The following is a 72,089-nucleotide window of genomic DNA, read 5'->3' on the forward strand; positions in this document are numbered from 1 at the left end:
AAGCATTAAGTAAATGTGATCGAACATGGCAGAAACGTTCTCCAGATTATGTGGTAGCCCAGATGAGATGAGAACAAGTGTCTATGATAACAGGTACATACTGCATTTTACCAAAATGTGAAATATGAGTAACATCTATTTGCCATAATTTATTTGCTTTTTGATTTTGAGGATTAACTCCTGATGCAAATGGGAGTGCATTTAAAGGTCCATAGGTTTGATAAGCCCTAACAATGACCTGACCTGAGCTTGCTGTTTAGATAAAGATGGAAAGTTTTGTTGAAGCCCTTTGCTATTGATATGAGTCAATTTGTGAAATGTTGTGGGATCCTGAATTACCCTCATAAGAATATCTATTTGCTGATTGTGTAATGACAAAGACCTTTAAGATTAGTATGAGTTTTTATATGCATGATAAAAAGGGGAGTAATTCAACTTCTGACTAATGTTTGTAAATGTAAAAACATTTGGGACAGTTCATCTCCTTCAAACAAAGAAGCTGTCTCAATGTGAGTAATTGTTTGGCAGACATACTCAGAATTAGAAATGATATTAAGAGATTATGGAAAATTTTGCAATATTTGAATTACAGCTGCTAAGTTAGTATATTGAGCTGAGGTATAAGGTGTTTTGTAACTTTTGTTTTTCCCTGGGGTGACATATGCAGCTGCCCATTATTATTACCATTAGTAAAGACGGTAATGGTTTTTCTAGTGGGGAAGGCTGATTTATTTTAGGCAAAATCCATTATGTTCTTTTTAGAAATTGTAAAAGTTTGTTTATTTATTTATTTATTTATTTATTTACTTTTAAAAATTTAACAAATGAACAAAAACATTTTTAACATATCATTATTCCATTCTATATATATAATCAGTAATTCATAATATTATCATATAGTTGCATATTTATCATTATGATTAAGAAATTGCAAAAGTTTTTATATAAGCAAATGATTATTAATTTGTCCTTTAAAATTATTTAATGCTATTTGTCGAGAGGTATTGAAAATAAATAGACTTTGAGCCTTTCCTTTTGTGAGATCACATGCTATGTGATTAGGATCATGATCTCTTAATTGATAACATTTTTGACGATTTTTTGGCTATTAAGGAAACGATTTTTTGCAAATATGTATTTAAACATTTTTGTCAATTAGTTAGTAAAACAATTTATTTTAAACATTATTTTGCCAAAATAGACCTGTGGGAGATTGCAAGGTAAAGAAAATAATAAAATTAATAGGTTTTTTTTTTAAATTTATTTGAACAAGCTGTCCTTTTTGAATGCGTTGTTTAATTAATTTTAATTTTTGTTAAGCTGCAGCTGTTAACTGCCTTTTGCTTAATAAATTGGAATTTCCTTGTAAAATATTAAACAAGTTTTGCAACATGTAATTAGGAGTTTTTAAAGTAACAAGTAGCAAAATTGAAAGCAGAGTGTTAATAGTGATGTGCACCCATAGTAAATGACCAGATTTTGTAAAATGAATTCATTGGATTGATTGAAAAGGAATGCAGGGATGAGGATTTTTTATAATTTGTTGTGTATTTTTGCTAATTTTAAATCTGTTGTATGCAGTTTGTATGATATTTTTTATAATATTGGTCAAATTTCAATTTGCTTACATGACGGGGCCCAGTTGGGTCCTCTGGGAACTGGCTAGGGACCAAGAGGAGCTTTCTGGGACTTAGATATCTTTATTAAAGTACACCTCCTTCTGGGGGGATAGCCAGTCCTCCCAGCTAGAGTGCACATTTTAGTTGTTTCTTTTCAAGGTCATGTGATAGCAACATCAGCTGCATGTAATGGCAACATCAGGTGAATAGAACAGACGCCACAAGTATATTTTTTCCTTGCATTTAGCCCTCAAATTTGATCTGCTCCTGATTTAAGTCATGGTTATTTGGGGATAAATTTAGTTTATACCTATGTAGTTTATATAAACACTGGATAAAGCATTAAAATATTTTGACTTACAGGAATTTAGGTATTTATATTATTTGAATATTATTTAGTGAGCAATAGATTTATTTACAGCAATATTACTTAGATTAATAGATTAAGTCACCTGGTTTGGGACAAGAAAAGAAACAGTTTTTTGCCAGTATAGTGATACCCAGAAGAAAATCAGCATTTTGTATACAGATAATGACATGAGAAAAGCTAATGTAAGGTAGTTTGATAAAACACAGACTCTTTGCTTTTTATATTGATTATTTAGAAAAAAATTTTATATTTTTTCATTAAGGGTCGTAGAAAATGTTGTTATTTTAGACTCATTAACTCTTTTTTTATTTTGACCATAATTTCCATTTTTATAAACTCTCAGCAATTATTATATTAGTTCAGGCTTTGTTCTACATTTTTATCATTTTGTAACAGTTATTCATTTTATCTTAAGATAAAACTATTTTTTCTCTTAATAAAAATATCTTTTATATTTTTCATGCTTAAGTCATTATTTTAAACAAATATTTTACCACACATAATTACCATCAAAATTATATTTGTTAGAATAAAGTTAAATACTTAAAATCCTTTAGTTAATGCATATTTGAAACATCAATATATAGTTTTCAACAAGAATTTTCAGTTTTAAAGTTCTGATAATATATTTCCTTTTTAAATATGAATAGGAGCTAAACTCATGGCCAATCTCCAAATTGCTATTTGTCAAGGATCTAAGTTAAAAAAAGGAGATGGGGCTGCCATTCCTATTCATTGTCACAAGATTTTATTTGTAGCATTGGTATAAATTTCAGTAGAATAATTATTTAGATTAAACCAAGGTAACTTAACAGACACTTTGAGTCAGAACTACAATCCTGAATTGCATACCCCTTAGGGGACCAATCTGTTACACAATTCCATAGGAACCATTTGTTCTGCATCGATTCTATTGAATATTTTTTTACTTAGATGTATATGAATTTTTATATAAAGGCAGCTCATTAAGAACAAGCTCAGAAATTATTTTTTTTTCTTGCTCTGCTCCTTCCAATCTCTAAGATTAAGCTGCACTTTATGTTGACAGTGGAACCAATAGCATTTTTGAGAAACGTGTTTGAAAAGTTTCAAAAGTAAAGCATCAGAAGCCTCCACTCCTGTGGAGTGTAACAATCCCTTGAGTAAATATAAATATTCCCATTCCATTGATGGTCAGTTGCCCATTATGACATATAAAACACAAATCCAAAAGTCCCTCTCAATTCAAGGAGGTGCTTACCCTTTTGGTTTCGCAGTGATGAATGTTCCAGGGAGCCGGGCCAGCCAGTCCTTGTGCAGTGATGAATGGTCCAGGGAGCCGGGCCAGCCAGTCCCTGTGCAGTGATGAATGGTCCTTGTTCGGGCACCACTTGTTGCGATCTTTCAGCAACCCTGCGAAATGAGACACACAGATGCACAAGACAGACAAGATGACTGCAGCCCCAAAGAGCTTCAGCTGCTTTATTTTATATCCTTTCTCACAGCTCTTTTGCTGACCAAGCCTGCTTTTCAGGATATTACTCCCTACATACAAGAGATAGCTAAAAAGACCTTGGGGCTTAAGAAAAAACAAACATTCTGTCCCTCTCAGACTGTCCTCCAAGTAAGCAGATAACAGTTTCCACAGTTTACTGCCAAGACCGCTCTGAAGCCGGTCACTCCCAATAAATTCCACAGGTTTTCTGTTAATCCTCGGCTCCTACACATATAATGCATACATATAACTTCCAGGATAACCTCTTAACTCTGAAATCTCTCAGCCACTGAAATTTTATTTTGTCTCATTTCTCTCTTCCCCCTTTTGGTCAAGAAGGTTTTCTCAATCTGATGAGCTGGGATCCAGCTCATCCCAGGAACTCTATCCCATGTTTACAGGGCGATTTACACCCCTGGGAGTCATGTCCCACATAGTCGGGGAAGGCAGGGAGTTCACTGGCCAAGTTGGCTTAGAGAGAAAGGCCACATCTGAGCAAAAAAAGAGGTTCTCTGGGGATGACTCTTAGGCATAATTATAAGTAGGCTTTGCTTCACCTTTGCAGGAATTGGTTTCATAGGGGTGAGCGCCAAGATTGAGGGCTCAGCCTATTGAATTGTTTGTTGGCCCTGCTTGCCAGCATATCAGGAATTACCCAGATGCATAAATTGAATATTTCCTCCTTTCTCCTCAGTCCCCCATGGAGACTTTGCAAATACTTTTTTTATTCTCTGCCCAGATTATTCTGGGATATATTGGGGCATCACAATAACCTGTACAAACCAACAAGATCTCACATCCTAGTCAAGATTCCATGTACTTATGGTGTTCAGCTGAACTGGCCATACAAGTTAAATAAGATAACGCATTACCCAAAATATAAATTTTGCACCAAATAAGCATCTCTCCCTTTGGTCTTACACAGAAGTTGAAGTTTTAAAATATTATCCTTTACCCTGTATTTCTTGACTTACCTAAGTCCTATCCAGATCAACTTCATTCATAACTCTAGTCAAAATATGATCACTTTTTTAACTTTTTAAACAGTTCCTATATGGGGTAATGCTTTCATAGCTGCAGAGCTTGAGTCTCAGTTGTCACATAAATACCTGAAGTTTCTGGGAAGAACCAGGTTATATACAAATAGCTCAGTATCTCAGAATTTAAAAATAACAGCTACAACTCCTGAATATATGTGATTGCTGTAAGAGCTTACATTCTAGGACTCTTTACAATAGGCCCCAACCCGATAACTCATACTCTCAACTCAATTCACCAAGTTTGTACATTATAGTTAGTCTATATGTGTGAGTCATGATAATATTTGTCTTTTTGTTTCTGACATTTCATTCAACATACTATCCTTAAGGTTCATTCATGTACTTGTATGCCTCACAACTTCATTACCTCTTGCAGCCACTGAGCAGCCCATTATATGTATACAGCACAGTTCCCCCTTCCATTCCTCAGTCATTGTACCCTTAGACCACCTCAACCCATTGTTAATCTGCCACCATAAACACCAGTGTGCAAATGTCCTTTCCTGTCCCCATGCTCAGTTCCTCCAGTTATATACTGAGGAACAGGGTTGCAGGATTGTATGGCAACCCACCCCTAGCTCCTGTGGAACCACTGCATTTGTCTTTTTTGAGTCAAAGTATCTTTCTTGAGTCAAAGTATCTTTCTCAAAGATGCCTTAATTGGGCATTTTTATGGACTTAGAACTGTAAACTTCTGCTTAATAAGTTCCCTTTATAAAAGCCAACCCATTAATGGTGAGAACTGGGAGAAATTCAACTTTCCCAAGTTGAATTCTTGATATTCTCACAAGCAGTGTGAACAATCAAACCTATAGGCTGAGCCCCCAGTCTTGGGGTTTGCTCATATGAAACTTAACCCAACAAAGGATAGGTCAAGTCTACTTAAAATTTAGGCCTAAGAGTCACCCCCAAGAGAGCTTCTTTGGTTGCTCAGATGTGGCCTCTCTCACCAGCCAACACAACAAGCAATCTCACCACCCTCCTCCTGTCTATGTGGGACATGACTCCCAGGGGTGTGGACCTTCCTGGCAACATGGGAAAGAAATCCTAGAATGAACTGAGACTCAGCATCAAGGGATTGAGAAAAACCCTAGAATGAGCTGAAACTGAGCATCAAGGGATTGAGAAAACCTTCCTGACCAAAAGGGGAAAGAGTGAAATGAGACAAAGTGTCAATGGCTAAGAGTTTCCAAACAGAGTCAAGAGGTTATCCTGGAGGTTATTCTTATGCATTAAGTAGATATCACCTTGTTATTCAAGAGGTAAGGGAGAGGCTGGAGGGAACTGCCTGAAAATGGAGCTGTGTTCCAGTAGCCATGTTTCTTGAAGATGATTGTATAATGATATAGCTTTCACAATGTGACAGTGTGATTGTGAAAATCTTGTGTCTGATGCTCCTTTTATCTACCTTGTCAACAGATGAGTGGAATATATGGAATAAAAATAAATAATAGGGGGAATAAATGTTAAAATAAATTTAGTTTGAAATGCTAGTGATCAGTGAAAGCGAGAGGTAAGGGGTATGGTAGGTATATATTTTTTCTGTTTTCGTTTTATTTCTTTTCCTGAATGGATGCAAATGTTCTATGAAATGATGAATATGCAACTAAGTGATGATATTGTGAATTACTGATTATCTATGTTAATTTTTATTTCATTTGTTGATTTTTTAATTAATAAATAAATTTAAAAAAACAAAAAACAAATAGAATCCCACAAATAAGTAATTTGTGAGTTCAATGATCTCAAAGAGTCATTTATACTATCTGAAAAGTATAAATGTGCCCATATGACTCAGTCCAACCCACTATCCAACTGCAGCAGTAAAATACTTTTTCTAATTTTCTAAGATAAGAGGATAAAAATGATCAAGGTCATCCAGCAGGGTCGCTGGACGAGATAAGTCCTGAAACCCAGGAGGCCTAGCCTCTCGAGACCATCAGACAGCTCCATCTCCATTCGCCCTGTTAGTGACAGACCCTTCCAATAGGAAAAAGTTAGAATGGCCATAGCCCAAACACCCCTAAAGACAGGGATAGAAAGATCAAAGGTGATGGTGGAGTTATACAGAGAAGATAAGATTTAACAAATGAGTATGAAAGCTGAATCATTAAATCAGTATTTCTTTTAGCCTCCAGTATCTTACAGCAGCTAGAAGTAAAAACCTAAAATTGTGGAATTTGTAACTCATGCCAAACTCTGAAATATGTTCTACAACTAACTGTGGTCCTGTGCTTTGAAATTTATTGCTTTTTTGTATATATGTTATTTTTCACAAAAAAAAAAAGAAAGAAAAAAGTTGACTGTGTTGATAAAAAAAAATTTAAGCCTTCTAGCCACTTATTTTTTGGAGCAGCTATAAGGAAAAATCTGAGAGGATCATATGGTAGCCCATGACAAACTCTGGGTCCTGTACTCTGGTTCTGCTTGTTGAAGAGTGCCTTGAAAACTATCGCTTTTTTACTTCTTTGCTTTGTATATATGTTTTACTATACAATAAAAAAGTTTTTAAAAAATGATCAAAGTTAAATAAAAATGCTATGGCAATATTTTCTAAAAAAAAAAAAAAAGACAACCCATTTCTAGTATATTGCATTCCAGCAGCATTAGCTAACTAAAACGGGAGGGTATCAAAAAAAAAAAATCAAGATGAAGAAATTTCATACCATGGTCAGGAGAAAAGTGAAAGTGTTCTTAGGCCAACAGAAAATGAAGCAGAGAGACTCCTTGAACCACTGAAAAGGAGAGGAGGGAGACTTTGTCAGTTTTACCCGGAGTATTATATCCTCTATCAATTCAAAAATTACATTTAAAATTTTTTAGTTCTGTTTTTGTTTTTCTTCTTCAAGAAATACAGTTCTGTATATGTTGGATGTCTTTTACCTATATTTTGTGTACCTATCACTATCTCCCTAATCCTTTTCATGGCTTTATTTTTATTTCATTTTCTTTACTTTTCTCCTTTTTAAAATCCTCTCTTTACTTATGTTGCTTTCTTATAACTTCTTCTTCACTTCTGAGGTGAAATTGTTTATTTCTTCTATTTCTTCCTGAGTTTTACTAGGCTTCATTTTATTTCCTACTGTTACCTGGACAGTTGCCTCTATACTCAAGCCATCCCATCCCTATAAGTTCTATAGTTAACTTTGTGGCCTCCTTTCATGGCTGTAATAGCTTCAACAATTTTGTTGAATTAACGTTGAAATTTATACTTTTCTTCTGCTTAAAGGAACATTTTTTAATATGTCCAAGAATTATGTGTTCTTTTTACTTCTCATATAGAATCTCTGCATGGGTACCATGTTTACACCTATTTTATTACTCACATTAGAATGAGATGAAATTCCCTAGACCAGCTATTAAAGAGGTTTCAGAACAGAGAAAAGGGGCCAATGTAGTTTTCCAGATTTCTCTATAAAGATGCTCCCTCTTCTTTTCTTAAGAGAATGGTAATGGTGATTGTTTCTTTAAAATATGTCCTCTTTTGGAAAGGAAGGCATTGTCTGTATTTTAGAACTTCGCCTACTCTATGAGACCAAAGGAAGAAAGGTCTATTTTGTCCAGAACCTAAATTATCTGTAGCATATAATCTGACTTAACCTGTCTGGGTAGATCATTTAAACAACCCAAACACAGGGAGCCCAGAATGGGAATGAGGGCCTGTAATTTTGTATAGCTTAATGTAATGTCTGATACATCCCAGAGCGTGTTAAGCAGATCATCAAAAAGTATTGGCAAAGTGCCTTGAGGGATGGGAGAAAAAATATGGAAATAACTTTCTCAGTGTTCCACCTATAATAATCCTAACTCACCCTAAAGAAATGGATGCCTCAGTCTTTAAATGTGCAAGATCTTAAATAAGGAAATACTAAAAGGAAAAGCACATTAACGTATTATAAACTATTATCTTGCTACAAAGAAAATCATAAGTGACTTTTCTTTTTAAAAGAGTGGTTGTTAATGGTAAGATCTAAATATTTGCCTATTAAGTACTCATTATAACTCTACAAGATTGGAATTAATACCTACATTTTACAGATGTGGAAACTGAAGCTCAGGCCAAGTTACTGTCCAAAGCCAACCAGTTAAGTTGTAGAAACTGACTTTGAACCCAGAAAGTCAGATTCCAGACCACAAACACTTCACACAGCGCTTTGTCTACCTCTTGCAACTCAATAACTTGTGAAGACATTTCATTTGAAACAAGTTTAGGGCATAAATGTGAGCTTTAGAAGGGGCATTAGGTTTAGGCAAGAAGGTGGTATTTGGAAATAAACCGCACCAGTAGGGCATAAGGTCCAATCATCTGGCATAAACAACATGGGACCAGTACATATTGTGGACTGTACATATTGTGAAGATCTAGTGTTTGTGGCTGAAAGATATTTGATGCTGACTGATGGTCCTCCATCAGAATAAACTCTTATGGAGATGCTAGATTTTTCTCTTTTGAGCTGTGTGCTTTCATGTGCAGTCTGCATTGTTCTGGTTGATAAGGCAAAGGCTGTTGGACTTTACTCTCCCCATTCCACAGAGGGAAGCCAATACACAGAACTGCAAAATAACTTTCCAATCCTCAGGCCCAGGCTAGTCTAGATCGGAACTTTATACCAAGAAAGGTCTTTGGCAGATCATGAAGGCTGGTGCTTTAATTTCACTGAAGATAAAACTGAGATCTGTTTTGTGATTTACCTAATATCACATGAACTTAGTGATAGAGCTGGGAACCATAGTTGAGGCCAAAAGTCATTCTGAACATAACAACGGATACCCCTCTGGTATCCATGATTGGCACGTACTATTCTACGAACATCACAACAATCCTATAAAATAGATGCTAGTAGTATTTCTACTTTACAGGTGATGAACTGACCCAAGTTCACATGGGTAGTTGAATGGCAGAGATGAAACTGGAATTCATGTAGTTTAACTCTATAGAGTCCTGTCATGGTTAGGGACATGTGTCAACTTGGCCAAGTTGTGGTACCTGTTTATCTGATTGGGCAAGTGCTGGCCTGTCTGTTGCAATGAGGACATTTCATAGGATTAGGTCATGATCACGTCAGCTGCATCCACAGCTGATTCCATTTGTAATCAGCCAAAGGGGAATGTCTTCTGCAATTAGTGATGCTAAATCTAATCATGGGAAGCCTTTTAAGGAGGACTCAGAGGAGACAGGTTCCATTCCTGCTTCGGCTGGTGAGCCTCTCCTGCGGAGTTCATCCAGACCCTCCATCGGAGTCGTTGGCTTCACAGCCTACCCTGTGGATTTGGACTCTGTGTTCCTGCGGTCACGTGAGACACTTTTATAAATTTTATATTCGCAAGTGTTCCCTGTTGATTCTGTTTCTCTAGAGAACCCTAACTAATACAAGTCCATTGTTCTTTAGCACCAAACTAAACAAATGAGTTAGAGGGACCTGGACTTACCTCCTGGGGCCTATTGCTTAAGCACTGAGTCTTCTCTTTCCTATCTGTTTGATGGCTGTGTCACATATGGGTGTCAAATGGAGTAAATTAGATAAATCCTATAAAGTCCTGAGCAGAGGTTCTCAGTCATGGTGTTAGCAGTGACACCTGCTCTCCTGAAGCCACCCAAGTCCTGTGGTTATTCACATTCCTAGTTCACTGACCATTACTGCTCCTCCCTCTAGTAAATTTGCCTCTACCTCCAACTTTCTTTCACATATTTCTTTTAAAACATTTATTCCAGTTGTGTTCCTAAACAGAAAGATTAATGCTCTCTCTGCCAAAGTCTCCTTTTCCTCCTGTAGGAAACCAGTATAACTGAAAGTTAGTCAGGTTTGCCAGGATAAAGTTTCCATTTCATATTTGCAATTACACATAAAGCTATTTTTTTATCAATGGCACCAGATATTTTCCTCAGTAATCTGCAGTCAGCTAAGGCAGATTTCTGAGCAGTTAATCAGCCTTCACCAGAATACTACAGGACAGCCGGGCAGCACCCTGCCTGTAATCATGTGGTAAAGGATTTTTTTCCTGCATTGATCCTTTGAAATTCTTTAATGCCTTTGAAAATATCATGACAGATTTTCTTAAATGTTAGGTTTCAGGATCTGCCCAAATATTTAACATAACTTAATCTAGATTATAATCATTTCTTATTTATTCCGGTACTTTTAAATTCTGAAGCACTTCCAGACACACACAGACCCTTCCTAATGGAAGCTGTTAGAAATCCTAACCAGGAAGTGGCTGGAACCTAGAGCAGAAGAGGCTAGGAGGGCAAATTTCATTCATTCTAATGCAAGCAAGATTTGATCAGTTAAGTGTGCAAACCGAGCAAAAATGTTCTTATAGGCTTGTTTATCTGTTTTCATTTGAAAGGAAAACCCCAGGATTTTATAATTTTCAACTTTTAAAGGAGGCTTCTTTATCAGAGCTCAGCCTTGGCAGCTCTAGTAAAAGATGGTCTAGATTTAACTAATTCCTTCCTCAGAAACTGTAGTCAAGCACTGAACCAGAATCCACGTCTCTGAGTTCCCACAAAACCTCTAGAGGAGCTGGGTCTGATCTGTCCAGGTATCCACCTTTCCCCTTTCTGTTTTGCTTTTAATCCTAAGTGATCTATCTTTTTAAAATAGCTAGAATCATGAGAAACTTTTTGAGGTTAAAATTAACATAACCATATTAAAGACACTTTAGAAAAATATCAGCAAGTATAAGGGAAAAAAATTCATCTCACCCATTATATTGATGCTGGAAAACCCAGGTTAGCTGCCCAATGCGCTCAATGATCAATTCTGAGGCACTAGGATTTTTAAAGAGAGAAAAAAGCCTTTATTGCAGTTGCACAAGGCAGGGATAACAGGCAATACCATCTCATATCTGTAAAAAACTTTGGGTTTTTATGAAATTTAAACAAAGAGAGGTAGAGATGGTGATGTTGGGATGTTGGGAGACATTGATTGATTTCTTTAATTGGCAGTGTGTATGCACAGGCCCCAGAGGCTGCTCTTGTGGACTGATAAAAGCTGGTTGGGGTAATTATCAGGTTACAGGTTAGGACTGGGTCATAAATTGCTTAATTAACATTTACTAGAAACTGATAAAGTTCAGCTGGGGTAATATTCTCTGTCTCTATTTTAAAGGCATCCCTAAAGTAAGTGGGAATACTTTGATGCAGCTTTTACTAAATAGTGAAGTTCTAAAATTTGACTGTAAACGCAAAGCATATGTGTGGAGACTGGTGACTGGGGCTTCCCTATAAGGTGATTTTACTGTAACCGAGCAATTAGGATCTATAGGATGATTAGAGTTGCTGAATAGTTACATAGATTTTCCTTTTTGCTTTCTGATATATTGGAATAGATAGAGAGAAATATCTAAAAGCTCTGAAATGTAATCCAGCTGCCTTGATCTCTAATAATGATTGTATAGCCTTTATCTTGTGCCCTAGTAATTATAAAATCTTGTGACTAACCTTCACTTGTACCCATTTATCCAATGTTCTAGTTTGCTAGCTGCCAGAATGCAAAATACCAGAAATAGAATGACTTTTAAAATGGGGAATTTAATAAGTTCCTAGTTCACAATTCTAAGGTCAAGAAAATGTCCCAATTAAAACAAGTCTATAGAAATGTCCAATATAAGGCATCCAGGGAAAGATACCTCGGTTCAAGAAGGCCGATGAAGTTCAGGGTTTCTCTCTCAAGTGAGAAGGCACGTGGTGAACACAGTCAGGGTTTCTCTCTCATCTGGAAGGGCACATGGCAAACAGGGTCATCTGCTAGCTTCTTTCCTGGCTTCCTGTTTTATGAAGCTCCCTGGGAGGCATTTTCCTTATTCATCTCCAAAGGTCGCTGGCTGGTAAACTCGCTGCTTCTCATGGCTATGTTGTTCTGCTCTCTCAGAATCTCTCACATTCTCCAAAATGTTTCCTCTTTTATAGGATTCCAGTAAACTAATCAAGACCCACCCAAATGGGTGGAGACATGCCTCTACCTATTCCAGTTTAACAACCACTCTTGATTAAATCACATCTCCAGGGAGATGATCTAATTGCAGTTTCAAGCATACACTACTGAGTAGCAATTAGAAGAAACACTGCCTTTACAAAATGGAATTATAATTAAAACATGGCTTTTCTAGGGTACATACATCCTTTCAAACTGGCACATCCTTTTTTTTTTTTTACTTTAGAGTCTTGTGATCACTAAAGACAGCCCCTAATGTTTAATTATGAAGGGTCTTGGGTCAACCCAGAACTAACCTACCCCAATTGCAAAATTATCTTGATAACTAAAACTGGATCTAACCAAAATGGACCTGCCAGACATGTGCAGTAGCTTAGACTTTAACCTATAAGTGACCTATACTTCATTATAATACTAAAAATCACACCCATCAACATTTTAAGGCCACCATTTTCTTGCATATGTTCTCTAAGCATGTAATCTATCTGCACATACTCAATAAGTAGATCACCTTTAATTATATCATCTGGGGCCACTGTGCTCATTAACCTAAAACCTGCCCATCTTCTAATACCATACAATTATCAGAATTAATGCAGTCTGGGGAGACAGATTTTTGGGCCAATAGACCACCTGATTTCTTGCTTTATGCCTAGCAATATACTTTTTCTCTCTTTGAAACCCTGGTATCTCAGGAATTGGTCATTAGAGTGCATCAGGCAGAAACTCCACTGCCTTGTCTCTAGTAACATTACTATGCCATTTTATTGGGGGACCTCTCATGTCAGTATCTTTAAGTTTTTTCTCTTGGACTGTTTTGATTCCCTCTATATCACTCTTCAATCTTCTAATCTCTTACCCAGATGGTATAAGCCTGGCTGCAGAATTTTGAGAGCAGAGCTGAGAAAAAAATGGGGTCTCAAAATTCAGTTTGCAAACTTTTATATAAACTTCTTTTCACTGTAATGCCCCAGACTTCATCTGTGTCTGTAATCTCCCAGTCTAGATTCCTCTATTTCATCCTGTCTAGAAAATAAACCTGCACTCTTCTACTTCGATGGGGGTGTGAGAATTGTTTGACTTTGTGGAATTGAGGAGGGGATTATAGGTATAGCTTTTCTTTAACTTATAACCAAACTTCCTTTTCCCTAATTCACTGTCCCCCTCCTCCCACCCCCTCACCAAACACATAACACTCCTATAATACCTGTTGCAACTAATTCCTGAGTCTTTACTGAGTTCTGCATTATAAATTGGACTGCCTCTTGGATTTAGCCACTGCTGACAGACTCAGTATTCCCATGTTTAGTAAGCAGTTAACACTTGTCTGGCTCTTTCAGAATTTCCAAGATTTTGTTGCAGTTGTATCCTTTTCTAGTCTCTTTGTCCTTGCAGATATATGTCTGTTTAAGTGATATCACTGTAGTGGGGTTTGAGGAGGGAGCTTAAGCAGATCCAATCCAATTGTTAGTTCCACAATGCCTTTAAATGCTCATTTATAGACTATTTTGGCAGTTAAAGCTGCTGAAATGCAGTGTACCAGAAATGGGCAGGCTTTTAACAATGGGAATTTATTAGTTCACAAGCTTACAATTCTGAGGCTGTGAAAAAGTCCAAATCAAGACATCAAAAGTTGATCCAGCAATCCCAGCCTCCTCCGTCACATGACAAGTGGCACAAAGTGGTGGTCTGCTGGTCTTTCTCTCCTCTTTCATTGCCTTCAACTTCTGGCTGCTCCATCTATGGCTTATTTCTGAGAGTCTGGGTCTTTCTTTCTCAGCTTCTCTGTGTTTCTCACTTAGTTTCTGTGTCTTTCTCTCTGTCTGCATCCTCTTATAAAGGACTCCAGTAAAAGGATTAAGACCCACCTGGGGCATGCCTCAACTGAGATATCCTAATCAAAAGTCCTACTCCAATAGCTCTATATCCACAGGAAGTGATTAGCTTTAAGAATGTGATCTATTCTGGGGTACATAGCTTCAAACCATCACAACCATCATCTAGAGTGGTTAAAATTTTAAGCAATTGTAACTAATCCTACAATGAACTCCTTTGTCTATACACCTTTGCATCAGTCAGGGTTCAACCAAAGAAGCAGAACCAGAGAAAGAGATATATAAACATTAAGAAATTTATTGCAATAAATTGGCTTACACAATTGTGGACCCAGCTAGGCAAAGTAAAAATCTGTAGGGCAAGTTGTCAGGAAAGCAGACTGGAACTCTCTGGTGAACCTGCAGCTGCTTTCCCCACAAGAATTTCTTCATCAAGGAAGCCTCATCTCTGTTTTGAAATGCCTTTCAACTGATTGAAACAGGTACACCAGATATCTAGGATAACCTTTCTTACTTCAAGTTAACTGGTTATGGACTTTACTAACATCTACAAAATACCTTCATAGCAACACATAAATTAGTAGTTGAATAACTGGGGACAGTATTCTAGCTAAGTTGACCTATCAAAGACCATCACAACTGTTTTAGTTTGTGAAAGCTGCTATAATGCAATATACCAGAAATGGAATGGCTTTTTAAAAGGGAATTTATTAAGTTGTAAGTTTACAGTTCTAAGGCCATGAAAATGTCCAAATTAAAGTAAAGCATCCAGGGAAAGATACCTTGGTTCAAAGCTGATGATGTTTAGGGTTTCTCTCTCAGTTGGAAAGGCACATGGTGACATCTGCTAGCTTTCTCTCCTGGCTTCTTGTTTCATCATGCTCCCCCAGGTATGTCTTCCTTCTTCATCTCCAAAAATCTCTGGCTGTGTGGGCCCTGCTAGTTCTCTGGTTGTTTCTGTTGGCTCTTTCCAAAATGGCTCACTTTTAAATGGCTCCAGTAAACATCCCCACCTTGAATGGATAGAGATACATCTCCATGGAAACCATTTAATCAAAAGTTACCACCCACAATTGGGTGGGTCACATCTCTATGGAAACAATAAAAAAGGTCCCACCCAGCAATATTGAATGAGGATTAAAGGACATGGATTTTCTGGGGTACATAATAGCTTCAAACCAGCACAACAACCTTTGACTGGGTATCTTATTTTCTACACATTCTTAAAATTCAAAAATTTATATCAAAAGCTCTTAATTTGTTCTGCCACAATGTTTTTCAACTTATATATAAAAATATTTTCCACTCACCTACAGAAGCACACAATTCACCACACCCTTGCCAGCTTAGATTTAAATGGCTTTGCATATTGTTGATTTAATCTGTATTCTGTGATTATTATTGACAATTTTTCTTATGTATATTGGTAAATTTTAAACTACCTGATCACATTATTGTTTTGTTAGCAACTTGTAAAAGTTTTTAAGGTATTAAGAAGTGATACTTGTTGACATACTTATAATTATTTTTCCCCTCATTTCTAATTTTTCCTTGGCTTTTGTGAATAAAATTTGAACATGGCCCTTTTTTTTTTGCCATGTTTCTCAACTTGCTCCGGATTTCCCTCCATCTCTGTAGGGAATCTGACACTATCTTGGTGGTTAAGGAACTTGACCATAGACCAGAGGAAAAGGGTGGTGACTGGCCATGGCATTAAGTGATATCTATCAGGTAGGGAGTAGGGAACATTATGGTTGTTATCCCAACTTTTAAAAAATATTTTTATTGACAAAACAACATATAAACACGAGCACTCTTAACATACAAACATTCCAAAAATGGTATATAATCAATGGCTCACAGTATCATCACACAGTTGTATATTCATCACATGATCATTTTTCAGAACATTTGCATCACTCCAGAAAAAAAATAAAAAGGAAAAAGAAAAACTCATACATATCATACCCCTTGCCCCTCTCTCTCATTGACCATTAGTATTTCCATCTACCCAATATATTTTAACTTTTGTTCCCCTTATGTTCTAGTTTGCTAGTTACCAGAATGCAATATACCAGAAACAGAATGGCTTTTAAAAAAGGGAATTTAATAAGTTGCTAGTTAACAGCTCTAAGGCCAAGAAAATGTCCCAATTAAAACAAGTCTATAGAAATGACCAATCAAAGGCATCCATCCAGAGAAAGAAACCTTGGTTCAAGAAGGCTGTTGAAGTTCACGGTTTCTCTCTCTAGTGAAAAGGCACATGGAGAACACAGTCAGGGTTTCTCTCTCAGCTGGAAGGGCACATGGCAAACATGGTGTCATCTGCTAGCTTTCTCTCCTGGCTTCTGGTTTCATGAAGCTCCCCATGAGGGATTTTCCTTCTTCATCTCCAAAGGTAGCAAGCTGAACTCATGGACTCTCTGCTTCATAGTGCTACAGCATTCTCTGCTCTCTCTGAATCTCTTTCATTCTCAAAAATTTTTCCTCTTTTATAAGACTCCAGAAACTTATCAAGACCCACCCAAAAGGGTGGAGACATATCGTCACCTAATCTAGCATAACAACTACTCTTGATTAAATCCCATCTCCAGGGAGATGATCTGATTACAATTTCAAACATATAGTATTGAATAGGAATTATTCTACCTTTATGAAATTGGATTTTGATTAAAACATGGCTTTTCTAGGGTATGTGTATCCTTTCAAACCAGCACACCCTATTATTTGTTTCATTTTTATCCATATTTTTTACTCATCTGTCCATATCCTAGATAAAGGTAACATCAGACTCAAAATTTTCATAAACACAGTCACATTGTAAATGTTATATCTTCACACAATCATCATAAAGAAACAAGAATACTGGAGCACAGCTCTACAGTTTCAGGTACTTCCCTTCAGTCACTCAAACACACTATAAACTGAAAAGGGATATCTTTATAATGCATGAGAACAACCTCCAGGATAACCTCTCAACTCTGTTTGAAATCTCTCAGCTACTGACACTTTATTTTTTCTCATTTCTCTCTACTCTTTTTTGGTCAAGAAGGTTTTTTTCAATCCCTTGATGCTGGCTCCCAGGTCATCCTGGGATTTCTGTCCCACATGCCAGGGAGATTCACATCCCTGGGAGACATGTCCCTCAGAAGGAGAGGGTAGTGGGTTCCCTTGCTGTGTCAGCTTAGAGAGAGAGGCCACAACTAACCAACAAAAGATGTTCTCTGGAGGTGACACTTGGGCCTAAATTATTTTTCTTTTTGCAAGAACCCATTTATATTTCTAGTGTTAATCAGTGGGACACATAGGTCTATAAGACCCCTTTTCAATCTTGTTCACCTTCAATATGGTAATATTATTTATAGACCTACTGGTGAACCACCTTCACTTCTATTTCCATACATTTGAGTTCAATCTCATTAGCTAACCATTCATCCATCTCTACTTTCTATGTATCTCTAAGTCCCTTATATTCTGTATTATAAGCCTCTAATTTGACCTTTACCACGGTCATAACACAGACTTATACAGTATCTATCCTTTTTTGTTTGGCTTATTTCCCTAAGCATTACATCCTTAAGGCTCATCCATCTTGTCTTCTGCTTCAGGATGTCATCTTGTCTTATGCTGCATAATGTTCAAGCATATGTATATACCACATTTTGTTAATCCACTCATATGTTGATGGGTATTTGGATTGTTTCTATCTTTTGGCAATTGTGAATAATGCTGCTGTGAACATCGGTGTGCAAATGTCTGTTTGTGTCACAGCTTCCAGCTCTTCTGAGTATATATCAAGTAGTGCTATTGCTGAGTCATAGGGCAACTTGATATTTAGTTTTCCAAGGAACCACCAAACTGCCTTCCGTAGCTGCTGCACTGTTATACATTCCCACCAGCAGGGCGTAAGTGTCTCAATTTCTCCACATCCTCTCCAACATTTATAGTTTCCTGATTGTTTAATAGCAGCCCTTCTTATATGTGTGAGGTGGTATCTCATTGTAGTCTTGATCTGCATTTCCCTTGTAGCTAATGAAAATGAGCATCTCTTCATGTGCTTTTTTTTTTTTTTTTTTTGCATGGCCAGGCACCAGGAATTGAACCTGGGTCTATGGCATGGCAGGAGAGAACTCTGCCTGCTGAGCCACTGTGGTCTGCTCTTCATGTGTTTTTAAGACATATGTATTTGCTCTTCAGGAAACTGCCTTTTCATATCTGTTCTAGTTTGCTAGCTGCCAGCACACAACACACCAGAGATGGATTGGCTTTTTTTTTAATTACTTTTTTATTAATAAAAAAATTAACTAACACAACATTTAGAAATCATTCCATTCTACATATGCAATCAGTAATTCTTAATATCATCACATAGATGTATGATCATCATTTCTTAGTACATTTGCATCGATTTAGAAAAAGAAATAGCAAGACAACAGAAAAAAAATAAAATGATAATATAGAGAAAAAAATAAAAATATAAAATACAAAAAATATATATATAAAAAAACAAAAAAACTATAGCTCAGATGCAGCTTCATTCAGTGTTTTAATATAATTACATTACAATTAGGTAGTATTGTGCTGTCCATTTTTGAGTTTTTGTATCTACTCCTGTTGCACAGTCTGTATCCCTTCAGCTCCAATTACCCATTATCTTACCCTGTTTCTAACTCCTGATGGTCTCTGTTACCAATGATATATTCCAAGTTTATTCTCAAATGTTGGTTCACATCAGTGGGACCATACAGTATTTGTCCTTTAGTTTTTGGCTAGTCTCACTCAGCATAATGTTCTCTAGGTCCATCCATGTTATTACATGCTTCATAAGTTTATTCGGTCTTAAAGCTGCATAATATTCCATCGTATGTATATACCACAGTTTGTTTAGCCACTTGTCTGTTGATGGACATTTTAGCTGTTTCCATCTCTTTGCAATTGTAAATAATGCTGCTATAAACATTGGTGTGCAAATGTCCGTTTGTGTCTTTGCCCTTAAGTCCTTTGAGTAGATACCTAGCAATGGCATTGCTGGGTCATATGGCAATTCTATATTTAGTTTTTTGAGGAACCGCCAAACTGCCTTCCACAGTGGTTGCACCATTTGACATTCCCACCAACAGTGGATAAGTGTGCCTCTTTCTCCGCATCCTCTCCAGCACTTGCCATTTTTTATTTTGTTGATAATGGCCATTCTGGTGGGTATGAGATGATATCTCATTGTGGTTTTGATTTGCATTTCTCTAATGGCCAGGGACATTGAGCATCTCTTCATGAGCCGTTGGGCCATTTGTATTTCCTCTTCTGAGAGGTGTCTGTTCAAGTCTTTTTCCCATTTTGTAATTGGGTTGGCTGTCTTTTTGTTGTTGAGTTGAACAATCTCTTTATAAATTCTGGATACTAGACCTTTATCTGACATGTCATTTCCAAATATTGTCTCCCATTGTGTAGGCTGTCTTTCTACTTTCTTTTTTTTTTTTATTTTTTTTATTTTTTTTATTAATTAAAAAAAGAATTAACAAAACAATTAGAAATCATTCCAATCTACATGTACAATCAGTAATTCTTAATAACATCACATAGTTGCATATTCATCATTTCTTAGTACATTTGCATCGATTTAGAAAAAGAAATAAAAAGACAACAGAATAAGAATTAAAACAATAATAGAAAGAAAAAAAACAAAAAAAACAAAAACAAAAAACCTATACCTCACATGCAGCTTCATTCAGTGTTTTAACATAATTGCATTACAATTGGGTAGTATTGTGCTGTCCATTTCTGAGTTTTTATATCCAGTCCCATTGTACAGTCTGTATCCCTTCATCTCCAATTATCCCTTCTCTTTTTTTTTTTTTTTAATTAACGGAAAAAAAGAAATTAACCCAACATTTAGAGATCATACCATTCTACACATGCAATCATTAATTCTTAACATCATCACATAGATGCATGATCATCATTTCTTAGTACATTTGCATTGGTTTAGAAGAACTAGCAACATAACCGAAAAAGATATAGAATGTTAATATAGAGAAAAAAATAGAAGTAATAATAGTAAAATCAAAACAAAACAAAACAAAAACCTATAGCTCAGATGCAGCTTCATTCAGTGTTTTAACATGATTACTTTACAATTAGGTATTATTGTGCTGTCCATTTTTGAGTTTTTGTATCTAGTCCTGTTGCACAGTCTGTATCCCTTCAGCTTCAATTACCCATTGTCTTACCCTGTTTCTAACTCCTGCTGAACTCTGTTACCAATGACATATTTCAAGTTTATTCTCGAATGTCCGTTCACATCAGTGGGACCATACAGTATTTGTCCTTTAGTTTTTGGCTGGATTCACTCAGCATAATATTCTCTAGGTCCATCCATGTTATTACATGGTTCATAAGTTTATCTTGTCTTAAAGCTGCATAATATTCCATCGTATGTATATACCACAGTTTGTTTAGCCATTCTTCTGTTGATGGACATTTTGGCTGTTTCCATCTCTTTGCAATTGTAAATAATGCTGCTATAAACATTGGTGTGCAAATGTCCGTTTGTGTCTTTGCCCTTAAGTCCTCTGAGTAGATACCTAGCAATGGTATTGCTGGGTCGTATGGCAATTCTATATTCAGTTTTTTGAGGAACCAACAAACTGCATTCCACAGTGGTTGCACCATTTGACATTCCCACCAACAGTGGATAAGTGTGCCTCTTTCTCCGCATCCTCTCCAGCACTTGTCATTTTCTGTTTTGTTGATAATGGCCATTCTGGTGGGTGTGAGATGATATCTCATTGTGGTTTTGATTTGCATTTCTCTAATGGCCAGGGACATTGAGCATCTCTTCATGAGCCTTTGGGCCATTTGTATTTCCTCTTCTGAGAGGTGTCTGTTCAAGTCTTTTTCCCATTTTGTAATTGGGTTGGCTGTCTTTTTGTTGTTGAGTTGAACAATCTCTTTATAAATTCTGGATACTAGACCTTTATCTGACATGTCATTTCCAAATATTGTCTCCCATTGTGTAGGCTGTCTTTCTACTTTCTTGATGACGTTCTTTGATGCACAAAAGTGTTTAATTTTGAGGAGCTCCCATTTATTTATTTCTTTCTTTAGTGCTCTTGCTTTAGGTTTAAGGTCCATAAAACCGCCTCCAATTGTAAGTTTCATAAGATATCTCCCTACATTTTCCTCTAACTGTTTTATGGTCTTAGACCTAATGTTTAGATCTTTGATCCATTTTGAGTTAACTTTTCTATAGGGTATGAGATACGGGTCCTCTTTCATTCTTTTGCATATGGATATCCAGTTCTCTAGGAACCATTTATTGAAGAGACTGTTCTGTCCCAGGTGAGTTGGCTTGACTGCCTTATCAAAGATCAAATGTCCATAGATGAGAGGGTCTATATCTGAGCACTCTATTCAATTCCATTGGTCAATATATCTATCTTTATGCCAATACCATGCTGTTTTGACCACTGTGGCAGCTTGGTCCGGCAGCTTGAGACCCCCAGCTTTGTTTTTTTTCCTCAAGATACTTCTAGCAATTCGGGGCACCCTGCCCTTCCAGATAAATTTGCTTATTGTTTTTTCTATTTCTGAAAAATAGGTTGTTTGGATTTTGATTGGTATTGCATTGAATCTGTAAATCAATTTAGGTAGGATTGACATTTTAACTATATTTAGTCTTCCAATCCATGAACACGGTATGCCCTTCCATCTATTTAGGTCTTCTGTGATTTCTTTTAACAGTTTTTTGTAGTTTTCTTTGTATAGGTCTTTTGTCTCTTTAGTTAAATTTATTCCTAAGTACTTTATTCTTTTAGTTGCAATTGTAAATGGAATTCCTTTCTTGATTTCCCCCTCAGCTTGTTCATTGCTAGTGTATAGAAACGCTACAGATTTTTGAATGTTGACCTTGTAGCCTGCTACTTTGCTGTACTCATTTATTAGCTCTAGTAGTTTTGTTGTGGATTTTTCCGGGTTTTCGACGTATAGTATCATATCGTCTGCAAACAGTGATAGTTTTAATTCTTCCTTTCCAATTTTGATGCCTTGTATTTCTTTTTCTTGTCTAATTGCTCTGACTAGAACCTCCAACACGATGTTGAATAATAGTGGTGATAATGGACATCCTTGTCTTGTTCCTGATCTTAGGGGGAAAGTTTTCCATTTTTCCCCATTGAGGATGATATTAGCTGTGGGTTTTTCATATATTCCCTCTATCATTGTAAGGAAGTTCCCTTGTATTCTTATTCTTTGAAGTGTTTTCAACAGGAAAGGATGTTGAATCTTGTCAAATACCTTCTCTGCATCAATTGAGATGATCACGTGATTTTTCTGCTTTGTTTTGTTGATATGGTGTATTACATTAATTGATTTTCTTATGTTGAACCATCCTTGCATACCTGGGATGAATCCTACTTGGTCATGATGCATAATTCTTTTAATGTGTTGCTGGATTCGATTTGCTAGAATTTTATTGAGGATTTTTGCATCTATATTCATTAGAGAGATTGGTCTGTAGTTTTCTTTTTTTGTAATATCTTTGCCTGGTTTTGGTATGAGGGTGATGTTGGCTTCATAGAATGAATTAGGTAGCTTTCCCTCCACTTCGATTTTTTTGAAGAGTTTAAGCAGAGTTGGTACTAATTCTTTCTGGAATGTTTGGTAGAATTCACATGTGCAGCCGTCTGGTCCTGGACTTTTCTTTTTAGGAAGCTTTTGAATGACTGATTCAATTTCTTTACTTGTGATTGGTTTGTTGAGGTCGTCTATTTCTTCTTGAGTCAAAGTTGGTTGTTCATGCCTTTCTAGGAACTTGTCCATTTCATCTACATTGTTGTATTTATTAGCATAAAGTTGTTCATAGTATCCTGTTATTACCTCCTTTATTTCTGTGAGGTCAGTGGTTATGTCTCCTCTTCCATTCTGATCTTATTTATTTGCATCCTCTCTCTTCTTCTTTTTGTCAATCTTACTAAGGGCCCATCAATCTTATTGATTTTCTCATAGAACCAACTTCTGGTCTTATTGATTTTCTCTATTGTTTTCATGTTCTCAATTTCATTTATTTCTGCTCTAATCTTCATTATTTCTTTCCTTTTGCTTGCTTTGGCGTTAGTTTGCTGCTCTTTCTCCAGTTCTTCCAAGTGGACAGTTAATTCCTGAATTTTTGCCTTTTCTTCTTTTCTGATATAGGCATTTAGGGCAATAAATTTCCCTCTTAGCACTGCCTTTGCTGCGTCCCATAGGTTTTGATATGTTGTGTTTTCATTTTCATTTGCTTCGAGATATTTACTAATTTTCTTCTAATTTCTTCCTTGACCCACTCACTGTTTAAGAGTGTGTTGTTGAGCCTCCACGTATTTGTGAATTTTCTGGCACTCTGCCTATTATTGATTTCCATCTTCATTCCTTTACGATCCAAGAAAGTGTTGTGTATGATTTCAATCTTTTTAAATTTGTTGAGACTTGCTTTGTGACCCAGCATATGGTCTATCTTTGAGAATGATCCCTGTGCACTTGAGAAAAAGGTGTATTCTGCTGTTGTGGGGTGTAATGTCCTATAAATGTCTGTTAAGTCTAGCTCATTTATTGTAATATTCAAATTCTCTGTTTCTTTATTGATCCTCTGTCTAGATGTTCTGTCCATTGATGAGAGTGGCGAATTGAAGTCTCCAACTATTATGGTAGATGTGTCTATTTCCCTTTTCAGTGATTGCAGTGTATTCCTCACGTATTTTGGGGCATTCTGATTCGGTGCATAAATATTTATGATTGTTATGTCTTCTTGTTTAATTGTTCCTTTTATTAGTAGATAGTGTCCTTCTTTGTCTCTTTTAACTGTTTTACATTTGAAGTCTAATTTGTTGGATATTAGTACAGCTGCTCCTGCTCTTTTCTGGTTGTTATTTGCATGAAATATCTTTTCCCAACCTTTCACTTTCAACCTATGTTTATCTTTGGGTCTAAGATGTGTTTCCTGTAGACAGCATAGAGAAGGATCCTGTTTTTTAATCCATTCTGCCAGTCTATGTCTTTTGATTGGGGAATTCAGTCCATTAACATTTAGTGTTATTACTGTTTGGGTAATACTTTCCTCTACCATTTTGCCTTTTATATTATATATATCATATCTGATTTTTCTTCTTTCTACACTCTTCTCCATACCTCTCTCTTCTGTCTTTTTGTATCTGACTCTAGTGCTCCCTTTAGTATTTCTTGCAGAGCTGGTCTCTTGGTCACAAATTCTCTCAGTGACTTTTTGTCTGAAAATGTTTTAATTTCTCCCTCATTTTTGAAGGACAATTTCGCTGGATATAGAAATCTTGGTTGGCAGATTTTCTCTTTTAGTAACTTAAATATATCATCCCATTGTCTTCTAGCTTCCATGGTTTCTGCTGAGAAATCTACACATAGTCTTATTGGGTTTCCCTTGTATGTGATGGATTGTTTTTCTCTTGCTGCTTTCAAGATCCTCTCTTTCTCTTTGACCTCTGACATTTTAACTAGTAAGTGTCTTGGAGAATGCCTATTTCGGTCTATTCTCTTTAGGGTGCACTGCACTTCTTGGATCTGTAATTTTAGGTCTTTCATAAGAGTTGGGAAATTTTCAGTGATAATTTGTTCCATTAGTTTTTCTCCTCCTTTTCCCTTCTCTTCTCCTTCTGGGACACCCACAACACATATATTTGTTCGCTTCATATTATCATTCAATTCCCTGAGCCCCTGCTCAAGTTTTTCCATTCTTTTCCCTATAGTTTCTGTTTCTTTTTGGATTTCAGATGCTCCATCCTCCAGTTCACTAATTCTATCCTCTGTCTATTGAAATCTGCCATTGTAGGTTTCCATTGTTTTTTTCATCTCTTCTACTGTGTCTTTCAATCCCATAAGTTCTGTGATTTGTTTTTCAGACTTTCCATTTCTTCTTTTTGTTGATCCCATGCCTTCTTAATGTCCTCCCTCAATTTATTGATTTGGTTTTTGAAGAGGTTTTCCATTTCTGTTCATATATTCAGAATTAGTTGTCTCAGCTCCTGTATCTCATTTGAGCTATTGGTTTGTTTCTTTGACTGAGCCATATCTTCAATTTTTCTGGTGTGATTTGTTATTTTTTGCTGGCGTCTGGGCATTTAATCAGATTTCCCTGAGTGTGGGACCCAGCAGGTTGAAAGACTTTCCTGTGAAGTCTCTGGGCTCTGTTTTTCTTATCATGCCCAGTATGTGGTGCTTGTCTGTCTGCAGGTCCCACCAGCAAAAGATGTTGTGGCTCCTTTAACTTTGGAAGACTCTCACTGCTGGGTGTGTGGTGGAGACAGAGGAAAGGTTGTAGGTTGGTTTTAATGGATTCAAATTGTGAAGTCCTGGGATCTGAATTCCTTGAGAGAGGGATTCCACCTGAGTTGCATTTCACCCCTCCTGCGGGGAAGGTTCAGGTGGTAGAGAGCCCTGAAAGCAGCGTGTTTCTGCGCTCGGGGCAGTTGTAACGTATGTAATCCCAGCGCTGAGCCCAGAGGCAATGAAACCTCCATAGAAACAGCTGCAGAAGGCTCTGTTTCACCCCCTTTCCTCTTTTTCAGTTAGCCCAATCAGCGATTTCCGCCTTGACCAGTTTCGCCTGAGTTGAGGACCTATTTTTAGTAGTCAGAAGTTGTTCATTAATGCCACTATTGGTGTTAGGTTGGGCTCAGTCTCTACTACTGTTGGAGACTCTTTCCTTTTCCTCTGGGAAGTCGCCTGTGGGGGAGGGTCACCAGCCGCCGCGGCTTGGGGAACCACTGTTCTGAGGCTCCCAGCCAGCCCGGGAAGTCGCGTGTGTGGAAGGGGCTGCAGTCGCCGGCCACTGCGGTTTGGGGGACTGCTGTTCCGAGGCTCCCAGCCTGCCCGGGAAGCCATGCGTGGGGGAGGGGCACCAACCACTGCGGCTTGGGGAACCGCCGATCTAAATCTCCCAGCCGGCCCGGGAAGCTGCGTGTGGGAGGGCCGCCACGGCTTGGGGAACCACCAATCGAAGGTTCCCAGCTGGCCCGGGAAGCCGCGTGTGTGGAAGGGGCTCTGGTCGCCGGCCACCACGGCTTGGGGAACCGCCGCTCTGAGGCTCCCAGTTGGCCTGGGAAGCTGCGCGTGGGGAGGGGCGCTGGCCGCCACGGCTTGGGGAACCCAATCCAAAGCTCTCAGCCAGCCCGGGAAGGAGGGAGGGAGGGGCTCCGGCCGCCAGCCACCGCGGCCCGGGGAAGCGAGCGCCTCTTGGGGACCTCACTGCAGTGGAGTCTCTTAGCCGGTCCAGCCATTCCAGAATGGGGTACACTGTGTTTTTGGTCTCTGTCGTGGCTCTGAGAGCTGTTCTGTACTGTTTCTAGTTCTTTAGTAGTTGTTCTGGAGGAGGAACTAAGACCCGCATGCCTTACTAAGCCGCCATCTTCTCTGGACCCCTGGATTGGCTTTTAATAAAAGGGGACTTTTTTTCATTAGTTCTTCAGAGGAAAGGCAGCTAACTTTCAACTGAGGTTCTTTCTTACATGGGAAGGCACAGGGTGATCTCTGCTGACCTTCTTTCCAGGCCTCTGGGCTCCAACAACTCTCCCCCAGGTGATTTCTTTCTGCATCTTCAAAGGCCTGGGCTGAGCTGCCAGTGCCGAGATGAGGTATGCTGAGCTGCTTGGGCTGTGCTACATTGTGTCTCTCATTTAAGCACCAGCCAATTAAATCAAACATCAGTCATTACAGCAGGCATGCCTCCTAGCCGACTGCAGATGTAATCAACAACAGATGAGGTTCACATGCCATTGCCTCATGTCCACAGCAAAAGAACTAAGCACCTTCACATAGCTAAGTTGACAACTGAATCTAACTACCACATGTCCACCCCTTGTCAACTTGGCAACTACACGCATCACCTTAAACAATAGTAAGGTGCAAAAAATTCTTTTCTGGCTGTGGACCTATGAATCTTAAAACAACTTATCTAGTGCCAATATACAAAGGAGGACATTCACAGGATACAGCTTTTCATTTCCATATGGAGAAATTGGAAAGAACACAAGAGTCACAAGACCCAAACAGTTCTGAAAACCTGCAGGGCAAACTCCATAGGATTTCAAAGTCTGAAAGTCATTTACCCTTTGGCTTTAAAAAGTGGCAGTCCCACCCTTTCCAAGTGCCTATGCAGTGGCCTGCCTCCTTCCAAATCAACCTCGGGGAACATTGAGGAGACCACCTTTTTCTCGGCTCCACCCTCTCCAAGCATCAAGGCCACACCTGGGCTCTACCATTTCTAGGGCACATGCTCAACTCCTCCATGTGGTGGCAGCCAGGCTCTCCCCAGTCCCCCAAGGAGCATGCTATACCTTCTCCAAGGCCTGAGGCTGCATGACTCTTCCACTGCAACAAGGTAGAAGATTCATCCTTGCCATTCAGGGTGAACTTACCTTCTCCATGTATATGGCTGGGTCCACTCTTCTGGCTGAGGCTTCTTGGCTTCAGACCCAAGCCTCCATGGTTCTCACTCTGCAAACTCCAATTTTTCCCTTTTGTGTACCCCTTTGTCCAGATTGGCAGTGGTTTCATTTATACCAACAATCTCTTCAAGAACTCCAGGACTTCTCCATCATTCTCTTCACAGTTCCACCAAAATCTTCCCCTTAGCCATCCAAAAAACCATTCCAACATATCTGGTATTTGCAAACCGCAGCAGCACCCCACTTCTCAGGTACCAAATCTGCTCTAGTTTGCTAGCTGCCAGAAAGCAACACACCAGAGATGGATTGGCTTTTAATAAAAGGGGACTTTTTTTCATTAGTTCTTCAGAGGAAAGGCAGCTAACTTTCAACTGAGGTTCTTTCTTATGTGGGAAGGCACAGGGTGATCTCTGCTGGCCTTCTCTCCAGGCCTCTGGGTTCCAACAACTTTCCCCAGGGTGATTTCTTTCTGTATCTCCAAAGGCCTGGGCTGAGCTGCCAGTGCTGAGATGAGGTATGCTGAGCTGCTTGGGCTGTGCTACATTGAGTCTCTCATTTAAGCACCAGCCAATTAAATCAAACATCACTCATTGCAGCAGGCATGCCTCCTAACCAACTGTGGATGTAATCAACAACAAATGAGTTTCACATGCCATTGCTTCATGTCCACAGCAAAAGAACTAAGCACCTTCACCTAGCCAAGTTGAAAACTGAATCTTACTACCACAATGTCTTTAGCCCATTTTATAGTTGGGTTGTTTGTTTTTTTGTTGTTGTTGAGTTGTATGATTTCTTTATGTATACAGAATATCAAGCCTTTGTCTGATATGTGATTTCTAAATATTTTCTTCCATTGAGTTGGCTGCCTCTCAACCTCTTTGACAGTCTTTTGAGATACACAATCATTTGATTTTGAGGAGTTCCCATTTATATATTTTTTCTTTTGTTGCTTGTGCTTTGGGTGTAAAGTTTACGAAGCTACCTCCTATTACTAGATCTTGAAGATGTTTCCCTACATTTTCTTCTAGAAGCTTTATGGTGCTAGTTCTTATATTTAGGTGTTTGAACCACTTTGAGTTAATTTTTGTATAGGGTGTAATGTAAGGGTTCTCTTTCATTCTTTTGGCTCTTGATATCCAGTTCTCCCATGCCCATTTATTGAAAAGACTATTTTGTCCCAGTTCAGTGGATTTGGGGTCCTTGTCAAAAATCAGCTGACTATAGATTTGGTGGTTTTTTTCTGTATCTTGATTCAGTTCCATTGGTCAATACTTCTCTCTTTGTGCCAGTACCATGCTGTTTTGACCACTGTGGCTTTATAACAAGTTTTAATGTCAGAAAGTGTTAGTCCTCCCACTGCATTTTTCTTTTTTAGGATATTTTTAGCTATTCAAGGGTTTCTTTCCCATCCAGATGGATTTGGTAGTTAGCTTTTCCAAGTCTTCGAAGTAGGTTGTTGAAATTTTGATTGGTACTGCATTGAATCTGTAGATCAATTTGGTAGAATTGACATCTTAACTGTATTTGACCTTCCTATCCATGAGCAGGGAATGTCTTTCCACCTATTTAGATCTTCTTTGATTTCTTTTAGCAATGTTATGTAGTTTTCTGTGTACAAGTCCTTTGCATCCCTAGTTAAGTTCATTTCTAACTACTTGATTCTTTTGATTGCTATTTTGAATGGAATTTTTTCCTTAACTGATCCTCAGTTAGGTCGTTGCTTGTGTATAGAAATGTTGCTGATTTTTGCACATTAATTTTATATCCTGCCACCTTGCTGTATTTGTTTATTAGGTCAAGTAGCTTTGTTGTAGATTTCTCAGGATTTCCCAAATATAGTATCATGTCATCTGCAAATAATGAAAGTTTTACTTCTTCCTTTCCAATTTGGATGCCTTTTATTTCTTCATCCTGCCTAAGTGCTCTAGCTAGAACTTCTAGCACAACGTTGAATAATAGTGATGACAGAGGCATCTTTGTCTCATTCCTGATCTTAAGGGGAAAGCTTTCAGTCTTTCTCCATTGAGTATGATGCTGGATATTGGTCTTTCATATATGTCCTTTATCATATTAAGGATGTTACCTTTGATTCCTATCTTTTGAAGTGTTTTTATCAGAAAAGGGTGTTGAATTTAATCAAATGCTTTATCAGCATTAATTGAGATGATGTGATTTTTCCTTTTTGATTTGTTAATGTGCTGTATTACATTAATTGATTTTCTTGTGTTGAACCATCCTTGCATCCCCAAACCCAACTTGATCATGGTGTATAATTATTTTAATGGTTGTTGGATTCAGTTTGTTAGTATTCTGTTGAGAATTTTTGCATCTATGTCCATGAGGGAGATTGGCCTGTAGTTTTCCTTTTGTGGAGGGCCAGAAGCAATCAATCAGGCCCAAGTAGGAGTAATTAATCAGGCCCAAGCAGGGAAAGTCCCCACAACATTGGGGTGGAATGTCCCCAAGAGTTAAACAATAACCAATGTTAGGAAACTGAGAGAAAGGGATGTATTTTGGCAACAGCTAATAGCACTTTTCTGCTTCTATGATACACTTGCTTGCTAGCAACTGCAAAATCACAACATAATTTTAGCCTTTATAAACACACCTTGAAAACCTCTAGGAGCTGCTCTCTGAATCTTCCTTCTTGGAAGTTTCTGAGGCAGTCACCAGCCGGCTAATAAAGACTCCAAATTGACTTACAGTTTTGAATTATGTGGTCTCTCTTTTGGTGCACCCCACAACATTTGGAGGTCCCAACGAGATCATCCCTAATGGGACATCTCGTGACCACAGGTCTTGGGGACCACCCCAGGAACTGAGGTCCAGCCTAGGGGAAGGCCTCGGAGAGACGTTCCTCCACCCCAGGCAAGGACCAGGAACCAGGCCAGTTCTACAGGATCCTCCGAAATTATACAAAATCTGGTGGAGTTATCTGTTTCTGGGAACCTCACCGGTGAGTACAGGTCTGTTACTGGATCCAGGTCAGGGACCTCTGGAAGGCTGGATGCAGCATTACTTCCAAGGTCAGGTCCCGGAGCAAGACATTTCCCAGGGCTTCTGGTTAGGAATCAATTAAGGATAAGGCTTTTGTGTGTCTTAGTTTAGTCTGTCCCTTCTCTCATCTGTTGGTCTCATCGCATTCTGTGTCATTCTGTTGCATTCTGTGTCATTCTTGTCATAATTGCCATGGGTCAGTTAAGCTTATCTGTCTATACTCCCCTTCAATGTTTTTCAAAAAATTTCCAGGAATTTCAGCAGAAGGCCGGAGACTACGGAGCCCCTGTCAACGCCTTCAACTTGAAAAAATTCTGCTCACAGGAGTGGCCAATTTTTGCCACTGAAGGAACCACAGGTCTATCTGTGGCTTATAAAGTCCAAAGAACAATTTTTGGCAATCCAGGCACCCTGACCAAATCCCCTATATACTAATTTGGATTGAAATTTTAACAGAAAAACCCAAGTGGTTACGGTCTTGCCTGGAGTCCCAAAAAGAAAGACCCCCCCAGAGCCAAAATGGCCCTCTTAATAAATACCTCTCAAAAAGAAAGGACTAAGGGGATCATAGTATTGAAAGGACCATCAGAGGATCTGCTCTTGATGGACCCTCCTCCATACCCAACAGCCCCTCTGCCCCCTCTAAGGCCAGAGGGGAGAAACAGCCAAGAGGCGGCAACCAGCCCCTCTAATAGCCAGGAGGTGGCCTTCAGTACCCCCCATATCAGAAGTGGCTCTACTTACCACCCTTCTTCTGGTGCACAATCACCGGATTCTTCCGGAGCTCCAATTTTACCCTTGAGGCAGGTTGGCCTTGCCCCGGGGGACGACCGCCCACCTTTCATGGTCTATATCCCCTTTTCCTCTAGCAATCTATATAATTGGAAAAATCAGAATCCCTCTAAATCTGAAAAGCCCCAAGGGCTCATCTCCCTCTTGGAGACTGTCTTTTTTACCCACCAGCCCACCTGGGATGACTGCCAACAGCTCCAGGCCCTCTTCACCTCCAAGGAATGAGACTGAGTCAGAAGAGAGGCAAGGAAGTTAATTTTTGGACCTGATGGACAACCTACTACTGAATCAACCCAATTAGAGGCTGTATTCCCCTCCACCCATCCCGGATGGGACCCCAACACTGATAAAGGTAATGAGGCTCTCAATTGGTATCACCAGACTCTGCTCTGAGGAATACAAGCTGCAGCCAAGAAGCCGACCAACTTATCTCGGGTAAGCAAAACTGTACAAAAGCCAGCCGAATCGCCGGCCGCTTTCCTTGAGCGCCTCCTGGAGGCATACCGCTTGTACACCTCTATAAATCCAGAGGTGCGTGAAAATAAGCAAGCTGTAAATATAGCATTTGTCACCCAGTCGGCCCCAGATATAAGAAAAAAATTACAGAAATTAGAAGGATTTAAGGGTAAAGTGCTGTCTGAACTGATAAAGATTGCCCAAAAGACTTTTAATAACAGAGATGACCCTGGGACCATACAGTCCAAAAAATAGCCAAAATTTTAATATCCACAATGACTGAACAGGAAAAAATAAATAAATAAATAGAAACATTGGAAAAAGAAAGGGAAACCAAGGAAAAAAAAGTTGGGCCTAAGTGCAAACCAATACGCCTACTGCAAAAAAAAAAAAAAAAAAAAAAAAAAAAACCAGACATTAGAAAAATGAATGCCCTAAAAGAGAACTTAGAGGACTGAAACTGGCCCCCATTCTAGTTGAAGAGGCGAATTGATGGGGCCGGGGCTCCATTCTGTTGAGCCCCTGGGAGCCCAAGGTCACCTTAAAAATCGGGGGCAAGCCTATAAAATTTCTAGTGAATACTGGCGGGACTTTCTCCATCCTCCAGCAGGCAGAAGGGTCCAGATCTAAGGAAAAAATCCCCACACAGGGAGCAACGGGAAAGACAAAGTCTTCCCATGGACTAAGACTAGGATCACTAACCTTGGGGAAGGAACTGTCACCCACTCACTTCTTGTAATGCCAGAGTGTCCGTACCCCCTTTTGGGGAGAGAACTTCTCCAAAAATTACAAGCCAGAAATGATTGGGCCAAGCTCTTTCAGTACAAACCCCTCGGCAATCCTCCTCACTTACCCCTTATTGGAAAAGTATTTACTTACTGCCAGCCCCAGGCCCATATTTGCAGGAATTTAAAGAAAAATTCCAGGCATATGAGCAGAAACTAACCTACCAGGATTAGCCACTCACCGGCCCCCCCCATTGTTGTCCAGCTGAAAAAAGGCATTGCAGTCCATATCAAAAAAACTCCTGGAGGCAAGTATTCTAGACCCTTGCCATTTGGCCTGGAACGCCCCCCTTCCCCTGGTCCAAAAACCTGGGACTGACGATTTCCAGCCAGTGCAAGATAAACAAAAGAATTGAAACCATTCACCCCACTGTGCCTAACCCATATACACGCTTGAGCCTGTTGCCTCCCAGCCAGCAGGTCTACACTATTCTGGACTTAAAGGATGCCTTCTTTTTGCTTCCCCTGGCCATGGTGAGTCAACCCATCTTTGCTTTTGAATGGACTGACCCAGAGGGGTGGGGGTTCTCTGGACAACTAACCTGGACTTGGTTGAGGCCTTAAGCCAGGATTTGGCTCATTTTAGACAAGAGCATCCAGAGATAGTCCTCCTACAATATGTGGATGACCTCTTACTGGCAGCTAATAACCTGTCAGACTGCAAAAAGGCAACTGAAAACTTGTTACAAAAACTGGCCCAGTTGGGCTGTTGGGTCTCAGCCAAAAAGGCCGAACTGATAGCTCTGACCCAGGCTCTAAGGTGGGGAAAAGGGAATGTTGTCAACATCTGTACAGACAGCAAATATACCTTCACAACTGCACACAACCATGGGGCACTATATCAGGAGTGGGGACTTTTTACATTGGGAGGAAAGGAAATAAAAAATATACCAGAAATACTTGCCTTGCTAGAGGCTATCTGTTTGCCAAAAGGGGCAGCTGTTATACATTGCAAAGGACATCAGACTGCCGAAACTCAAATTGCCAAAGGAAATGCCCTGGTTAATAAAAGGAAATGCCCTGGTTAATAAAATGTCAAAAGAGGTTGCCCAAAAACCAGTGGAGATGCTGCAGATACTTCCTGTTTCACGGGGGCGAGTGCTGCCAAGCCCTCCACAATATACCGGGGGGAAAATTAGAATGGACGAAACTCTAGGCACTAAAACAGATGTGGGCAGTTGAAAAATTCTCCCAGATGGGAGAATCCTAATAACTGAACTCTTACAGAGAGATCACTACATTCCCTGATTGCAACAACAAGCCCAGCAGGTATCGTCCAGATGACACATCTGCACCCAGGTAAATTCCAGCTGAGGGAAAGAAATGCCCCAAGGAACTAGGCTGAGGGGACAAGCCCAAAGGGAACAGTGGGAAATAGACTTCATGGAAATATTACCTGGTCCATATGGATACAAACACTTATTAGTCTTCACCGACACCTTCTCCGGATGGACTGAGGCATTTCCTACCAGAACCGAGACAGCGCAAATAATAATTATAATAAAAAAAACTAGTTTCTGAAATTGTCCCCTGATTTGGCCTCCCAATTGCAATGGGGTCTGACAATGGGCCAACATTCATTGCCCAAGTTACCCAATTGTTAGCGAAAATATTAAATATTAAGTATCAAATGGAAATTACATTGTATTTATAGGCCACAGAGTTCAGGGCAAATTAAAAGAATGAATAAAACAATAAAGGAAACTTCAAATAAACTAAAACTCGGGACTGGTGAAAACTGGGTGAGTCTCCTTCCATTTGCCTTCCTAAAAACTAAATGTACTCCCTGTATTAAGGGAATTACCCTATAAATGACCACCTCCACTAATCCTAAATTGGGGGGAAAAAATAGCTGAATTAAATAACCATTCTCTTCTAAAATCAATACAGGCCCTGCAATCTACCACCTAGCAAACTCAGAAACTGGTAAAGGCAGCCCATCCAGGACCAACAAATCCTGCCCCTAAAAAAGATCTATTTCAGGTGCAGCCTGGAGACCTAGTCTGGGTAAAGAAGCTTCAGCCAGCCCCTTGGAGACCCGGTGGATGGGACCCCTGCCAGTGACATGAAAACTTATTTTCCTGGTCCCCATGGCTGACCACGTTCTTGTCTGCCATAGCAGGGCCCCTAATTCTCATATTATTAATGTTTAGGCCCTCTATAATCAACTATCTAACCTCATACGTGCAAAGAAAAATACAAACTGTTAAATTATTAGTCCTTGGAACTTAATATCAGCTATTTATAATCAAAGTAAAGAAACAATGATTTGATTTTCTCATAAAACCAGTGGGGAATGTGGAGGGCCAGAAGCAATCAATCAGGCCCAAGCAGGAAAAGTCCCCACAACATTGGGGTGGAATGTCCTCAAGAGTTAAACAATAACCAATGTTAGGAAACTGAGGGAATGGGATGTGTTTTGGCAACAGCTAACGGCATTTTTCTGCTTCTATGATACACTTGCTTGCTAGCAACTTCAAAATCACAACATAATTTTAGCCTTTATAAACACACCTTGAAAACCTCTAGGGGCTGCTCTGTGTGAATCTTCCTTCTTGGAAGTTTCTGAGGCCATCACCAGCTGGCTAATATAGACTCCAAATTGGCTTACAGTTTTTAATTGTGTGGTCTCTCTTTTGGTGCACCCCACAACACTTTCTTATAACATCTTTACCCGGTTTTGGTATTAAAATGACATTAACTTCATAAAATGAGTAAGGTAGTGTTCCTTTTTCCTCAATTTCTTGGAAAAGTTTGAGCAGGATTGGTGTTAATTCTTTTGGGAATGTTTGGTATAATTCCCCTGTGAGGCCATCTGGTCCTGGGCTTTTCTTTTTCGGAAGATTTTTGATGACTGATTGAATCTCTTTAATTGTGATTGGTTTGTCGAGATCTTCTATTTCTTCCTGAGCCAGTGTAGCTTGTTTATGTGTTTCCAGGGAATTTGTCCATTTTGTCTAAGTTGTCTACTTTGTTGTATATAGTTGTTTATAGTATCATCTTATGATTTCTTCAGGGCCTATGGTAACACACCCATTCTCATTTCTGATTTTGTTTATTTGCATCCTACTTTTCTCTTTGTCAGTCTTGCTAATGGCCCATCAATTTTATTTTCTCAAAGAACCAACTTTTGTTTTTATTGATTCTTTCTATTGTTCTTTTGTTTGCCCATTCATTTAACTCTGCTTTAATCATTGTTATTTCTCTTCTGTTTGCTTTGGGGTTAGTTTGCTGTTCTTTCTCAAATTCCTCTAGGTGAGCAGTTAAGTCCTTGATTTTTGCTTTTTCTTGTTTTTTGTTTTGTTTTGTTTTGTTTTAACATGGGCAGGCACCAGGAATCGAACCCGGGTCCTCTGGCATCGTAGGCAAGCATTCCTACCTGCTGAGCCACCGTGGCCCGCCCTTTTTCTTGTTTTTTAATATAGGCATTTAGGGCAATAAATTTCTCTCTCAGGCCAGCCTTTGCCACATCCCATAAATTCTGATATGTTATATTCTCATTTTCATTCATCTCCAGATAGCTATTGATTTCTGTAGCAATTTCTTCTTTGACCTACTGGTTGTTTAAGAGTGTGTTATTTAATCTCCATATAGTTGTGAATGTTTTCATTCTTTGGTGGTTCTTGATATCTAGCTTCATTCCATTGTGATCAGAGAAAATGTTTTGAATAATTTCAATGTTTTGTGATCTATCCTGGAGAATGTTCCATGAGCACTAGAGAAGAATGTATATACTGGTGTTTGGGGATATAATGACCTATATATGTCTGTTAGCTCTAATTCATTTATCAAGTTGTTTAACTTCTCTATTTCCTTGTTGATCATCTGTCTGGTTGTTCTATGCATAGAGGAGAGTGTTGTATTCAAGTCTCCTACTATTACTGTTGAAATATCTATTGCTCCCTTTAGCTATACCAATGTGTGTTTCATGTAATTTGGAGCTCCTTGATTGGGATCATAAACATTTGTGATTGTTATTTCTTCTTGGTGAATTGTCCCTTTTATTAATATAGAGTGTCATTTTTCTTTCTCTTATGAAGTCTTTCTATTTAAAGCCTACTTTGCCTGATATTAGTATAGCTACTCCTGCTTTCTTTTGGTTACAACTTTCAGGGACCATCTTTTTCCACTCTTTCACTTTCAATCTACTTGTATTCTTGTATTTGAGATGAGTCTCTTGTAAGCAGCATATAGCTGAATTGCTTTTCTTCATCCATTCTACCAATCTGTATTTTTTAATTGGTAAGTTTAGTCCATTAACATTCAAAGTTATTATTGAGAAGACATTTCTTGACTTCGCCATCTTAATTTTTGAATTACATTTATCAGATCTATATACTCTTTCCCTTCTTTCTCTTTTTATCCTTTAAGTTACCCTTACCAGCACTCATCAATTCCATAACCTCCTCCAGACTTCCCTCTACTGTCTTTTTTTTTTTTTCAACTGGCAGAACGACCTTTAGCATTTCTTATAGGGCAGGTCTCTTTTTGACATATTTTTTCAAGATTTGTTTGTGTCTGTGAAAATTTTTATCTCTCTCTCAGTTTTGAAGGACAATTTGGCTGGGTACACAATTCTGGGCTGGAAGTCTTTCTCTTTCAGGATCTTAAATATATCACACCACTGCTTTCTTGCCTCCATAGTACCAGTTGAGTAGTCTGAACTCAGGCTTATATGGTTTCCCTTGTATATAGTAGATTGTTTTCTCTTGCTGCTTTCAGGATTTTCTTCTCCTTTTCAACTTTTGACAGACTGATTAGTATATGTCTTTGGGAAGGCCTATTTGGATTTATTCTATTTGGAGTTCATTGAGCTTCTTTGACTTGCATAATTATGTCCTTTATAAGGGTTGGGAACTTTCCCCCCATTATATCCTCAACTAATCTTCTTAGCCCTTTACTCTTCTCTTCTCTTTCTGGGGCACCAATGATTCTTATACTTGTGCACTTTGTTTTGTCCATCATTTCCCTGAGATCCAATTCAAATTTTTCCATCTTTTTTGCCATTTGCTGTTTTGAGTGTTCAAAATCAGTGGTCCTGTCCTCTAGTTTGCTTATTATTTCTTCTGCCTCTTCAAATCTGCTGTTGTGTGCCTCTAGTATGTTTTTTTATTTGGTCTAAAGCTTCTTTCATCTCTATGATATCTGCTATTTTTCTATTTATTCTTTCAAATTCCTCTTTACGCTCTTCTAGTGTCTTCTTGATCTCCTTTATGTCATTAGCTAACCCATTGATTTTATTTAATAGAGTTATATGAATGTCTTTGATTAGCTGTTCCAACATCTGTATCTCTTCTGGTGTTTTAATTTGGTTGCTAGGCTGGGCTGTATCTGTCTGCATCATGATATGTTTAGTGATCTTCTGCTGTCTTTGCAGCATGTAAATGTCTTGATTGGTTTACTTTGGAAGTTGATTTCCTTCAGTAATCTAAAGCCTTGGTATTTGTGGGATGGATGTGGAGCAGGATGCAGGGTGTGGGGCGGGACACAAGAGTGTGGTGATGCATTGCAGCACCAGTATAGGCACAGGTTGGGGATCCTACACTGGTGCCTGTGAGTGTGGGTGCTCAGCAGCAGGGAAAGATGTGGCTGTGCTGTGCACAGGTCTGGCAGGAGGGGCCTTGGAGTACACTGGTCTGTGGCATTGGGCTCTTTGTGTCACGTGCAGAGCTAGGGCAGTGGGTTGGTGTTGTGCCTGCGTGGGCTGGGGGCAGATGTGGCCTGGTTGCACAGGACAGCCTGCTATCCCAATTTTGGAATCCATCCTGAAAACCAGCTCAGCAAAGCAAATTAACTGAGACAATGACAGAGATGTCCCTACACACAGGCCCAACTTCAGATGGACAAAAATTGTTCACCATGGGCAAAGCCAAATACACTGTCTGCACGCAGACCATCCCTTTAAAAGAACTCTCAAGGGCATCTAGGCATACCCAGCCCTATATAATTCTCCTCTCCTTTTTTTCTTGTCATCTTGGCCCCAGAATTTCCTTCAGTTCCTCTGAACAGTTTAGTGGGTCAGTAGTTGAAGCTTACCCCCTGTTAATCAGACTTGAGAAAAGAAATGAGAAATGAAACTCACTAAATGTTCTTACTCATTTAATTGAGGAAGAACATTTTTTTTCTCCACAAGGCCTATCTGTGGAGAGACTTATTAGGGCCTCTCCCTTTGCAGTGGACCTTTGTGCACATCCCTCTCTGAGATAAGTGGGAAGTCACAGATTCATAGTAATGAATTTCCTCTACTACCCTTTCTTCCCAGGTTGTCCCTTCTTTATATTCTGACTAATGGTAAAATACCATGTGTAGTTCCAATGTAAGGGTTTGAGGAGTATAGTCACACACATGCAAACACACACACACACACACACACACACACACACACACTTAGTTCATTAACCTGGTACTGTACTTGCTGTGTGATATTGTGTAAAAAACCACATTTCTCAGTTCCTCATCCATAAATGGGAACACTGATTATCTGCCTCCTGGGTCTGCTGTGAATATTAAATAAGATGGTCCATGTGAATAGCTTCAGTGATTGATATCAGTTGTTGCTGTTACACATAATGATAACAACACTAATAAAGAACATTTTCAAGTGCTTCCTATCTGCCAGGCAACATTAAAGCCACTTTAATGTGTTTTCTCATTTCTTTTAAACAAGATTTTTTTAATTAGAGAAGTTGTAGGTTTACAGCACAATTATGCATAAAATATAGTAGTCTCATTTACCACCTTATTATTAACAGCTTGCATTGGTGTGGTACTTTTGTTGCAATTGATGAAAGCACATTTTAATAATTATACTAGTAACTATAGTCAATTGTTACTAAACCAGATTCTCTGCCCTATGCACATATAAACCAATCTATGACACCAGGGTTTCAAAGGGAGAAAAAGTTTTATTTTATAGTACACTGTATAGGAAAACAGGAGTCAAAAAGGCCACAAATCTGTCTCCTCTTATTATAAGGATTTGGGGTTTTTATGGGATTAGACAAGGGGTGGTAGAGATAGTTGCATTGACAGATATTGGTTGATTGGTTATGGTTAATTGGAAATATAGTTAATTGAAATTATTGGTTATGGTTCATTGGAATTATGGTTAATTATTAATTATATAATTAATTGAAGACTGACAAGAGCTGGAGTAAACCGTTTACAGAATTAACATAAATCTAAGAGGTTCTTTGAAGAGCTGGGATAAGCATTAGATTACAGTTTACACTAATATTGTGAACAGTTTGACATAAGATAACAAGTAAAGAGACTAAGTTGACAAGGGAGTGACAAAAAAGCTGGGGGTGGGGCAAACAGATTGTTATTGGTTGTAGCAGTGTTATGAAACATAAGATAACAAGTAAAACAGAAGATGTAAACTGAAATTATATTTGCAATTAAAATCTTGTAAAGGGAAATGTGCTAATTGTCAACAACAGTGGCTACAGGATTATACATGGTTTAATTTAAGATTCACTGTTTTTGCCATGCAGCTCCATGGATTTAAAAAAAATTATTTTAGTACCATATATAAAACCTAAGTGTTTTCTCATTTAATCCTTGCAAAAGCAATGAAGAATCTAAGGCTCAGAGAAGATAAACAACTTGCCCAAAGTCACAAAGAGAATGCCCTAAAGTCATTTATCAATTAGTCCTCAGGCCTTTTCCTGGGCTCTCTCCTGCTTAGGATTTCCTTTCTTTTTCTATAGCAGGAACTCAAGCTAATCAATTGAAGAAAGTTTAATAAATACATGGTCAGGGTTTAGAGATAAAAAGGCATGGTGTAATACCCTGGGACTAATATCCTCCATAGGTCTGAAGGGGCAAGAAGAGAGAGGTTACTGGAACCCAAAGAGGGTTGTAAATAGAGGGCCAACTGGCGGAAGCTATGGACCAGTAGAGGAAAATTCTGCAGGTGAAGCCCCAGGAGTATACACCTCGGTACACCCTTTCCTCCCTCTGATCTTTGGCTGTGTCTCCCTTTGGCTAAACCCACTGGGTAGCCAGACAGTGGAGTTCAGTGATGTCTATAAAGGTCAGCCAATTGGTTCATGCACCATGCAGAAGGATGGAGAATGGGCTTGGAGGGGCAAGTAGAAACTATCTAGTACAGATTCCATGAGCCTATGACATGAATATTATTTTCAGAAATGCACATTCAAAAACAAAAATCTGGGGGCAGGGAATAAAAATACAAAGACAAACAAAAATGAAAACTATTGCTAACATTTTCATGTACATCTTCTCTAAGAAGAAAAACTTACTGAACCATCCACATCTTCCAACTCTTCCAGCCTACCTAAATGTGTGCCTCAGCCTGCCTTCCTTTCCATAAGTTTAGAAGATATACTCCTTTGTAAAAAAAAAAATTATAAAATAATAAATAAAAAATCAAGCATCACAATTTTGTTCTTGTTCATATCTCACTTTACCTATTCAAAGACTTCACTCCAGTATTTTTTAGCTCCCATGCATCACCAGTTTTTCAACCCCTATTAGATACATTCATTAATATTACCCAGTTTCAAAAGCAATCTCCCCTCAGCTATCTCCAGCTGTACATCCCCCAAGTTTCTGCTTTGACAGAAAAACTTTTTGAAAAAATTGTCTACTCACTTCCTATTTTCTCAACTCATTCCAGTACAGCATTTGCCTCCATCACTCTGCACATATCTAGTTCCAGAGTCACCAATGACTTCCATGCTATAAAGTCCAATGGTCATTTTCTGTCATTGTTTTAGTACCTTCCCACCACCCTTTGATACAGTTTGCCACTTCTTCTTGAAACACTTTCTTTTAATGGTTTGCAGGGCAGCATACCTGTTAATTTTCCTCCCTCCTCACTAGCCACTCCTTGGCCCCCTTGCTGTTTTTTTCCTCTACCCAACTTCTGAATGTTCTCGTGTCCCAAGGCTCTGTCTGATCATCCCCTCTATTCTACATCATCCCTCTTTCTATACAAAAAGGCTTTCACTCCCCTGGGATATCCAACAGGCATCTCAATTTAGCAATTCTGAAACAAGACTCTTGGTTTCTCCTGTGAACCTACTTCTGCTCTAGTCTTCTCTATCTCAATAAATGTTACCACTGCCCACTAGCTTCTCAAGCCAAAAGCATATTGAAATCCTTAATTTCTCCTTTTACCTTGTACCTCAAATCCAATCATCAGCAAGTCCTCTGAGTCTTTCATAAAAAAAAAATAGATTCCAAATCTATTCACTTTTCTCAATCTCTTCTGCTAGCACACTAAACCCAGCCACCATCACTCCTTGCCTGGACTACAGCAATAGCTCCCTAACTAGTCTATCAGTTTCCATACTTGCCTTCCTAAAATTCATTGTTCACACAGCAGCCAAAATGGTGTTGTTCAAATGTATATAAAATCAAGTCACTCTCCGCTTCAACACCCTGTTTATATTTCGATTAGAATAACATCCAGGCTACTTATTCTGCAGATGAGTCCCTGCCATTCCCAGTTGGGAATGGTAGCAGTAGTAGGTAATATTACCTAACTCTTACTGAAGCTTTACTATATGCTAGGCACTATTCTCTGGGCTTTAAATATAATGGCACATTTCATCTCCATAAAACCCTATGTGTTAAATACTAATACAATTCCCATTTTTCCAGTACAGAAATTAAGCTGTAGAGAGATCTACCACTTCACAGCTATTAGACCTTGAGCTTCTTTTCTCCTCCCATTTCTAATTTCTCTTACTATCTCAACTTGTTCATTTCTTCATAGCACTCATCACATACTATATGATTTAATTATTTGTTATATCTATTGTTTTCTCCTCCTGCTAGAATGTAGGCTTCATGGAGACAGGGATCTTTGTATACTGTTGTATCCTTGGTGAGTGTCTGGTACATAGTAGGTATTCTATAAGTAGTTACTGAATATGTGAGTGAATGAACTAATGAATGGGTGAATGAAAAAAAATAGTGTTGATGTTTCAACAGGAGCAGGAATACAAATTGCCCTGTCATAAGTTTATTTGGGGACTCTTATTTTCACTTAGGACTATGGAGGAGTAACATCATTAACCCCCATCAACTTCCCAATCAAAGACTGTCCCAACTGGGAATGGCATTTACTTCTAAGGCCAGAAGCCAATCACCTAAAAATGATCTGTGCTGTAATGTGGGGCTTTGACTATAGTGTTGTCAGGAATTGGTAGTTGCCACTGTTTCTGCTATTTCAGATTCTCATTTTCTTTTTATTAGGTCGGGGGAATAAGGGAGGGCTCTATGGCTGGAATCATGAAGTCACACCAGAACGGGAGGTGAACCGTTACAATCAAGGTCTTTGCGCAGCAAACATCTATTCACTCATTTTTCAACAGACATCTGACCACCCGCTGCTCAACCCACTAGCATAATGATCCTTTGTTTAATGTGCCACCGCTTTCATGTTATCACCTAACCCCTGCCCTTAAAAACTGCACTTGCCAAAGCCCTTGCGCGGACTCACCTCCCTCCATCTCGGGTTCGGTGAGCTCTGCCAGGGAGCAGCCAATAAAGCACACTCACTTAAATCATTTAGTCTACTTTCCTTTATCTCAAATACCTCATATCTTAAAACCTTTCACTTTTTATTCTCTTGAGCACAGAGAGAAACTGGAATGTGACTCCAGAGGAAGACAAGTTAGGGTCTGGGTATAAAGGGATATTTTGTTACCAGAAAAGCAGAATCTGTTAACCCAGACTCCAAATATTTCAAAGTTTGGGGAAATCAAGTTTGGGGAATGTATACAAGAGAGAAGAAATATTGCTTTCATAGGTCTACTGAATTAGTACAGGGCTAGCTGCTATAATAAAGAATCTCAAAAATAGGAATGACAACATAAAAGAAGTTTATTTCTTGCTACATAACAACCAAGGCTGTTTCTCCTGGATGGTGGCACTTTTCCACCATCCAGCAATTCAATGACACAGCTTTCTTTCATTCTGTGGCTCTAGGGCCTCAGAAGTAGGGATAGAGAACTTATATCTGCTTCTTAACCATCTTGACCTGGAGGTGACACACATCATTTCACACATATTACCCTAAGAAGAATGAGTTCATGGCCCAGTGTAAGGGGAGGCTGATTGGGCCACCCCTTCTCAGTGACATCTTCACATTATTGAAGGGGGAGTACTAATAAGGTGGCCCATGAACTGTCTCAGTACCAAATATCTGAGACAGTTAGATCAGGGAAAGAGAGATGGAGAAGTGACCCTAAGACCCATAACAAGAAGTTCCTTTAGTCATGTGCACACCTAGCCCTCACTCAGGTTGGCACCCAAAAAGAACCAATGAAAAGTGACCTGATCCTGACCTCAGGGGGGATCTCCTCCTTTGAGCACCCATGCTCACCCCCTTTGAGTGTGTACTTTTGCTATGCATTAAGCTTTTGGCTGTGCACATTGACTAGTCCTCAAGTTCTTTCCTGCAGCTGAGTCAAGAACCTTCGCTGTGTCAGCTCCTGGTTGAGGTCTTGACTTCTCCAAAAACTCCAGGGCTCTCCAGCATCCAACAGAGAACTCCTGGGGCTCTCCAGTATCTAGCAGAGAACTCTCAGAGCTCTCCAGCATCATCACGGCTTATTAAAGTGTTGGTTATAACATGCTGACTACTCCTGAACTCTTTCCTGCGACTGAGTCAAGAACCCCCACCGCACCAGCCCCTGGTGAGGTCTCAGACTCTCTAAGAACCCCTGGGGCTCTCTGACATCATATCCACATGTACCCTTCTTGCCCTTTCTCACTCTTTTGCACCTTTCTTTACTAATTTCTTAATTATACCTTGGAGATAGTTTGAAACTGTTGTGTACCCCAGAAAAGTCATGTTCTAAAACAAAGAAAAACAAGAATGAACAAACAAAAACACTGGCTGGAAATTGTGACATTTGGCTGCAGAGAACATTTAGAGATGTTAGGAACTGTTTGAAGTTAATGATCATATTTGAACACGGAATGTCAGAAAAGCTAAATCTCATGTGCCAGGCATTATTCTAAGTTCATTTCTTGTACTAAGTCACTTAGTCTTCCCAGCACCCCTGAGTTGGTAGTATTATTACCCCCATTTCAAAGAGGGAAGAAAGCAAAGCACAGAGACATTCAATAACTTGCCTAAGGTCTCAGAGCAATAAATAGAGCCTGGTTTCAAACCAGATAGACTGACCTCAGAACACAGCTTTTGTTATGTATGCATTCATTCAACAACTACTTTTTGAATGCCTGCCAACTGTCAGGTATTATTGCAGGGAGCTTCAGCAGTGAACAAATGGAGAAAATCCCTGACTTTAAGGAGATTACACAATTACTCCTTATCAAAGTGGCTTACCAAGCAAACTGGTGATAGGGTGAGCTGAATGAGGATGAGTTAACTTTGTAATCATGATGCAAGGGTGCTTTATAAATGTATGCTTCTTGGAGTTGGGCTTCCTTGGTATTAGCAGACCTTAGGGCATAAGTATAAGCTACAAAAAGGATGCTCTTAGAACTCACCTAGCAGAGTAGAGTCCCTGATGGGCTTGGGAGTTAGTTCATTTATCCTCCTCAGCATGCCTCCCAATTTCAAATCAATTTCACTTTCCTGTTTCAATTTTTCTTTCATAAAAACAGTCTCAGCAAACAAGGAAAAGAATCAGCAATTGCTCTTACATATAGGTGTCTTTAGCACTTATTTGTTTATGGCAGAAGAGGAAGACTGGGAAATGCATGGCAATCATGAGGTAAAGATTCTCGAGTCTTCTCTGATTGTGTTGAAAATGCCTAATCAATCTTGTTGAACGCAAATCCTAAGCAGCTGTGCTCCCACCAAAGGCCAGTTCTTGAATTGTTCTGTTTTAGTGTTTGTACGTAGCCTTACTATGCCTCTATCTATGTAGATCATAAATCTACCTTACCAATGCTGGATTTTTTATTCCAAAGTCATTTTCTGCTTTACAGAGTCAAGCTTCCTAAGGGCACATCGAGAACTGTGCACAAAAGTGGGGGCACTGGAGGGTAGAGCTGAGAGCTGAGAGCTGAGGTAGGAAGAGAAGTGTGGCAGGAAGGAAGGGGGCAGAGAGAGAAGCACGTTTACATATAACCAAGAAGGTGCCTCATTTAAAGATGGATCTGCAGGAACTGCTGTGATAGACTATCCCTCTTTTGTGTCTTATTTGAAAGGATTAAATCAGGAGCTTTTAATAAAATTATGATTTAATGAAAGATTTCTTTTCAGCAGATGTTGTTAAAGATGTATTCAGCAGAACAGTCCCACGTGATGCTAAGATGAATTTTGTATTTGGTGTGCTCACTTGTTTCATATTTGTGTTAGAGCTGGTAAACTAACAGAAATGTTTTTACTCCCAAATCCTACTGATTGGCTAGAGCCTGTCTATGTCAAGTGTGTGTTGGAGATGGAGTGCTGAGAAAATAGTTTCCATCTCCAAAATCTCCTCCTCCCCCAGAACTGTAAGATTGCCCGGGGGAGACAGTATTAGTTGATTGAGTAGGAAGGGAGATTTTCCTTTCCTTGGTTGGAGGAGGGTTTGGCTGGACCTGGATATCTACAACTTCATCCCTGGAGGCTCCAGAATCCCTGGAGACCAGCCCCAGAGCTCACCTCCTAGAGGCCAAACCCTTCTATAGGGTTTCTGATCTTGTTTCTTGAAATGATGTTTTTTCTGCTAGTCTGCCTGTCTGCCAGATGGAAAAAGAAGATTAGAGACATTGGCAGATGTCTCTATAGTCACCCAGAATCTAGAGAGCCCTTGTTCTTATTTCTTAGAATAAAATCTTTCCTGCAACATTACAGACCCATCTATCCCTCTTCTCATTTTCTTCAATTCTTCCACAAAAGGGACTTCCACTAGGCATTGCCCCTGTGCCCTAAGACAGTGGTTTTCTGTTGGAGATGGTTCTCTGAGGGCTCAGTAGTCGGCTGGCAGCCAAGGGCATGGGGCTTAGGCATACCGTGCTCTACAACTGCTGAAGCAAATGCTCTCAAGGATGCTGACTTAAGAGCCCGAAAAGACCTGAATAGAGAGCATTCTGATACGTAACAGTTCTTGGGACAGGAACTGTGAACCAAAATTGTAGCTTTGCAGGCATGACAGATATTCAAGAATAATCTTGCTTTGATTATACGCCCTAAAGCAGTGCCTATATAAGAGCACAATAAATATGTGGATGTCAGTACATTCAGGGCTCTGGTTCTTGCTCCTGATGAGCTTGAGTCCCCAGACCCCACTTAACTAACTTCTTGTGTCTGTCGTTTCTTAATCCTGCGCAGTGCCCCTTCTTCTTCCCTGTTCTCCAGGGAATTCCCAGCAGTTTTCAAACTTGAGCATATATAAGAATCACCTTGAACCCCTGTTAAAGACACACTTCCTGGACTCAAACTCCTAGAGATTCTGATTTAGTAGTCTGGGTTGGGGCCAGAGGATGTACACTTTTAACAAGCTCCCAGGTGATGCTGGCTGGTCCTAGAACCACACATTGAGCAGCACTGCTCTAAGACACTGTGATGGCTGTACTAGTTCTGAGCCACAGTGTCACTGTGGCTTTCATCCAGAGAGGAAACAAACAAAGGAGGTGTTTTTATGCAAATGACTGGACTTTCTAGAAGGATCAGAGGCATAAGTCTCACAAGTCTAAGCCCAGAGCAGCAAGTGTCTGGGACCAGTAGCTCTGATTTTCCAGTGGAAATAAAAATCCATGCCCTACCTCATTCTAAGTCCAACTCTGTAAGTGAAATCATTGCCCTCCCCACTACATGGGACATGACATTCAGGGGTGAAAGTCTCCCTGGTGATGTGGGAGATGACTTCCAGAGATGAGTCTGGCCCTGGCACTGTGGGATCAAAAATTCCATTCTGACAAAAAAGGGGAAAAGAAGTGTAACTAATGAAGTATCAATGGCAGAGAGAGTTCAAAAATAGAGTCAAGAGGCTATGCTGGAGGTCACTCTTACGCAGTTATACTTAGACATTGCTACCTATCATAACTTGCTAAACCCCAACCAAAACTATTCCAGCCAATTCTAAAGAATATCTAGGGCAATATATAAGATTCTACAAAGGTTCCATGCACTAGGGTAACTTTTCAAAAACCTGCAATCTCTAGATGGGTCTCTGGACCAGATAAGTCCTGAAACCAAGAGGTCCTATTCTCTCCTGAGCATCAGCTAGTTCCATCTCCCTATCCCATAATATTGACAGCCCCTTTAAACATGAAAAAGTTTAGGCTGGTCGTAGCCAAAATATCCTTAAAGAGTGGGATAGAAAGATCAGAGGTGATGGTGGAGTTATACAGAGAAGGTAGGGTTTACCAAATAAATATGATTGTTAAATCATTAAATTGATATATCTTTTAGTCTTCAATATCTTAGAGCAGCTAGAAGTAAAACCTAAAATTATAGAATTGTAACCCATACCAAACTCTGAAATCTGTTCTACAACTAATTGTTGTGTTGTGTTTTGAAGTTTATGGCTTTTTGTATATACATTATTTTTCACAATAAAAGAAAAAATCAATTGTGATGATAAAAAAAAATTTTTATTCCTTCTAGCCTCCTATATTCTGGAGCAGCTAGAAGGAAAAATCTGAGATGATGGTATGGTAGCCCACGAAAAACCTCCAGCATAGACTCTTGACTATGCTCTAGGTCCAGAGTGACCTCCAGCATTGCCTCTTGACTCTATTTTTGAACTCTCTCTGCCATTGATACTTCATTAGTTACACTTCTTTTCCCTTTTTTGTCAGAATGGAATTTTTGATCCCACAGTGCCAGGGCCAGATATGTCCTGTAACTACTTGTTGAAGAGTGCTTTGAGAACTATTGCTTTATTTTTTCTCTGTTTTGTATATATTGCATATTATACAATAAAAAAGTTAAAAAAAATAGTAATAATAAGAGCTGCTTGAATGGAGTGCTAAAAGCAATGTCAGATGGAGGCTGAAGAGAAAGTGAGGTTCTGAGCATGAAAGGAAAGCACATAAACATTTCTGTCAGAAAACTCAGCTTTGAAGGGGAAGAAAAGGAAAATGAAGAAAGAAAGAGTTTTTGTTTAAAAAAAATCCATGCCCCAGCAATGAAATTGACTGCCTTTCAAATGCCTGCTCCAAAGGATTTTATATAAAAGTATTATATAATGATAATGTCTCAATTCTGTAAATGCACAACTGACTATATGTTATATATGTTGGAGGTAATCGCAGCTCTATTCACTTTTTCTGTATCATCTACAAAATGAGAAAGGAACTAAGGAGCTCATGTGCTGAGGGACTCTTCCTATAACCTCATTGAGCAAGAAGACAGATCAGCTAGGTCAAGAACTTTCCAAGTGGAGGCTGCTGTTATTACCGTGCCAGATGCCAACCCAGGCACTCTCCAGGGTCCTTCCCCTAAAGTTACCCCAAGAGGTTTAAACAACCTGATTCTGCCCTGAGACCAGCCTGGGGCTTTTAAAGAAAGGAGGGTCTTCCCCCTTAGTGGAATTTTCCATCCGATTGTTTGTTAATTCTACTTGGGATAGTTAAGTTTCCTTTTGTGCACAATAACAGAAAAGAGTTGGAACTGATTTAAAATTCCTGGTTTGCTTCATAGAACTCATGTACAGGACAACAGTGACTCTAGGACAATTAAAACAGGACATCGGAGAGCTTGAAGGGCCCAGACCCTACGTGTTCTTTATGTACTTCTGGGTCATGCTTTCTGAAGCATGTGTTACAGAATATGGTCAGTCTTACAGAAATTAACCTTCAGCAGACCTCCCACCATGCACGGCACCCTTTCTAACACAGGAAGACTGACTCTTGCTCCCTCACTCACTCTGTTCCGTTTCCAGCTTCCACTTGAGTTTGGGTGCCCACCAATTGTAGGGTGAGACTGGTCTCACTCAAAAGTGAGAGGGAAGGGGCAGGAAGAAAGTAGAAGAATATAATCTTCCATCTAGCCAATATTTCAAAAATGATCAAAACCACTTTGCATGGCTTACTAGATAGCTATCGGTTGTATAGGTCTGAATCCATATATAGAATATATATAGTCCTGATAAGAGAGCTGGTTAACATATACCATGGTTGTTTTGTTTTGTTTTTTTTTCCATGAAAAAATGTAATATTTCAGGGCCTCTAATACATACTCAGTAGGGAGAAACATTTTGGGCTATGGAATGATTTTTAACCTACCAATCCCTGAAGTTGCTTTGGGATACAGGTTTTTGGTTTTGTTTTCCTTTGCTGTTTTTTAAATTACTTGTTGCTTATTTATTTATCTATTTTTGAGGACTGACATGGAAGGGAATGGAAAATCACTTCAAGTGGGTTGCAAAGGTACCTAAAGTATAAAAGAGTTCTCCCATAAGAAAAGGAGCTAGCTTCCCTGTGACCCACCCTCTGTAGCCATACTCTTACATGTTTTTATTAAAGCAAACCACAGGGGAATGTAAAATGGTGCAACCACTGTGGAAAATTTTTCGGTTCCTTAATAGAAATATAATATGACTCAGCAATTCCACTTCTAGGTACATAGCCAAAAAAAAAAAAAAAATTGGAAACAGGAACTCAGTTGTGTTACCAGACAAAGGCGGTGGATTATTTTGCCTGATGAACTCAAATAAACAATTCCTGAGTGGGTTTCAAAGAGAGAAAAAGTATATTGCTAGGCACAAAGCAGGAAAGGAGATGGCCTATCAGCCCCAAAACTGTCTCACTGAATTGCAGTAATTCTGATAGTTTTATAGTATTAAAAGATGGGTAAGTTTTAGGAAAATGAGTGCAATGGTTCTACATGATATAATTAGAGGTGATCTAATTATTGAGCATGGACAGACTGATTACATGCTTAGTCACAAAACAGAATGTATGTAAGAAAATGGCAGCCTTAAAACAATGATAGGTGTGATTTTTAGTATTATAATTTGGCATAGGTCACTTATAGTTAAAGTCTAGGCTGCTATACAAGTCAGATGGGTCCTTTTTTATTAGATCCAGTTGTGTTTATCAAGATAACCTTGGACTTGGGCTGGGTTAGTTCTGGACTAACTCAGGACCCTTCACTAATAAACATTAGACTCTGTCTTTAGTGATCATAAGATTATAAAGTCAAAAAACTGGATAAATAAGTACAAGTGAACTTTAGTCACAAGGTTTTTACAATCACAAGGCCATACTCTAATACACCAGAAAATAAAAAAGCATACCTATATAATGATTCAGTAATCATACTCATCCCTTAAGCCCTAACTTCTCAGTTACAGTTGTACACCAATGTTCATAGCAGCATTATTCACAATAGCCAAAAGGTCCATCCACAGATGGATGAATATATAACCAAAACATGACATATACATAAACAATGGAATATTATTCAATTGTAAAAAGGAATGATGTACTGATACATACTACAACATGAATGAACTTTGAAAACATGCTGAGTGAAATAAGCCAGATGCTAAAGGACAATTATTGTATGATTCCACTTACATGAAATATCTATAGAGACAAAAAGTAGATTAGAAGTTACTAGGGGCCATGAGGAGGAGAAATGGGGAGTTATTGCTTAATAGGTATGAAGTTTCAGTTTGGGTTGAGGAAAAAATTTGGGTAATGGATAGTAGTGATGGAAGCACAACATTGCAAATATAATTAGTACCATTAAATTGTACACTTAAAAATGGTTAAATTGGGGGGCGGGCCATGGTGGCTCAGCAGGCAGAGTTCTTACCTGCCATACCAGACACCTGGGTTCGATGCCCAGTGCCTGCCCATGATTAAAAAAAAAGATTAAATTGGGAAATTTTATATTATATGTTAATACAGTAATTTTTTAAAAAAGCAAATCCCACAAGAGGGAATAATTTTCTTTGAAGAAAATTAAAACAACAAATGTAAATTTATTAATAGATCAACTAAAAAAAGCATATTAACAGAAACTGTTGGTTGAGATGCAGGGATGGAAAAGAAATGAGCAAAATCACAACATTTTACTGTGAAACAAGTTTAAGATACGGCTAATATATGTTAAGAGGTTGAATATTACAAAAGCAGGAAAAATTATTATAATTAAGAATGGCTTGAAAATTAGATTTAAATGGCTAAAATGGAGCAAGTCTCATGAAAAATTAAAATAGAGAATGTTAAAATAACAAAAGGGACAAAAATCAATTTGCTTGAAGAAAAAGAAGCTAAAAATGTATGTATAGGCAAAGGAATCAATCAAGGATATATTGAAAGCAGAAAGAAATAGACAGGAAATAGAAAGTAAGAAATATTTTTTAAAAGGCAAAATGAGGAGAGCTAAGGAATTATAAATATAGAAGATAAATAGAGTTGAGTTTCAGAGGGATAACAAAAAATTTAAATCAGCATGACTAACCGTAACAAAAAATAGGAAAAAAACAAACCTGTTTCCAAAATATAAAAGTAAATGCTAAGGAAGAAAGGAAAACAGAAACAGAAAACAAACAAATACTCTTGCATCATAAAAACTACATAAATAAAATAAAACCTCTGATGAAAGCCCTACAGATTGGCAACCCCTGGAGCAGCTCTCAAACTAGAAAATAGCTAAGAACAAAAGCTGCCTTTTTCAGGGCTGTTCTATGGTCCTCTTCCTAATTCTCTCAGTACCCACCATCACTAAGTTCCTGCTTCACTAAACATTTGACATCTGAGGCAAAATATAGAAAGAGTTCGTTCTTCTTCGATTTGGGTTAATATCATTTAGGAGGAGGACATTTGCCATACCCTACATTTCTTTTCAGATGAACCTGTGCAGTGTCTTAAAGTGTCCATCTTTCTCTTTTCCTTACAGTGAGATCACTAAAAAAATCCTGGGAGAGCAGCCTGCAGGAACTAAAATGCCATTTCACTTGGAACTTGGTAAAGAAAGAAAATTCCTTGGACAATTTTGAGGATAGAACGTGTGTGACCAGACTGAGTTTCAGAACAATGAATTCAAAGCCACAACGTGCAATATACTGGCCTATATAAACCACTGCAGAGGTCAAAATGAGGCAGCCCTGCAATACTTAAGGCAAGCTGAAAAGCACGCTGCCCAGGCAGAAATCAGAAGTCTGGTCACTTGGGGAAACTGCCTGGGTCTGCTATCACATGGGCAGAGTCTCAGAAGTACAAGAGTACATAGACAAGGTGAAGTAAGTCTGCAAGAAGTTCTCCAGTCCCTATGGAATTGAGAGCCCTGAGCTGGATTGTGAGAAAGGGTAGACATGGTTCAAATGTGGAGGAAAGCAAAATGAAAGGGTTAAGGTGTGTTTTGAGAAGGCTCTGAGAAAAAACCCCAAAGAATCCAGACTTCACATCTGGACTGGCAATAGCGAGCTACCATCTGGACAACTGAACCCCACTGACCCTCTGAGAAAGGCCATTGTGCTGAATCCTGACAACTAGTTAAGTCCTCTTGGCCTGAAACTTTGAAAGATGAATGATGAAGAAAGTGAAGGAGAGAGGTTAGTTGAAGAAGTCTTGGAGAAAGTCCCATGTTCAACAGATGTCCTTTGCAATGTAGGAAAATTTTATAGAAGTAAAAGTGCCCCAGGCACCGCCCAGCGCCACCAAGGTTAGACCCATGGAGGTGGTGTCAGACAGCAGGGCAACAGCCCTTTTGTGACCCCAGTGACAATGGCGGTGTTTAATGATGAGGTGGAAATCAAATATGTCCACTATGATGAAGACTTAGAGATGTATTTCTACCCCTGCCCATGTGGGGATAAACTTTGCCGTCACCAAGGAAGATATGGAAAATGAGGAAGACGAGGCAATGTGCCTAGCTGCTCTCTCATTATAAAAGTGATTTACAACAAGATCAGTCTATGTGTGGAGAAACAATCCTAGCACCTTCCACCAACAAAGCATTAGTTAAATGCTGAAGAAGTCTACAAGAATCCAAATCTCGAATTACTGAGAATGAACTAAGATGGAAAAATCAAATGCAGAGTTACAGACCTCTTTACAAGGACAACCTTTCTGTGGTTTGTTGTTCTGTTAGATTGTGGATTCTTTCATCAACTGCTACGTTCACCTTCAATTAAAGAAGCAACCCACAGCATGACACACCTGGATTTCATGCATAAAACTTTGAATTGCAAGTGTCTTAAGGTTCCATTCAAATTTTTTAAAAAGACAATTTCAAATCAGTATATTTTTTCTCTCAGTTTCAACATTTTTTTATCTTAAACCTAATTGCTTCAGTATCTGATAACAGAATCATCTACCTCAAAGTCATTAGTATTTCTTGACAAAAAATGGTTGTATTTTTTAGTTGGTTATTATTAACATTAGCCCATTCCTTTGAAATTTGACATTAATCTTGCTATTCTGAATTTAAGAAAATTAGTCTCTCCTCATTTGTGTAAATGTTAGAATGTTGATACTCTGCTAAGTATGGCTTTTCTGTTATGCTTGATACATAAGAGAAAATATGATGAGGTCATAATTTCTCCAGAGTAAAAGTTAATGAATAAAAAGGAAAAGTTAAAAAGTGAAATGGTCAAAGAATATTGAGTTTCCTTTTCAATATTCTATATGTTCCTTGAAAATCAGGATAAGATAAAAAGACAAGCAGCCAAGGAAAGCAAAATTATTAACAGAGGTGCCAAACATATGAACTTTGTAGATGAGATGCTTGAATGATTTTGTCAGATCAGAACAAATACAATTTCTATATCTAGGTTTTGTTGGTTTCTTTTTAGAAAAGGCTAATGAAATTGTACTTCAGATGGGGGTCCAGTCTTTATGGCTGGAGGTAATGCTTTCAGCATGATTACAGTATCATGCCACTGTGGCTAAAAGTGAAGCCTCCAAAATGGGTTCTGTTTGCCAAAGATGAGTTTGAAAACTGGAGGTCTATTCTGAATAAATATGCCCATGGGGCACATGCACTCTTACCAAGATATTGCTCTGGAGAAAAATAGATATATAAAGATAGGCCATTCATCTTCCTTTCCTGCAGTGCTGAGAAGTACCACAAAATTAGAATCATTTGTATGGATATTCAAATTTTCCCTTTATATAGGCAACTCTCCTGTGTACATAGAAAGTTGAAAAATGAACTGATGCCTGGCAGGTTGTTTGGGAAATGGCTCCTGCAATTAAAAAGAAAACTGGCTTGCTAGAATTTGAACATTCTTTTACTGATTAATAAATGTGCTACCCACACTCACTGGGAGAGCAAATTAAAACAAGTGTGCAGCCTTTTCCTTGCTTGCAGCATAGCTATGTGCAGCCATTAGGCTGAGACATAAATCACCATGGTACATCATGTGAGCATTCATTACATGGCATATTCTTGATGTGCTGAGAAATCTCATTGCTAGGTGGGATGCTGACATTCCTAAAGTAATCCATAGCTGCTTTGCAAAAACTGGTCTCAGAATCAGTGGCTGTTCAAATGAACAGAGCAGGATTCTTGATAACTGACTTAAATGAGCTGCCTCAAACTCAAATGTTGATGGTTTATAAGTATTGATACCATGTTAACTCCTGCTGATGTTGAATTTCAAACAAGAGCAGACACCCTTGACATAGGTCTAGTATAAGCTCAGAAGAACGGGAAGAAAAGTTGCCAGAGTTAAAACATTGCAACAAAAAAGAAGCATAAATGGCACTGGCAATCAGTGATAGGTGATGAACTTCAATAGTTGGAAATATTTTGTTTCCAAAGCAACTGAATCACCAAATATATTTGTGAACTATGAAAGAACCATCAGCATTCAATCTAATGTAAACCGAAAGTAAAACCAGGGTCGTTTAACATGTGACTAGAGTTCCATGTGACATATGTGCGTTATTTAGCCCAACAGATACTTCTGGAACCTTCCTAAGAAATTGTAGTCCAGGCTCTGCCTCTTACTGCTTTTGTATAATGCAGCTTTCTTAAGATACTGCAGATTCTAAAGCTTTGAGTCTCTCGGGTTCCTTCATGAGTCAAATAGAGAAATGCAGCAAGCTGACAAAGACTCTGAGGGGGATTTGGCTTCTGGAAACCCTGTACCTTCAGCATCTTTAGCAGAAATAGGGATTGAGACGTAGAAATATGATGTCCGCAGGGCTACTCCTAGAAGGGAGTTGAAACCCATCCACCAGGGTAATATTCAAAATACTTAACAACTGGTATGGCATAAGCAGTGACTAAGCAGAACAGACAATGGCCATCATACTGTTTCAGGGTTTTGAGGAATCCTACTGTGCCAGGTGTTAAAACCTGAATTGCTGGATCATGGAGAGATGCAGGAGCTTCTGAGGAGGGATCAAATAGGGGGATAAACCCAGGGACCTGAGAAGAGGCTATTTCCCAACTGAATTTTTGGGTTGTATGATGCCTTGGGCTTGTTATCTGTATTTTATAAAGCAGCCAGACTACTCACATCCACAATGTCATGGACCATTTATACATTGTTTTTCCATCCTTGGAGTCATTTTAGATTCTGTGCATGTTGGTTCTTCATAGACGCTGAAGTGCTGTATCCATCAAAAGGCTGGGGGACCAAAGCCTGCAGGGAGCTCAGTATCCTCTCTCTTACCTCCACCTCCTTCCTTCTTCCCACTCCCAACCCGCCCAGCCAATCCTCAGTCTAAAGTGTCCTACATGGCATGAGCTCAATTGTCCTATTAACTGAAGTGGCAACGTAGTTTAAAAAAACAGAGCAGACACCAAGTCAAATCTAGAAGGGACACGTCTAGGAGAAGAAATGGGATCAGAGAATCACAGTAGAAGACTTTTAGGTTGGACATGGGGAGATTTCATCTCTACTCTGAATAGAATTGTAATACTGTTAGGCACTGAGTTGTAAAGGAATCCAAGCAGGACAGCGAGACAAAGCAACACAGATTTACTGAGCAGAGAGAGCGACAAAGTGAGAGTCAATGCAAAGAAAGGAGATGGCTCTGACCCTTGTTCTGGGGGCCAGATTCTTTAAAGGGAACAAGGTGGGATGGTGGTGGTGGGGCTGCAGGACTCGCTGGGAGATATCAGGCTTTAACAGATCATGACTTCATGCTCATGGTTATCTGGTCTTGCTTCTGGTGGCAGGGGTGTTGGCACATCCATGCTTGTCTATCTTGCTGGCACATCATGTCCTGTCAGAGAAGCTGCTGAGGGAGAGGAACTGAAGGGACCCACAGGCCACAGAATCCATTTTGTATATCCAGTTTATTTTCTGAGAGCTGACAAATACAACTTGTGAAGAATTAAAAGGACTTCTTTATAATGTGTTAGAAACCAAACTAATGCCTTTCTTAAAACTTAGATTGAAATGTTAGTGATCAATGAAAGGGAGGGGTAAGGGGTATGGTATATATGATTTTTTTTTCTGTTGTCTTTTATTTCTTTTTCTGAATTGATGCAAATGTTCTAAGAAATGATCATGATGAATATGCAACTATGTGATGATATTGTGAATTACTGATTATATATGTAGAATGGAATGATCACTTAAAAAAAACTTCTATGGGAAAAATAAATGTTTCACCAATTGGGAGAGGGAAAAAGTAAGCAAGAGTGTCAGTCAAAAGGAAAGACAAAGGCAGGCAATGGTGGCTCAGTGGCAGAGTTTTCACCTGCCATACCGGAGATCAGGGTTTGATTCTCAGTGCTTGCCCATGCAAAAAAAAAAATGAAAGACACCTAATAGAAAAACCTTTCTATTATAGCTTGAGCACAAGACATATTTGCGGTCCCAAGGAAAAGCGGCAGGCTGCCCTAGTACCATCCCCTTTCACAGAGACAGAAAGACAGATTGGGTTTCCAGTTTGTCATTGTACACTGTAACCATAGCGAGAATTTCTTTACTTTTCTAGCCTTAGAAAAATTTCTTTGTAAAATAAGACTTGTTTTGTTCAAAAATGCTTTTGCTGAGCATAGTTTCAAAATGATAGAAAAGTACCAGAATGAGAGAATAACTTGGTGACCAAAGGTAAGGGCAAGGACTTGGGAAATGACATTGACAATGGAGGATTGTTTTGTTTTCCATTAGAAGTATTATGTATAAATAATTATTTTAACCCTGAAGATTTTCAGGAAAACCATAAAATTCACTTTATGCTTTGTGTGGTTGGAATTTTCTGGGTAGACATCGAATGGGCTCAGAGTCACATCAAGATTGGCATGAAGCAAAACAGAGTCACCTGACCTTACGTGGAACCCATCAACCACCCTCTCAGCTGCAAAATGTTTGCCTGTTGAAATCAGTTTAAATTTCAGAGTATATTAACATTTTATATTAAACAATTAAAACATTTTATAAAATTCAAAATATTTGTTGTTCTGGGGCCAGATTTGATAAAAAAACATCAAATATTCCAACTACCATAACAATGGCTTTCATGTTTTCAATATTAAAAATATTGTTGTACATACTTGAGATTATCAGTGTACATAGTTTGGAATCCTGATATAAATCACAGTTTTAATAAAATAACAACAAAGCATAAAGGAGTGTTCTGGCCTATCTGGAATTTTTCTGTACCTTAAGTCTTTTCAGATAAATGTAATGTTACACTGGGTCTGATTTGGCTCCAAATAACCCAGGCTGGTCTAACATAACCACTGAATAAGACTAAAGATTATTTCCACAGACTCCAGGACTTTGGTTTATACCTGATACCCCATCACTGTGCAACCAGATAGGCACAAACCTCTTCCACCAACACTGACAGTTGGTGGGCTGCTGCCCTTTTCACTCTTAAACCTTGTTAGAATCTTGTTCATTCATCCACGTTCTCTCTCCCCTTCTGACTTCCATTACACAAAGTGAGGTTATGGCGCTGATTCTACTAAGTAAAGAACAGAAAGAGGCAAGGAGCCCTGAAGTCTCTCTTGTTATTCAGGAAGTCTTTGTTGGAAATATAACTCACAGGATCTGCAAGGGTAATTTTATTCTATGGGACTACATTGGGCAAGTCTACGTATCATAGTCTGGTGTCTAAGGAGGAAACCCAGGAGTTCTCTAGACGGAAGGTGTGATGGCTATGTTCACTGACCTTGAGAGAGACCCACTGGCACTCACAATGTGCTAAAGAAAGTATACCAGGTGAGTGTAACCTTGTCATAGCATGTCATGTACCAGAACCCTAGCTAACTCACAACCCTGAGATGGAAAAAGATGGAAAGAGTAGAGAAGAGATTTATGATGAATTATGCTTAATATTTATTTGCAGACTTAAATAAAGCTAAGAAAAATGATTGGAAAACAACATATACAATTAGATGTATAGCTCATGTTTCCTGAAATGGAGTCACATTAGTGGGAATGACTTGTAATTCTCACTTCATCTTTTTTCCTTCCTTCCGCACTTAGGGTGCCACCTTTCATATCAACTGACTTTCACAATAGGCATCCACTAGAGCTGGAAGTCCAGAAATATTTAAAAACAAATTAGATTTGTGTTAGGATCCTTATCATGAACACAATCAACCATGGATGCCAGGCTGGGAATGGCTGGTTCCAACCAGAAACCAGTGGTTCCTGTATCCTCCCTTCCTCCACCATTCCCTGCATTATTTATCTTGTTGAATGAAGTAACTTAGTTTGACTAATAACCAAGAACATTGTCTTGCAATTTACCTCATTGCTGGAAATCTACACTTTCTCAGGAGGTGTGCAAAGAAGGAAACTGACTAAAATCATCAGATAGATGCCTAGTATGTGCAGGAGTAAGAGGTATTCTCAGTTCTACATAGGGTCTCCCCTTAGTTGCTTTAGATACAGGGCAGAAGACTGGACAAGAGATTAGAGGGAGGATTCATTGCAAGCCTGTAGAATAAATTCCCAAATGCTTCAATGTTTCCTCTCTGGTCCTCTTTAGGCTGCTATTGCTAACGAGGCTGCAGGATAGGTAAGTGATAACTATCAATCCCAGGGCCTTGGTTCATGTCTCACCTGTTTTGGAAACATAATAGGACACAGTTTGTATCATTTTTGAATTGGGTAAAATTTGAAAATAAAAAGTGAATTCTACTCTTTGGAATAGGGGCTGACCAAATGTGAGAATAAAATACTCCAGACTGTCATTCCCCAACAGAATAATTGAGAAACTAGCAAAAACTGACAGAGCAAAAACTGACAGAGCCATTTCCTCAAAATTCCAGAAAAGAATTAAAAGGTTGCAGTAACTGGTCAGGTTCGGAATCAAGAAAATGCAACCTTAAAAGTGGTAGGTGTGGGCATGAATCAGAAGTAAACATTACATCCTGTGACAGCACCACTATCCATTCCAAGTAACCTCCCTACAAAGAGAAATCTAACTCTTAGGTATACTTAAATTTGCTAGTTAGAAAATCATTCAGAGCAATTTCAAATCCACAGCCTCTTACCTGGAATGCAAATATTATATAAGCCTTCCACTTTCTGCACCTATATTCCTAAAATCCCACTTATAAAATAATCTGGGCCTAGAATAATATTTCAACATGAACCATCCCTTCCATATTTACTAGCCAATAGTAACTAGTATCACTGCCAATATTAGCGGTATATCACTATGATCTGTTTGAGAACCAGACATAAGTGACAATCACACAATAAATACCAATTTTATTAATTCAAGACATATATATATATATATTTAAATATGCAATATTCTCTTTTTGGGTGAAAATAAAAAAAAAGAAGCTTTACTTCTGAGCTCTCTCTGGAAAACATATTTTTTTCCTTTTAGATTTCAAAATTCTTCAACCAAAAACTCTTCTTAATATATAGTTTGGAAAAGATTTAGCCTGTTAGTAATTTTCTGCCCAAAGGTTATTAACTTTTATAATTTGAATCAGTATTAGCATTACACAACCATTCACTATCAAATAAGTGTATTGGTAATGATCTTAGATATATAATTTATCTTCAATATTTAATGTCACAACCTTTAGGGTCTTTGAGACCGGCAGGATCTTTGTACGTAACTGCATAAAACCTGTAAAGAGAGAATAAAGTTCACACACACACACACACACACACACACACAAAGTGGTAGGTGGTGCTCACTTCTGCAGCACATATACTAAAATTGGAACGATACAGAGAAGATTAGCATGGCCCCTGAGCAAGGATGACACACAAATTAGTGAAGTGTTCCATATTAAAAAAAAAAAAAGTGTTAGATGAAGCTCATGGCACCCCTCGCTGGCCCCTCCCCCATTCTGTCCCTGGTACAGTGCGGAGCCAGCTTGTGCTCCCTTTGTGGGTCCGAGCCTTGTTCCCTCAGGAGCATAGTCACCCCTAAGCACATACTGGGGAGCCTGTATACGGTACCAATCAATCAGGTGGCAGCATCCAAGTCAGAACTAGAAAACTTGTTTCTGGTTTGCCCTTCCAGAACTTGCCCTGTAGGAAGAAGCAGTTTGCTGAGAGCTAAACCAGCATGAAAAATAATTAAGTCAAAGTGACATGGGGGCAAAGGATGACTTGTTCTAAGTCATAAAATAGAGCACTCAAGAGGGGAAGAAAGTTTATTTCATGGGACAGAGGGGGCATTCGAATCCCTGTAAATGAGGGATTTCCTAAGACCACAAGCAAGGACAAGCCAGAACAAGAGGCAGACTCAGAAAGATGGTAAAGACCATGCACATTGCATTCACCTTGAATCTCTCTTTTCTTTTTTTTTTTTAAATGATAAAATCCTTTGAGATGCAAAAGTTTTTAATTTTTTTCTTTTGTTAACTTTTTTATTGTATAGTGTAACATATATACAAAACAAAGAAATAAAAAAGCAACAGTTTTCAAAGCACTCTTCAACAGGTAGTTACAGGACAGATCCTAGAGTTTTTCATGGGCTACCATATGATCCTCTCCGATTTTCCCTTCCAGCTGCTCCAGAATGAATATAGTAGGCTAGAGGGCTTAAATACTTTTTTTTATCATCACAATCGACTTTTTCCTTCTTTTTTTGTGAAAAATAACATATATACAAAAAAAATAAATTTCAAAGCAGAGCACCACAATAAGTTGTAGAATATATTTCAGAGTTTGACATGGGTTTGATCTTTCCATCCCTCTCTTTAAGGGTGTTTGAGCTATGGCCATTCTAAATTTTTCTCTTTGGAAGGGTCTGTCACTAATATGGGGTAGGGAGATGGAACTAGCTGATGTTCTGGAGAGGCTGGGCCCTCTAGGTTTCAGAACTTACCTGTTCCAGGGACCCATCTGGAGCTCGTAGGTTTCTGGAAAGTTACTCTAGTGTCTGGAACCCTTGTGGAATCATACATATTGCCCTAGGTGTTCTTTAGGATTGGCTGGAATGGTCATGGTTGGGGTTTGGCAGGTTATGATAGGTAGCAAGGTCTAACAAAAGCTTGCATAAGAGCAACCTCCAGAGTTTGGGCCTATCTTTTTGATAGGAGGGTTAAGTTCTTAAGGAGAGCCATGGCCAAAGCAGAGCCAATTTGCAAAGATTGTGAAAGTTGTTTTTCCTTGGTTGGTTTGTTTATTTAGCTCCTGGAATTTAATATAGGCTCTGTCATATCACTAGGTGGATACAAATTTAAGGAACAGAGAGATCAGAGACCAAACAGCAGAGTTAAAACTTTAAAATATTAAAATGTACAGTGTACAAGAATGATGCTGGAAAAATGGATAAACATATGCAAAATAATGAATGAGGATTCCGATGTCACACCAAATATAAATATTAACTCAAAATCGATCGAAGTCCTAAATATAAGAATCAGCACTATGAAATTCCTAGAAAAAACTATAAGGAAGCCGTATTAGTTTGCAAGTTACTGGAATATGATATGCCAGAAACAGAATGGCTTTAAAAAAAAACAGAATTTAATGTTACAAATTTACAGTTTTAAGCCTATAAAATGTCCAAACTAAGGTATCCAGGGAGAGATACCTTAACTCAAGGAAGGTTGATGGGTCAAGAACACCTCTGTCAGCTGGGTAGCCACGTGGCTGGCATATGCTGGTCCCCTGCTCCTGGGCTCCCTTGCTTACAACCTCTGCTCCTGTGGAAGTTCCTCACTTTGCTTCTCCAGGGCTGGCCTTCATCTCCTGGCTTCTCTTGGTTCTCTCCAAGTTCTGGCTTGCTTAATATCTCATGGCAATGTCTGCTGGGCTCAAAGCATCACCAAACATCCATATCTCTGTTCTCCAAGTGATCAAGCGTCAGCTCTCTCTATTGGCTCTGTCATTTCTGTCATTTCTGAGGTTTCTCCAAAATGTTTCCCCTTTTAAAGACTCTAGTAAATTAAATCAAGCCTCACCTGGAATGAGTGGAGTCACATTTCCATCTAATCAAAAGGTCACACCTACATTAAGTATGTTATATCACTTGTGGATATAATCTAATTAAAAGTTTGCAACATAGTGTAGAATCAAGATTGAAAGAAATAGCTGTTCCATAAGACTGGATCAGAATTAAAACGTGGCTTTTCTGGGGTACTTAATACTTTCAAATCATCACAGAAGCATCTTCAGGAACCTGCATTAAATAATAATTTCCCAGTCTTTAATACCCAAAGCACAAGCAATAACAAAAATAGAGAAATGGGACCACATCAAAATTGAAAACTTTTTGCATAAAAAGTCTTCATCAAGAAAGTCAAAAGATAGACTTCCAGGAAATGGCCAACTAGAGCATCTTGAGATTAGCCCTGCTCCATGGAAAAGTTGGAGAAGGGACAGGAGGGTGACTGAGGCAGCAATTCAGGAGTGTAGCTGACCTGGGAGAGCCTTCTGCACTACATGAGAGTGGCCGAGGAACTGAGAGGTGGAAAGCTTGAGCCTACGCAGCGGCGCAGAGCGGTGGAGCCCGTGGGAATGCACGAACAGGAACACGGGACTAGGAAGTAAGCCAGGCCACTTTCTTTGGGTGCATTACCCTCATCGGTGCAGCCCCATGACCGGCAACTCACCACACACCTTACGCACCTGAACCCCCTCACCCGCTCCCATTCCCTGTGCTCCAGATGCCCCCACCCCACTAGCCCCCAGTGCATGTACCTGCCCACACCCCCACCCTAAGTGCAGTCCAGCCCACCTCTCCTGCACACCTCCCAAGCACCATCTCCCCCTTCCTGTTCCCTGCTGTTACTAGTACAAAAAGGTTGCAGGCACTAACCTCCATACCTAGGTTATTGCCGCCCCTCGCCCACAGTGTCGCACAGCCTCACCCCGCCTTCCCTGAGTGCAGCACATCCCTTTAGGGCACTCCCAGGCCCATGCATGTTTACAGGCTCCCAATCATATCATTCAGCTCTGGGGACTGCATGTTACAGCCATCCTAGAACTGCGCACACACACAGCCCTCAGCCTCACTTCCCAGCTCTGAGAAAGTGCTGACCTGCATAGCTGGATCACATCTGCCCCCAGCCCATGAAGGTGTAACGCTGACCTGCTGCCACAGCTCTACCCATGTACACAAAGGGCCCCATGCCTTAGACCAGCGCACACCAGAGTTACGTCCCCCAAACTGGTGAACCCACACAGCTATATCCTCCCTGGTCACTGGGTGCCCACGTTCACAAGCACCAGTGTAACATTCCCAACCTGCACCCATACATGCCCTGAAACAAATCACTGTATTGAGTGCCCCACCCTGTGCCCTGCTCCCTGCTGTACAGCCATCCCACAAACACAAGGCCTTAGACAACTGAAAGACATCAGCTCCCAAAGTAAATCAATCAAGATATCTACATATGACAAAGACAGCAGAAGATCACTATACACATCACAATGCAGACAGATATAGCCCTGCCTAATGATCAAATTAAAACACCTGAGGAGACACAGACATTGGGACAACTAATCAAAAATGTTCATACAACTCTACTTAATAAAATAAGCAGACTAGGAAATGACATAGAGGAGATCAAGAAGACGGTAGAAAAGCAAAAAGAGGAATTTGAAAGAATAAATTGAAAAATAGCAGAAATCACAGAGACTAAAGATTCTGTTGACCAAATAAAAAACATACTAGAGACACACAACACCACATTTGAAGAGACAGAAGAAAGAATAAGTGATATAGAGGACATGATAATTGACTTTGAAGACTCGAAACAGCAAATGGCAAAAAAAGATGGGAAAAATTGAATGTGAAAACTCAGGGAAATGAAAGACAAAGCAAAGCATGCAAATAAAAGAATCATTGGTGTTCCAGAAGGAGAAGAGAGGAGTAAAAGGTTAGGAAGAGTAGTTGAGGATATAATGGGGGAAAACTTCTAAATAAAGGACATAAATATACAAGTCAAAGGAACCCAAAGAACTCCAAACAGAATAAATAGGCCTTCCCAAGGCACATACTAATCAGTGTGTCAAATGAAGAGAAGCAGAAACTCCTGAAAGCAGCAAGAGAAAAACAATCTATTACATACAAAGGAAATCAAATAAGACTGACTTCAGACAACTCAACTAGTACCCTGGAGGTGAGAAGGCAGTAGTACAATATATTTAAGATCCTGAAACAGAAAGACTTCCAGCCAAGAATTCTGTACACAGCCAAATTGTCCTTTAAAATTGAGGGAGAGATTAAAGCTTTCAAAGACAAAAACGTCTTGAAAGAATTTGTCAACAAAAGACCAGCCCTACAAGAAATACTAAAAGGAGGTCTCCTGTCTGAAAAAAAAAAAAAAAAAAAAAAAAGACTGGAGAGGGAGGTCTGGAGGAGGGCACAGAATTGAAGAGTACCACTAAGAGTAATTTAAAGATACAAAGAGAAAGGGGAAAGAATATATAAATCTGACAAAATTAAAAAGATAAGATGTTGGAATCAAAAAACACCTTTTTAGTAATAACTTTGAATGTTAATGGACTAAATTTACCCAATAAAAGATACAGATTGGCAGAATGGATTAAGAAACATAATCCAGCTATATGCTGCTTACAAGAGACTCATTTTAGACACAAAGATACAAATAGATTGAAAGTGAAAGGATAGAAAAAGATCTTCCATGCAAGTTTTAACCAAAAGAAAGCAGGAATAGCTATACTAATATCGGGTAAAATAGACTTTAAATGTAAAGACATCATAAGAGACAAAGAAGGACACTATACCAATTAAAGGGTCAATTCACCAATAAGATATAACAATCATAAATGTTTACGCTCCCAATTAAGGAGCTCCAAAGTACATGACACAGATGTTGGCAAAACTGAAGGGAGTGATAGATGTTTCAACAATACTAGTAGGAAACTTCAATACACCACTCTCCTCTATAGATAGAACAACCAGACAGAAGATCAAGAAGGAAATAGAGAGTTAAATAAACTTGATGAATGAATTAGGCCTAGCAGACATATATAGGTCATTGCACCCCAAAGCACAAGGTTATACATTCTTCTCTAGTGTTCATTGAACATTCTCCAGGATAGAGCACATGCTGGGGCACAAAACAGCTCTTTATAACTTTAAAAATATTGAAATTATTCAAAGCACTTTCTCTAATCACAATGGGATAAAGCTGGATCTCAATAACCACCAAAGAATGAGAACATTCACAAATATATGGAGATTAAATAACACACCTTAAACAACCAGTGGGTCAGAGAAGAAATTGCTAGAGAAATCAGCAGTTATCTGGAAATGAATGAAAACACAACTTATCAGAATTTATGGGATGCAGCAAAGCCTGTGCTGAGAGGGAAGTGTATTGCTTTAAATGCCTATATTAAACAACAAGAAAGAGCAAAAATCGAGGACTTAACAGCAAACCTGGAGGAACCTGAGAAGGAACAGCAAACTAATCCCAAAGCAAAGAAGAGAAAAAAAGATCGAAGCAGAAATAAATGAATGGGAGAACAAAAGAACAGTAGAAAGAATCAATAAAACCAAAAATTGGTTCTTTGAGAAAATCAATAAAATTCATGGACCACTAGCAAGACTGACAAGAAAAAAGAGAATGCAAATAAACAAAATCAGAAATGAGAAGGGGTGCATTACCACAGACCCTGAAGAAAGAAAAGAAATCACAACAGGATACTATGAGCAACTATATGCCAACAAACTAGACAATTTAGATGAATAGGACAAATTCCTGGAGATGCACAAAGAAGCTACACTGACTCAGGAAGAAATAGAAGATCTCAACCAACCAATCACAGTAAAGAGATTCAATCAGTCATAAAAAATCTTCCTACAAAGAAAAGCCCAGGGCCAGATGGCTTCGCAGGGGAATTTTATCAAACATTCCAGAAAGAACTAACATCAATCTTGCTCAAACTTTTCAAAAAATAGAGGAAAAATGAACTCTACCTAACTCATTTTATGAAGCTAATATCATCTTAATACCAAAACCGGGTAACGATGCTGTAAGAAAGGAAAACTACAGGCCAATCTCCCTAATGAACATAGATGCAAAAATCCTCAATAAAATATTAGCAAATCAAATCCAACAGTCCATTAAAAGAAATTTACACCATGATCAAGTAGGGTTTATACCAGGAATGGAAGGATGGTTCAACACAAGAAAATCAATTAATGTAATACAGCACATTAACAAATCAAAAGGGAAAAATCACATGATCATCTTGATTGATGCTGAAAAAGCATTTGACAAAATTCAGCATTATCAAAGGTAACTACCTCAATATGATAAAGGGAATATATGAAAAACTGATAGCTAGCATCATACTCAATGGACAGGGACTGCAGGTACAAGACAAGGATGCCCACTGTCACTACTGTTATTCAACATTGTGCTAGAAGTTCTAGCTAGAGCAATCAGGCAAGACAAAGAAATAAAAGGCATCCAAATTGTAAAGGAAGAAGTAAAATTCTCATTATTTGCAGATGATATGATACTATACTTGGAAGATCCTAAGAAATCTACAGCAAAGTTACTTGAACTAATAAACAAATTCAGCAAGGTGGCAGGATATAAAATTAATGTGCAAAAATCAGTAACATTTCTATACACAAGGAATGAGCTAGCTGAGGAGTCAGTTAAGAAAAAAATTCCATTCAAAATAGCAACTAAAAGAATCAAATAGTTAGGAATGAACTTAACTAGGGACGTAAAGGACTTGTACACAGAAAACTACAGAACATTGCTAAAAGAAATCAAAGGAGATCTAAATAGGTACAAAGACATTCCCTGCTCATGGATAGGAAGGCTGAATATAGTTAAGATGTCAATTCTCCTCAAATTGATCTACAGATTCAACACAGTACTAATCAAAATTCCAACAACCTACTTTGAAGATTTGGAAAAGCTAACTACCAAATTCATCTGGAAGGGAAAGAGACCCTGAATAGCTAAAAGCATCTTAGAAAAGGAAAATGAAGTGGGAGGATTAACACTCCCTGACTTTAAAGACTATTATCAAGCCACAGTGGTCAAAACAGCATGGTACTGGCACAAAGGCAGAAGCATTGACCAATGGAATAGAATCTAGAGTGCAGAAATAGACCACCAAATCTATGGTAAGCTGATCTTGACAAGTCTCCCAAGTCCTCTGAACTGGGACAAAATAGTCTTTTCAATAATTGGACATGGAAGAACTGGATATCAATAGCCAAAAGTATAAAAGAGGACCCCTATCTTATACCCTATGCAAAAATTAACTCAAAGTGGATCAAACATCTAAAAATAAGAATGAGCACTAAAAGCTACAAAAAGAAAATGTAGGGAAGCATCTTCAAGACCTAGTAATAGGAGGTAGCTTCCTAAACTTTACACCCAAAGCACAAGCAATAAAAGAAAAAATAGATAAATGGGAACTCCTCAAAATCAAATGCTTCTGCACCTCAAAAGACTTTGTCAAAAAAAGTGAAGAGACGGGCCACAGTGGCTCAGCAGGCAAGAATGCTCGCCTGCCATGCCAGAGGACCTGGGTTCAGTTCCCAGTGCCTGCCCATGTTATAAAAAAAAAAAAAAAAAAAACCTGAAGAGGCAGCCAAATCAATGGGAGAAAATATTTGGAAATCACATATCAGACAAAGGTTTGATTTCCTGTATATACAAAGAAATCATTCAACTCAACAACAGAAGAACAAACAATCCAATAATAAAATGGGCTAAAGATATGAATAGGCATTTTTCTGAAGAGCAAATACAGATGGCTCAAAAGCCCATGGAGAGATGGTCATTTTCACTGGGTATCAGGGAAATGCATATCAAGACTACAATGACATACCACCTCACACCTATAAGAATGGCTGCTATTAAACAATCAGGAAACCATAGTATTGGAGAGGATGTGGAGAAACTGGGACACTTATGCACTGCTGGTGGGAATGTACAATAGTGCAGCCACTATAGAAGACTGTTTGGTGGTTCCTTATGAAACTAAATATCAAGCTGCCCTATGACCTAGCAATAGCACTACTTGGTATATACACAGAAGAGCTGAAAGCAATGACACAAACAGACATTTGCACACCGATGTACATAGCAGCATTATTTACAATCACCAAAAGATGGAAATAAACCAAATGCCCATCAACAGACGAGTGGATAACAAAATGTGATAAACATACAAGGATCAACAAAATGTGATAAACATACAAAATGTGTATATACATACAAGGGAATATTATACAGCAGTAAGACAAAATGACGTCCTGAACCACATGACAAGATGGATGAGCCTTGAGAACATAATGCTGAGCAAAATTAGCCAGACACGAAAGGCTGTACTATATGATTCCACTTTTATGATCAGCGTAAATGTATAATCAGACACTTATAATACAGAATACAGGGGACTCAGAGAGACATAGAAACCAGAGATGGGTAAACCATTAGCTAATGAGGTTGAACTCCGATATAAGGGAATAGATAGGAATGAAGGTGATTCTCTAGTGGGTCTAGAAGTAATATTAACATATTGAAGATGAACAAGATTGAAAGTGGTTGTATATACCTATGTGTCCCATTGACTCACATTAGAAATATGAATGAGTTCTTATAAGAATCACTTCAAAGATATGATTATTGTATAAAGAGTGTTTAAGTCCAGTGTACAGGGGGAAAACTGCTATTGCATGCTATGACCTATATTCAAAAGGAAACATCAGCACTACCACAGCCACAGCAGAGGTAAATAATGGGGTGAGGGACAAAAGTTAAGAAGAGGTTTAGATTTCCTATTTAGTGAGGGTGTGTTTATTGGTTTTCTGTCTCTTGGGAACAATGAAATTATCTAAAATTGAGAATGTTGATGGACTGTGGACTTTGGGCCCTCTACATGATGCCCAATGAATGCAGGTGGCTGAAGGATGCATTGATGGAGAAGTAGAATGGTGAAGGATGGTGCATACTTATGAACAAAGGCTGTGCTGCTACATAAAGGAACATTGTTGCAAGGCAAGCAACGATGTGAATGAACATGTGGGACATTTGGTGAGACAAAATAAGGCAGAAACAAAAAATAACAATGGTATGGTCACCTTTAGAAAATGCTTATAAGAAAACAGGGTTCTAGATTGTAAGCTTTTACAGTAGACATATTAAGTCCAGAATGGTGATTATTACTTCTGGATTTTGAGAGGCTGTTTTCTATATATGTAACCTGATGTTTAGAGATAAGAACGAAGCTGAACAGGTAGGGGTTAAAGTAATTCAGAACATAGGGGTAAGGAAGACAGTGTCTACATTTTAGAACCACACGTACTCTTTGAGACCAATGGAAGAAATATTTATTTGATCTGGAACTGAAATTTTCTGTAGTGTATAATCTAATTTAGCCTATCTGTATAGCTCATTTGAACAACTGAAACACAGAGAGCACAGAATGATAAAAAAAAGTCCTTTAATCCTGTATAGATTATTGACTGCCTGGAAACATCCTAGAGTATATTAACCAGATAATCAAAATGTATTGCCAAAGTCCCCTGAGGGAGTGGAGAAAGACTATGGAACTTCCATCAGGGAATCCCCTGATACTGTGTCAAACTTTAGGGACACCCAAGTCAATAGACCATGCCCTTGATCGTGAGGCTTACTCTTGTGAAGCTTATGTAAATAGTATAGAAGCTTAGACTACCCATAGGCATGCCTAAGAGTTACTTCTGGAGGACATCTGTTGTTGCTCAGATGTGGCCTCAGTCTCTCTAAGCCCAATTCTCCAAGTAAAATCATTTTGCCCTCCCCCCTATGTTGGACATGACATCCAGGGGTGAAAGTCTCCCTGGAAACGTGGGAGATGACTCCCAGGATGAATCCAGACCTGGCACCGTGGGATCAACAATTACACCCTGACCAAATGGGGGGAAAGAAGTGTAGTTAATAAAGTATCAAATCAAATAGATTTGAGAGACTACTCTGGAGGTTGCTCTTATGCAAGTTTCAGGTAGACCTTGCAACCTGCCAACCCCCAACCAGGACCATTCCAGCCAATCCTAAAGAACACCTAGGGCAATTTGTAAGATTCCACGAGGGTTCCAGGCACTAGAGTAACTTGCCAGAAACCTACAACCTCCAGATGAGTCCCTGGTCCAGATAAGTCCTGAAACCTAGCCCAGCCTCTCCAGAATATCAGATAGTCTCATTTCCCTACACCATATTAGTGACAGACCCTTCCAATATCAAAAATTTAGAATTCCCATAGCCCAAACAACCCCACTGAGAGGTATGGAAAGATCAAAAGTGATGGTGGAATTATACACAGAAGATAGGACTTAACAACTGAATATGAATGCTGAATCATTAAACTGATATCTCTTTTAGTCTCCAGTATTTTAGAGCAGCTAGAAGTAAAAAGCTAAAATTGTGAAATTGTACCCCATGTCAAAGTCTGAAATATGTTCTACAGCTAAATGTGGTGCTGTGCTTGGAAATTTATAGCTTTTTTGTATATATGTTATTTTTTATTTTTTTTTATTAATTAAAAAAAGATTTAACAAAACAATTAGAAATCATTCCAATCTACATGTACAATCAGTAATTCTTAATAACATCACATAGTTGCATATTCATCATTTCTTAGTACATTTGCATCGATTTAGAAAAAGAAATAAAAAGACAACAGAATAAGAATTAAAACATTAATAGAAAGAAAAAAAAACAAAAAAAACAAAAACAAATAACCTATACCTCACATGCAGCTTCATTCAGTGTTTTAACATAATTGCATTACAATTGGGTAGTATTGTGCTGTCCATTTCTGAGTTTTTATATCCAGTCCCGTTGTACAGTCTGTATCCCTTCATCTCCAATTATCCCTTCTCTTTTTTTTTTTTTTTAATTAACGGAAAAAAAGAAATTAACCCAACATTTAGAGATCATACCATTCTACACATGCAATCATTAATTCTTAACATCATCACATAGATGCATGATCATCATTTCTTAGTACATTTGCATTGGTTTAGAAGAACTAGCAACATAACCGAAAAAGATATAGAATGTTAATATAGAGAAAAAAATAAAAGTAATAATAGTAAAATCAAAACAAAACA

The 72,089-nt window shown here is 38.7% G+C and overlaps 1 non-coding gene and 2 pseudogenes across 1 annotated transcript; all 3 read left to right on the forward strand.

Moving 5' to 3' along the window:
• Window positions 1–44,364: 44,364 nt before the first annotated feature.
• Window positions 44,365–53,318, forward strand: LOC143653394 (interferon-induced protein with tetratricopeptide repeats 2-like; annotated as a pseudogene).
• Window positions 53,319–53,337: 19 nt separating this feature from the next.
• On the forward strand, window positions 53,338–54,007 carry LOC143653134 (diphthamide biosynthesis protein 3-like; annotated as a pseudogene).
• Window positions 54,008–60,722: 6,715 nt separating this feature from the next.
• LOC143654727 (U6 spliceosomal RNA) lies at window positions 60,723–60,829 on the forward strand. The gene has a single exon (XR_013161918.1). It is a non-coding gene; the product is annotated as a U6 spliceosomal RNA (small nuclear RNA).
• Window positions 60,830–72,089: the final 11,260 nt, after the last annotated feature.

Source organism: Tamandua tetradactyla, chromosome 13, assembly GCF_023851605.1.
Source record: "Tamandua tetradactyla isolate mTamTet1 chromosome 13, mTamTet1.pri, whole genome shotgun sequence".
NCBI classification, from domain to species: Eukaryota; Metazoa; Chordata; class Mammalia; order Pilosa; family Myrmecophagidae; genus Tamandua; species Tamandua tetradactyla.